This window comes from Triticum aestivum, chromosome 2A (assembly GCF_018294505.1).
Source record: "Triticum aestivum cultivar Chinese Spring chromosome 2A, IWGSC CS RefSeq v2.1, whole genome shotgun sequence".
NCBI classification, from domain to species: domain Eukaryota; kingdom Viridiplantae; phylum Streptophyta; class Magnoliopsida; order Poales; family Poaceae; genus Triticum; species Triticum aestivum.
In genome coordinates, this window is record NC_057797.1 from 716,294,763 (window position 1) to 716,366,851 (window position 72,089).

The 72,089-nt window shown below is 44.4% G+C and overlaps 3 protein-coding genes and 1 long non-coding RNA gene across 5 annotated transcripts; all 4 read right to left on the reverse strand.

Moving 5' to 3' along the window:
• Positions 1–3,296: 3,296 nt before the first annotated feature.
• LOC123190487 (uncharacterized) lies at positions 3,297–9,537 on the reverse strand. Of its 2 annotated transcripts, none has more exons than XM_044603139.1 (2): positions 9,381–9,537; positions 3,297–6,821 (listed from the first exon to the last, which is right to left on the reverse strand). In XM_044603139.1, exon 2 carries the CDS (start codon positions 6,814–6,816, stop codon positions 4,510–4,512), a length of 2,307 nt encoding a protein of 768 aa, XP_044459074.1. In that variant the 5' UTR covers positions 6,817–6,821; positions 9,381–9,537; the 3' UTR covers positions 3,297–4,509. The 2 variants fall into 2 exon arrangements, with proteins under 2 accessions (XP_044459074.1, XP_044459075.1); XM_044603140.1 differs by having other exon boundaries at positions 3,297–6,826.
• Positions 9,538–24,028: 14,491 nt separating this feature from the next.
• LOC123190488 (starch synthase 3, chloroplastic/amyloplastic) lies at positions 24,029–31,807 on the reverse strand. The gene is made up of 16 exons (XM_044603141.1): positions 31,609–31,807; positions 31,107–31,170; positions 29,216–31,018; positions 28,742–28,956; positions 28,337–28,607; positions 27,707–27,882; positions 27,524–27,631; positions 26,983–27,092; positions 26,289–26,391; positions 25,904–26,074; positions 25,669–25,797; positions 25,351–25,533; positions 25,130–25,261; positions 24,935–25,046; positions 24,723–24,846; positions 24,029–24,604 (listed from the first exon to the last, which is right to left on the reverse strand). The coding sequence occupies exons 1-16, from the start codon at positions 31,696–31,698 to the stop codon at positions 24,472–24,474; spliced, it is 3,924 nt and encodes a 1,307-aa protein (XP_044459076.1). The 5' UTR covers positions 31,699–31,807; the 3' UTR covers positions 24,029–24,471.
• A 736-nt stretch (positions 31,808–32,543) lies between these two features.
• Positions 32,544–37,595, reverse strand: LOC123190491 (uncharacterized). The gene is made up of 3 exons (XR_006496366.1): positions 36,805–37,595; positions 32,774–36,560; positions 32,544–32,689 (listed from the first exon to the last, which is right to left on the reverse strand). It is a non-coding gene; the product is annotated as an uncharacterized lncRNA (long non-coding RNA).
• A 205-nt stretch (positions 37,596–37,800) lies between these two features.
• LOC123190490 (translation initiation factor IF-2) lies at positions 37,801–38,425 on the reverse strand. Its single transcript, XM_044603142.1, has one exon. It carries the CDS (start codon positions 38,362–38,364, stop codon positions 37,963–37,965), a length of 402 nt encoding a protein of 133 aa, XP_044459077.1. The 5' UTR covers positions 38,365–38,425; the 3' UTR covers positions 37,801–37,962.
• Between the last annotated feature and the right edge of the window lie 33,664 nt (positions 38,426–72,089).

Here is a 72,089-nt window from a genome sequence, read left to right on the forward strand (position 1 = left end):
ATGGCTGTATAGTGGCTGAACAGCAGCCGCGTGGCCGCGGGCCAGTTTTGCATCTTTGTTTTGGACCATTTGTTGGAGTTTCTCTTATTTTTACATCTCCGTTTTGAACCATCTATTGAAGTTGAGCCTTTTTCGGAGATGTAAAAAGCATTTTTTGATGCTCCAAATTTGGACCATCACCTGTTTGGACCGCCAAAATTTGGGCCATCTATTAGAGATGCTCTAAGCATATAATCCAAACTCGGATGAATGAAATGCAAGAAGAGTTTTTTTAAGGGCAAGAAGAGTTATTAACAGTCTTTTTGTTATTGTTTACTCCCCCCTGTGTTCCAAGGAATAAGACATATTTTGTTTCTATAAGACAAGATTTTGACCAACAATTACTTTCTCAATATTTAACTTATGTGATGATAGTATCACTATCATAACAAAATATTTTTCAATATGAATCAAGTGACACAAATTTCATGTCATATAATCTTGGATTCATGCAGTGATGACACTGCATTTTTTTTCATTGTAAAGGAAACAACATTTAAAATACAACCCGTTCCCACCCCATCGCGCTCGCGCTGCCCCCAGGGGGGCGGCTCGGGCTAACCCTAGCCGCCGCCGCCCCCATCCACCCCGACCCACCCTCTCCCGCCGCCGCCGGAGGAAGCCGGCGAGCAAAGCTCGTCCGACGAACGGCGGTGGCGGGCTCGCCCTTCATCCTAGGGGCGGACTCGGGCTGCGCGCGACGACGACCCTGGGCTTCAGGCGCGGCGGCGGAGATAGGAAGCTGGAGCGGCGGCTCCAGGGCTTTTCGGCGGGGCTGCGCCTCCATGGTTGCCGGGGCACAGGGGCGGAGCCCATTGGGCTGACCCGTATGCACAGGAATACGGGTGAAAAAATTCCCTAGCAGTGCCTATTAGTTAAAAAGGCCGAGTGCATCAGGGTGGCCCAAGAGCTGTGCATCAGGGTCAGCCCGTTCCAGCCACTCCGACGCCTCCGGACTGGCCCAACGCAGCAGTACACGCACGCACGACGGTTCGCTTGCGCATCCACCATCTCCTCACGTAGTTTTTGTCTATGAAAAAAAAGAGAATCTCTTCACGTAGTTACGTACGCAAACCTAATCGATCCATCTTTTTTTTCACTAGAAAAAAACTAATCGATCCATCGATCGATTTGTGCATTACGCGTACGAACCCAGCCTACCATACTCCATACGCCCCCTGCGCGTCGCCGTCCCACACAGCCGCCGGAGGCGGCAGCGGCAGCGCGCCGGCCGCCGGCCTCCATGCAGCCTGGGTCCTCACACGGTGACGAAGCGACGCGCACGAGCAACGTTGCATGCCGTCCGGTGCTCGGTAATTTCGCATCCTTTTCAAATTCCAATCTTGAATGTTCGTCTGTGTGTCCGCCAAGATGATAAATTACAAAAGGCCACAATTGTGGTAGGGCCTTTGTCTTGCTTTTCCTAGTTTTGTTGAACTTCAACAATCATGTATAGACTTGTAGTGAATATAGTAAATCACTATGTTTTGGTAAAAGTGTGGAGTATTTTCTAGGGTTATAACTTCTAATTAGGTTATATTTTATTTGCCTATACAATTCTCCATGTCTCATTTATAATTTATATTTGTCAAATACAGATACTATGGACAAGTTTCTTCTCAAAAGAAATGCACCATCACAGCCAGAAGACATAAATTGGGAAGAGGAGATTCAGTATGATCAGGGCAATCGCCTCAATGATGAAAGTTTGAGTGATGATATTATTTGTTATGTGGAGAAGGAAGAAATGAAAAGGGCCACCAATGCTCAAGTGGTTGAGTATTTCATGGCCTGGAGGAATAGAAACAAGTGGTTGAGTATTTCATGGCCTGGAGGAATAGAAACATACTAAGGTAATTTTCAATTTTTAGCAATCTAAGTACTTTCATTTGGGCTACATTTCAAGTAGTTATATCCCTTGTTTTATCATTATAGTAAGCAATTTGATGGCTACATTTCGTTTTTACAAATCGCTTCTATTATATCCAATAATGTGTGTTAAACCTATAAAACACACATTTATTCAATACATCCACGCTTGAAAAAATTTATGCCTTGTTAAAGTGGTGCATCGGGTAAGATTTGCTCCAGCTCCGCCCCTGCCGGGGCAGCGTGGTGGTCAGCCATGGCGCGCGGTGGCGGCGAATCTAGGCGCACCCTGCCCAAATACGTCCTGCTGCGGGTGGTGGCGGCCCGTGGTGTCGGCGCTTGGCTGCGTGTCCAGGGTGGTTCTCCACTACAGCGAGTGGAGGTGGTCGTCGGTGCGGCGGGTGCGCCGGATCTGGGTGTGGCCAGATATGTGGTCGGCGTTGTCAGAGTCGGCTTGTACGGCTGCCGGTACGCACAGGCGGTGGGTTCTAGCGCAGATCTGGCCGCAGTCATCCGGCCCTAATCAGTGGGCTTCTCTCCTGCGGGTTCCTGACGGTGCCGGCGTGGTTGCCGGGACCCTGGCCGCGGGTGAAGCTGATGGAGGAGATCCAGATTGGAGGAAACCCCTTGGTCGGCCCCGACCGGCCGCGCCGACGACGACGCTCAAGGGCGCCGCTTTTCTTCTTGAAGACGTCGGTCTATGTTTGCTCCTTCATTTCCCCGCTCTCTGCCTCTCGGGTGAAAATCCTAACTCCGGTGGGCGGCGGCGGCGTCCTTGACGCCGTGACCTTACTGAAGGCACCGCCTTGAGGGTTGAGTGGTGGTGGGCAACTGTGTGGGTCCTTGACGGTTGCTGGTGATGGGCACTGCTTCGGGGGAAACCCTAGGATCTGGTTCTCCAGATCGGACGATGGCGGTATTGCGGTGTCGTTTCTCTCTTGGGAGCATCGTCTGTGGAGCAGCGCTAGAAGACACAGGCAGGAGGTGGAGCGGCTCCGTCTTGCATGAAGCTTCGGTGGAGTTGTCAAGTCATGCCTGGCCGACAGGTGCTACGCTGAGTCATGCCTGGTTGGCAGGTGCTACGCACGACAGATCTTCCAAAGTCTTCGCGTCTGGACGGACGAGCGCAAGGCGGTGATGCCGTTGTGCGCCGTGGTGGCGTCGATGGATGTCCGGACTGGCAAGGATGATGTGGAGCTATCTCCTGAAGATGGGTCAGTGGTCCGATAAAGATGGCGGCTTCTAAAACGTGTGCATGTGGTGTGCGCTTTAGGTCTGCTGCACCAGCTGTTAGTCCCGATACGTTATGTGGATGGATTGGCGACGACACTGGTTGTAGATAAGGAGAGTGAGAGCACTCCTCATTATCGAATTTGTAGATGTGAGTGATGGCTTCGGATGATTTGATGTATGTTCTTGTCAGACCATTGTGGAATAATTAATAAAGATGGCTGCATGCAACGATTGATGCAGAGCCCGGGGTTTCAACCTCCTTTTCTAAAAAAAAGGAAACAACATTAACAAGTGCTGACTGACAAGTTGCACATGCACTATTTTTCCATACGAGATCAATGCTATACTGCTATGTTGAATACAGTTTTTCGATAAAAGGAAAAAGATTGACTAACTCATCACATCAAGATAATACAGCCACGAGTACAAAACCCGCCTCTGCATAACAACATGCACACATACAATTACAAACAAGTGCATCAAACAAAGAGAAAACGAGTTTGTGAGGAGGAATGGCAAAAGGAGTTTGTGCAGTTATAACTCAGCAGTTTCTCTAACATTTATAATAATACCAAGGTATATGGGAAAAAGGATTCAACTTCTGGTAAGCAAAGGAATTGTATGCAATGTTGATGACGAAGTTGTGGTACCTAGTAAATGTCATGCCCGAGAGATGCACAGCTTCTTAAAACAGCACTACAAAGGAATGCAAGATGTTTTCTGTGTGATGTACTAAAATGCACGTTGTTCTGATGGCTCTAAACACCCGTCGTTCAGTTTTCATCCTGGCCAGCATAAGGTTTTGTTTTATCACCAAAGAAAACAAACTTCAGAGAGATCTTATCATGGGCTGTTACCTGTCTTGGCTTGGGGTCCTCGACTGAGCACGACGCCGTGCGCCGCTCGGGCGGGGTGAGTTTTCTCTTTTTCCCTTGCTCTGGAAGCATCATGGCTCCTAAAATCTGCTGCTCCCTCTGATCCATATTACTTGTTGCAGCTTTAATATAACTCTCCGATACTTTAGTACAACTTCAAAATTGTACTAAGCTGCGACAAGTAATATGGATCGGGGGGAGTATAAAATCTATTTTCGGTTATTATTAAGAACTTGAATAGAATACACAGCCATGGCCTTTTTTCTTTAGCTCAAGGTGGACTTTATATAAGCATAAAGGAAATCGGGAGGCGGCTTGTATGTATGACTGACAGATCATAGCAAACTGTGTCTTTAGAACCTTAAGACTCTATTTACTAGCTGATTGTAAATTTGGAATATATCCCTTTCTGTAGTTAACGATGATGAGAGAACTTTATCATGCCCATGCCCAGTGGATACCAAATCAATGGTCGCCAAATGATAGAGAGCAATCAGTCCACCGGATATAGCGTAGCATACCTTCTACTCCTCTCACGATGCGGCCGTGGCGGACAAGGCTCCTCTTTTGGGGGGGTTTCAATGTCCATCGGCAGCGGAAATGGGACCGGACGCGGCGTCGGCGGTGGACGAGGTTCCTCCTTTTTGGGTTGTTCGACCATCGGCGGTGGCGGTGGCGGAATCACTATGCTCCACCACGGCGGTCTCTCCTGCGTATAAATGGGTGGCGGCGGCAGTGGCGGCGGCGGTGGCGGACAAGGTTCCTGTTTTTTATTATCTGGGCCGTGTTGGCCGATCTGAAATGGGCCAACATGTTCTGCCAGAATCCACACGATGGTCGTGAGCTCACCGCCACGGCTGAGCTGCCTAGCATGGGATTCCCGGCTGCATCGGGTGCCCGCATACAGCAGCTTGTCCACCCACACGTTAAAGACGAGTTCCAGCAGTTCCGGCATCTCTGACTCATCGGCGCTGAGCAGCACCATGGCAATATTAGCTCCGTCAGAGACCAGACGAGTTTTATCATGCTCAAGACCCCACTCACTGTCTGCGTCCTTCTTGTCACGGAGGATTCTGGCAAGCTTCTCTTCTCTGCCGCTCACCGTCGAACCGGAACCTTGAATGGAACTGGTCCCAACCTCATCACGCCATACATCCTGCAAGGACTCCTTGGTTACTTCGTACAGGCTGCGGAGAACAAGGCCCGGTAGCATGTGACGGCGCACGGCAACGAGGAACATGAGGTACTCTGACAGCGCCTTGATCGCCTTGGCATGCTTTGTCTCTGCATACAACTTGCCATCATCACTCGTGAGGAAAACTTGCGTGGCGATGTGCCACACAAGGATGTCCTCCTGGAACTCACGGCCAAATGCCAGCCGGAATCTCCGCAGTTTCCTCCGACACATCTTGGCTGCCACCTGACCCCAGAATGTCGTAACGTCATTCATGGAATATGCAGCCTCCTCATCCTTGTCGACCTCATATGTTGATTTGAGTATCGTCCGTACACGTTCGAACACCAACCTCTTGACATCTTCTGAAAGCTTAAGACCTTCAGACTCAGAGTGCCGGTGTTCGTTCCAACCCTCTTCCAATCCAATTTTCTTGGCTGCTCTCCCGCACAGAGTTGTCGTGTCACAGGTACGGGTGCACTCGTGCAGCAGGCTGTACTGCCCAATGGTGCCCGACCACATTCTGTAGCTGCTCAGCGCCATGAGAAGGGCTAGCCGGCCACGGCGCAGAGACACGATGACACGGCGGAGGCGACGCCATATCCCAGACCCAGAGCACAAAACATTGTGGTGAAGCCAGCACCGTGGCCGAGCCTGCAGGAACATGTGCATCCAGGTAGACCCAACTGCCCCAAACAGCCATCTCACGTCCAGGATGAAGGTAGCTACCAGCAAGGTGTAGGTGATGACCAGATCTTCTCTCCTCTGGCCGTCTTTGCTGTAGAACAGAAACAGAACAAATGCCGTGACGGTGGCGATTGGCGAAAGAAAACGGATCAAGTAGCCGCCCCAGGTGTGGACCATGGCTGCCTTGGTGTAGAGGATGTCGTACATGAGAGAAAGCTCCATCTCCACCACCTTGCACATACTCTCCCACCCAAAAGAGAACATTTCTCTGCTTGCATCAAGGTCAGGTGAATCCATGTTGACAGAAGAATCAGTCATTGCACGCTGGCAGAACGGGAACATGTTGTGGGCAACCATCAGGGCTTGCTCATTGTCCAGCACAGTTCCCTTTCTGGAGCCCGAGACATCAGTGAATCTGCTTAGTTTCTTCTTCTTGTTTGAGCTCCGGATGTTGCCCAAGTTGCCTCGCCGTAGTGCGAACACCCTCTCCACATACTTGGCAACACCGACGGTGAGAATGATGATGGATGCCCGAAGCAAAGCTCTGTCGCCACCGCCAAGGTATATGTGCTTGTACACGACATAAATGGCTCCCCCGACCTGCACAAAGGCATTGAGTGCTTGCCGCCCTGACAGCACATTGTCCTCCAGGGAGTAGGCGCTAATGTTGTCCGGGCCGCCGAGATGCTGCAAGAGGAATGGCGCCCAGAACGCGACCAGCTGCGGCTGCTCCTGCAACCTGCTGCCGAAGGACAGGTTACCAAGGGCATACGCCGCGGCCCAGTTGGCCAGCTGGTACGCCAGCCACAGAAGGAGCATCCGCCCACCGGAGGCTGTACGCCGACGAATCCCAGCAAGGAGGATGAGAACAAGATGTGCAGCAAAGCTTGAAAGGACCGCTATCCGGATCATCCCCATCTGGTTCAGCCATCCTTCCATTTCTCCTGCACTGAAACCAAAATTAGATGATAATATCTCATAGGCAATTAAGCTCACACCGGTAATGGAAACAAAGAAAACAAATCTGTAGCTTCAACAGGACAAGAAGGCAGTCACCACATCCCCCGTCCCCCGTGCCGCTCCCGCGAGCGGCCCGGGTGGAACCCTAGATCGCCGCCGCCGCTCCCTTCCTTCGCCTTCCTTCTCCCTCGCCGCCGCCAGGGGACGCCGCCGGGCAAAGCCCGCGCGTGCGCCGGCGGCGGCGGGGCTCCCTCCCTCCTCGCGAGGCTCCTGGGCGGCGCGGGACGGCCGGCCCTCACGGCGGCGCTCGGCTCGGCGGCAGGTCGTGTCGCCGGCGGATCTGCGGGGCTCCCCTTTGGTGGCGCTGCGGCGATGGCGGCGGCGTGGTCTGCGCGGGGCGGCGAGGCGCGGGCTCTTCCTCCTCCCGATCTGATGGCGCCGCGGTGGCGCCGGCGCTCGGGCGTGCGGCGGGGTCCGCGAGGGTGGTCGGCGCGCGACGTCTCCCTCCCCGATCTGATGGCTCCACGGTGGCGCCAGTGCTCGGGCGGCGGTTGGCTTCGGCAAGCGGTGGCGGGCGCTGGGATCTCGGCGGCGCTCCGGCGTGTGCAGGCGGCGGCGGTCCCTGTGCGCGGTCGGCAGCTCCGTCTCTGACCCGGACGGGGCGGGGGATGGCGGCGGCCCGGCGTGGCCGGCGATCTGGATGCGGTGGTGCCGGTGGCTCGCTGATTGCCGGTACTCCAGGGTCTGCCTGGTGGTGCTGGTGGTGACGGCGGCCCGTGCACGAGAGTTGGATTCCTTCGAACTAATCTGGGTGAAAACTTGCCTTCGGCTTCTGCTAAGGCCGGCGGTGGTGGCGCTATCTGCGTCATTCCCTTCTTGAAGGCATCGCCGTGGAGAAGTTCAAGGCCACTCTCTGCTACCTCTGGGGGAAACCCTAGATCGGATGATCGGATGACGGCGGCGCTCTGGTGTCGTTCCTCCCTTGGGGGCGTCATTTTTGGAGGTACACACGTGATCGAGGGACCAGTGGACGGATTCTTTGATGGAGCGGTGCTTCATCCTACACACTGATGTCGCTGTGGGAGGATGGACTCGCGCAGGAGGACGACGTTGTCGGGCGTCGTGGTGGCGTCGATGGCAGAAAGACCTGGCACAGTACATGCAACAGTACAGCTCTGAAGATGGATTTGTGGCAGGTGGCTGCGGCGGCCTCATACCCGGCAGGCGTCCTGGTTGAGGAGTGCGCCGGACTGGTAGGTGCCCCATACCCGGCAGGCGTCCTGGTTGGGACCTCAGGTCTTAGATGTTTAGGTTTGGCTGCGATGTCTGTTTGGTATTAGGCCCAGACTATCTGCGCCCCTTCATCATTTGGATAGGTGTAGCGACAGATGTTGCTTAGACGGTGGCTTTAGTCTTGCTGTTGTATGGCTTTGTAAGGTTTTGTGATAATAATTAATAAAGTGGCCGTATGCATCGACCAGATGCAGAGGCCGGGGGTCATCCTCCTTTTCTAAAAAAAGCTCATACCGGTAATACTGTTGTGATGTTTCGTTAAGCATCATGGTCTAGTAAATTCTGCTAACCGAATTCCAGTTTATTTATTGTATCCTTCCCATGGCACTGATTGACTCACTCTAATTATGGACTCTCTGTTCATTTTTCATGTGACTACTTTCCAATCGGTGGGCTATTATGCATGAAGCAAACCGAATCTACGATTTTACTTTTGGTACGGGAGAACTCTTATGAGGAAGCAACACAATTTCATTCTGCGCGTGATAGCAAATTAATGGTGGTGCTGTACTAGTGTAAAATAAAAACAGGGGATGCAGCTTGTAAAACTAGTATGGCAGGACAGGACATGTCAACATCTTAACAAAATGGAAGTGATGCCCTAATGGTTATGCACATCGGTTGGCTGCTTAGCTACATCAAACATCACCAGAATTACCTCAATGTTAATTAAAATTTACTATTTCAGAAAAAGAAATCAATAAACTCTGCTCATCTCATCCTGACCAAACCAAGATTTAGCTTATCTTCTCCCTTCTCCAGGAACCCCCAATCACATATATCAAACTAAACCGAATCATTGGCAGCGCAGCAGGTGAAACAAGAAATTTTCGACGGCCAATTAAATCATCATCACAATGACCTTAATTTCTGTAAAAAAAAAACTCTTCCAAAAAAAACAATTAAATCTCTGCTCGTCTCATCCTGACCAACCAATATTTTGCTTATCCTCTCGCTTCTCCACGGATCCCCAATCACTTCTCATCCAAAAACCTAAACCAAATCACTGGTTGCGCAGCAGATTAGAACTAGAAATTCTCGACCGGCTGGTAAAATTAAGGGCTAAAAAGAAGGAGAAGAAGAAAAGATCCTCCTAGGCATAACACAGCCAGTCACGAGCTTGGAAGAATCAGGAACGCGATGGTGGGGAACAGAGATCAAGAACCCTAACCGGAGCCCATCAAATCAAAACTGCGATTTACTGAAGAAGAACGGACGCCACAGGCCGTAGTCTTGGATTTGGCGGTTACCTGTGCTGGCCTTTTGGACGGCGGGCGATCCTTCAGCTGCCTATCTCGTCCTCGTCTGTGGCCTGAGTAGCGCTGACATGACGCACTGACAGCAGTAGTCGTCCACGTCGCGTGATACTTTTTTGGGGGGGTTACCCCCCGCGTGGACGGAGAGGGATCCTCTGACATGCAAGAGGAAAGTCAGGGAGCTACAGTGGCCTCTTTGTGTAAAATATGGAAGGCAAGTTAGAGATCCGACACTGCCCAGGAATCACTGTAGATGCACAGATTACTGTGGACAATCACTGTACATAATCGTTGTGTTAAATTGCAGCTTATGAAAATCTAGAGAAGGGAAGTCAGGCTACTGTAGCTTCCCTGACTTCTCTTCCTAAGTCAGAGGATCTGAATCCCGCGTGGACTGGAGACAGGGAGAGTGGGGACGGAGGAGAGCGACACTCCATTTTAGAGCATGGCTAAGAGCATCTGCACCTGCGATGTGCAAATCTGTCCCCTCAAACATTCACGTTTAGGGATATAAGGGATACCAGTCAGTCCGGACGTTTGAGATCCGTTTAAAGCGTCCGGCTGAGTCGAAATTTCGTGACCAGGCGGCCCGTCCGGGCATTTGAGAAGGGTTTGGGGTGCCCGACTATAGATACTCTAACATCACAGCCAGCCAGCTCCTCACTACGGGCATGTTTGGTAGCCCGTATACATCTTAAATTAGACGAGTTAAGCCAAAAAACATGTTTGATTGTATACAGGGTGGGTTGGCTTGCATCGGCATGAACCTTAAAGCAGCCCAGAGCCTTGCTCGCTAGAAACCCTCAAATCGGCAGTTTCAACAAGCTAGACTAAGTGTAGCGCAAAAGGGATGCAACTTGGACATTAACTCCAACAAAACGCTATTAGGCGGGAGTGAAGAATATCTTCATATATTTGTCCGATACTAAAGACCTTGGTTTATTATGTCAGAATAATCAAGACATGGCCCTAGTTGGTTATACTAACGCTTGATGTCTTTTTGATCCCCATATGCCAGATCACAAATTGTGTTTGTATTTTTATACGGTGGAACTACTATTTCATGGAAGTCAATAAAACAGACTTTAGTAGCAACTTCCACTAACCACTCTGGAATAATTGCATTATATGAAGCCTCACAAGAGTGTGTATGACTTCATAGAGTGATTAACCATATTCAAACATCACACAGTATTGGTTCATTAGATTCATCAACCTATTATCTATGAGGATAATGGTGTATGTGTTTCTCAAATGCATATGGGGTATCTTTAAAGTAATATCACAAAATATATTGATCCAAAACTCTTCTTTCCTCATCAAATACAAAAAAATAGAGAACTTGATATTCTGCCAACAAAATCTTGTGGCAATCTTACAGATTTGTTCACTGAGTCTTTACCAATAGTTGTATTTTAAAAATGCAATCATGGCATTGGCATGAGACGACTACGAGATTTGCAAAGTTTAGGGGAATAAAACTCCTAGAACTAAACTTATTAATTATCATTTGATAATTAAAATTGTATTCTTTTCTTTATGAGTTTTCCAACGGATTTCTCATGTAGGCCTGAATGAGACAATTAATTATACTAACAATATATCAAATTCTTGTTGTTCTCCCAATATTTATTTTTTGGAATACATATGCAGTACAAGATCAAAGATTTTAAAGTTTTCAAGATTAAGAATTACTCCCTCCGTCCCATAATATAAGTGTTTTTTACACTATCATGGGACGTAGGGAGTATTAAGAAAATGCAAGACTTTCCAGCACTCAAGATATATAAAGATTCTCAAGACAATGAAGCTTAGAAACAACATTGTCCAAGGGGGAGTGTTAGGAGTCAATTAGCGTTAGATTTAGGGTAATTGGGCAGTCAACAGATTCTTTAGTATATCTCGTAACTAGGATCTTGCGTTCTCCCGATGTTGTGTATAGCGAACCGTTGTTGCGTCTCTTGTAAATGATGCCACTATTTGTAATCAATATTGTAAGCGCCTATTCAGGAATATAAATACCTAAATCAATCTGCAATGAAGACACCCGATTCACTTCAATCTTTCTCTATATCTCTTCACAAAGGCAAGGACTTGTGTGTCCTTAGAGTGGTGGATCAACCTCTCCAACCAAGATGTAGAACTGTCGCCAACAATTTTAATTTGGGTAAACAAATCATCATGTCTTCACCAAGCTTACGGGTTCTATTCTTCGATAGCTTTACTTTCAGCACTTTGTCGTGTTTCAAAGAATTTCTCCCTCTATCCTTCTTATGTGACTGTTGTGAAGACATTTTAAGTACTTGTCATTTTGTTCCTTATTTCTGTTAAGCGTTGTACTCGTTATTTCGTGTGAAGGCTTTATCATTATTCTATTGTTCAGCTCCATTGCATTTCATTGCTCTTTTTATTGCTTACTAATGTCTACTACACACTTCTATTTTTGTAGACTCTGTTAGGCCTCCAAGCATAGAGTTTTCTAGGACAACAATAAATTTCCCTCAAATGGATGACCTAAGATTTATCAACCAACAAGAGGTGTAGGACAATTGTATTCTCTTCTCAATCAACACTGCAATAAGATACAAGTAATAGTTTGTGTCCCCAACACACGTAGTACAATTTTCATTGTATCGGTGCACTCGTTCGGCAAAGAGATTGATAAATTTGATGGTATATAGATAATTTGGATGGTTTTTTTGGTATTTTATGAACATTTAAAATAGCAAGGTAATAAGATGGAAACGTGGCCGAAATGAGGTTTGCAATTGTTGGAAACAAGGTCTGGGGTTCTTAGGTTTCACTAGTGTGTCAACTCTCAGCCTGATAACTTTGTTAAAACAATGATGTAACCTCACAAAGTTGTAGGAGATATGCCCTAGAGGAAATAATAAATGCCATTACTTATCTCCATGTTCATAATTATGTTTATGTTCCATGCTATAACTGCTATGGTTCTCGAGTCTGCAATAACACGAGGCTCGGAGGAAGACTCATGCACGTGTGGAATAATAAAAGGTAAGAAGTATTCCTAGTCTGGCCTCTAAGACTAGCTCAAGTGTTGCATGATGATTCTGTTTTCCTGGTCATGGGCATGTCTATGCCAGCAACTTTGAGGGCACAATGTTAAGAGAACATTTGTGTTGAATCGACCCGGATTGATGTTATGCTATGAGATTCGTTCGTCACAAGTTAATGGTACATAACATAGAGATGGTTAACGTTTGCATAATTCCTTAGACCATGAGAGTATCGAGTTTCTTCTTACTTGCTTCATGAACTTTGGGGTTTGTTAAACATCATCCGTAAATGGGTGGCTATTACGGCGGCTTACGGGTTCATGGAAAAGTGTGTCAAGTAACTTGATAGCTCAAGATTGGGATTTGCTCCTCCGACGATGGAGAGATATTCTCGGGCCCTCTCGGTGTTACGGTATCCATCATCGTCTGGCCAGACACAGTGTGATTTGATCACAGGGATGCCGCAACACGGAAACGAGAAAAAAGTACAAAACCAGTAACGAGGTAACTAGCATAGTGGACAAGTCGTTGATCCACAGGGATGCAAGTAAATCTCACCTCGGGTATTTGTAACATATCACAAAGCAACAGGAATAGCACACGACAACTGGAGGTTCACTCGAATATTCATTCGTGTGGGTATAGGGGTCAATATGGGTGTCCACGGCTCCGATGTTGATCATTGATCGAAAGGGGTTCCAGGTCATGTCTATACTTCATCGAACATATAGGGTCACACGCTTAAGGGTCATCTATCTGCTGAATACTAGACAGGGAGTCTGAGAGAAAGTCACTGATACGTCTCCAACGTATCTATAATTTTTTATTGCTCCATGCTATATTACCTACTGTTTTGGACTATATTGGGCTTTATTTTCCACTTTTAGATTATTTTTGGGAGTAACCTATTAACCGGAGGCCCAGCCCAGAATTGCTGTTTTTTTGCCTATTTCAGTGTTTTGGAGAAACAGAATATCAAACGGAGTCCAAACGGAATGAAACCTTCGGGAACGCGATTTTCTCATTAGATAAGACCCAGGAGACTTGGACCCTCCGTCAAGAAAGCCACGAGGCGGTCACGGGGGTGGAGGGCGCGCCCCTTGCCTCGTGGGCCCCTCAAAGCTCCAGCGACGTACTCCTTCCTCCTATATATACCTACGTACCTCCAAACGATCAGATACGGAGCCAAAAACCTAATTCCACCGCCGTAACTTTCTGTATCCACGAGATCCCATCTTGGGGCCTGTTCCGGAGCTCCGCCGGAGGGGGCATCGATCATGGAGGGCTTCTACATCATCATCCAAGCCCCTCCGATGAAGTGCGAGTAGTTTACTTCAGACCTACGGGTCCATAGTTAGTAGCTAGATGGCTTCTTCTCTCTTTTTGGATCTCAATACAATGTTCTCCCCCTCTCTCATGGAGATCTATTCGATGTAATCTTCTTTTTGCGATGTGTTTGTTGAGACCGATGAATTGTGGGTTTATGATCCAGTCTATCTATGAATAATATTTGAATCTTCTCTGAATTCTTTTATGTATGATTGGTTATCTTTGCAAGTCTCTTCGAATTATCAGTTTGGTTTGGCCTACTAGATTGGTTTTTCTTGCCATGGGAGAAGTGCTTAGCTTTGGGTTCGATCTTGCGGTGTCCTTTCCCAGTGACAGAAGGGGCAGCAAGGCACGTATTGTATTGCTACCATCGAGGATAACAAGATGGGTTTTTTTATCATATTGCATGAAACTATCCCTCTACATCATGTCATCTTGCTTAAGGCGTTACTCTTTTTTAACTTAATACTCTAGATGCATACTGGATAGCGGCCGATGAGTGGAGTAATAGTAGTAGATGCAGGCAGGAGTCGGTCTACTTGTCTCGGACGTGATGCCTATATACATGATCATACCTAGATATTCTCATAACTATGCTCAATTCTGTCAATTGCTCAACAGTAATTTGTTCACCCACCGTAGAATGCTTATGCTCTTGAGAGAAGCCACTAGTGAAACCTATGGCCCCCGGGTCTCTTTCTCATCATATCAATCTCCATCACTTTATTATTGCTTTGCTTTTTTACTTTGCCCTTTTACTTTTTACTTTGCATCTCTATACCAAAAATACCAAAAATATTATCTATCATCTCTATCAGATCTCACTTTCGTAAGTGACTGTGAAGGGATTGACAACTCCTAAGCGTGTTGGTTGCGTTGAGCTATTGCTTTTGTGTAGGTACGAGGGACTCACGCGTAGCCTCCTACTGGATTGATACCTTGGTTCTCAAAAACTGAGGGAAATACTTATGCTACTTTGCTGCATCATCCTCTCCTCTTTGGCGAAATCCAACGCAGTGCTCAAGAGGTAGCAAGAAGAATTTCTGGCGCCATTGCTGGGGAGTATGCGCAAAAGTCAACATACCAAGTACCCATCACAATCCTTATCTCCCGCATTACATTATTTGCCAATTTGCCTCTCGTTTTCCTCTCCCCCACTTCACCCTTGTCGTTTTATTCGCCCTCTCTCTCTATCCCCCCTCTCTTTCTATATTTGCCTCTTTTTGCCCGTTTGCCTTTTGTTTGCTCGTGTGTTGGATTGCTTGTTTGTCGCGATGGCTCTTCCTAGATTCGGCGATCTTCACCTTAAAAGGTTAGAGGAGATCGAAAACAATGTCAGGAAGTTTATGGTTTTGCAATTTGAGCATAATAATTTCTTTAGAAATGAGCTTAAGGAACAAAAAGGTTTTATGAGTTATATGAATAAAGAGCTCGATGATATGTCTAAAGAATTTGATGGTATAAGATCCCAAATTGCTCGTCTTGAAAAATTAACTGTTGAAATTTCGGATATGCAAGCTACCTTAGTCAATAAGATGGCCGCTAAACCGCATTCCTATGAAAATCAAGATGAAGATCTAAAAGTTATTGATGTGTCTCCTATTAAATCTTTGTTTTGCAATATTAATCTTGATAATGATGGGACTGAATATGATCCACCTTTACCTAGAAGGCGTTCTAAAAATTCGGAGTATTTAGATCTTGATGGTGAAATTGATAAAAGTGGGATTAAAAGAAATAAAACCCTAGATGATGCTAAACCCACTATATTGGATTTCAAGGAATTTAATTATGAAAATTGCTCTTTAATTGATTGTATTTCCTTGTTGCAATCCGTGCTAAATTCTCCTCGTGCTTATAGTCAAAATAAAGCCTTTACCGAACATATCGTTGATGCCTTGATGCAATCTTATGAAGAAAAACTTGAGTTGAAAGTTTCTATCCCTAGAAAACTTTATGATGAGTGGGAACCTACTATTAAAATTAAAATTAAAGATTATGAATTTTATGCTTTGTGTGATTTGGGTGCTGGTGTCTCTACTATTCCCAAAACTTTGTGTGATTTGCTAGATTTCTGTGATTTTGATGATTGCTCTCTAAACTTGCATCTTGCGGATTCCACTATTAAAAAACCTATGGGAAGAATTAATGATGTTCTTATTGTTGCAAATAGGAATTATGTGCCCGTAGATTTTATCGTTCTTGATATAGATTGCAATCCTTCTTGCCCTATTATTCTCGGTAGACCTTTCCTTGGAACGGTTGGTGCAATTATTGATATGAAGGAAGGGAATATTAGATTTAAATTTCCATTAAAAAGGGCATGGGACACTTCCCTAGAAAGAAAATAAAATTACCATATGAATCTATCATGAGAGCCACTTATGGATTGCCTACCAAAGATGGCAATACCTAGATCTATTCTTGCTTGTTATGCCTAGCTAGGGGCGTTAAACGATAGCGCTTGTTGGGAGGCAACCCAATTTTATTTTTATTCCTTGATTTTTGCTCCTGTTTAGTAATAAATAAATTATTTAGCCTCTGTTTTGGTTGTGTTTTTTTGTGTTTAATTAGTGTTTGTGCCAAGTAGAACCGTTGGGAAGACTTGGGAAAAGTCTTGTTGAACTTGCTGTAAAAAACAGAAACTTTAGCGCTCACGAGAACTGCTGTAATTTTTATTTGGAGAGTGATATTTAGTTAATTATTTTTACAGATGATTAATAGATAAATTCCTCACGTCCATAAATTTATTTTAGAATTTTTGGGGTTCCAGATCTTGCGGTAGCTACATATTACTACAGACTGTTCTGTTTTTGATAGATTCTGTTTTTCGTGTGTTGTTTGCTTATTTTGATGAATCTATGGCTAGTAAAATAGTTTATAAACCGTATAGAAGTTGGAATACAGTGGGTTTAACACCAATATAAATAAAGAATGATTTCATTACAGTACCTTGAAGTGGTCTTTTGTTGTCTTTCGCTAACGGAGCTCACGAGATTTTCTACTTTAAGTTTTGTGTTGTGGAGTTTTCAAGTTTTGGGTAAAGATTTGATGGATTATGGAACAAAGAGTGGCAAGAGCCTAAGCTTGGGGATGCCCATGGCACCCCCAAGATAATCTAAGGACACCTAAAAGCCAAAGCTTGGGGATGCCCCGGAAGGCATCCCCTCTTTCGTCTACTTCTATCGGTAACTTTACTTGGAGCTATATTTTTATTCACCACATGATATGTGTTTTGCTTGGAGCGTCTTTTATGATTTGAGTATTTGCTTGTTAGTCTACCCCAATCATCCTTGCTGTACACACCTTTTGAGAGAGCCATACATAATTTGGAATTTGATAGAATACTCTATGTGATTCATTTATATCTTTTGAGCTCTATAGTTTTACTCTAGTGCTTCACTTATATCTTTTGAGTTTTATAGTTTTACTCTAGTGCTTCACTTATATCTTTTAGAGCATGGTGGTGGATTTGTTTTATAGAAACTATTGATCTCTCATGCTTCACTTAGATTATTTTGAGAGTCTTAATAGCATGGTAATTTGCTTAATAATAATATGCTTGGTATTCAAGATTTGTAAAACTTTCTTTTGAGTGCGTTGAATACTAAGAAAAAAATTGATGCTTGATAATTGTTTTGAGATATGAGGATGGTGATATTAGAGTCATGCTAGTTGAGTAGTTGTGAATTTGAGAAATGCCTGTGTTAAAGTTTGTGATTCCCGTAGCATGCACGTATGGTGAACCATTATGTGATGAAGTCGGAGCATGATTTATTTATTGATTGTCTTCCTTATGAGTGGCGGTCGGGGACGAGCGATGGTCTTTTCCTACCAATCTATCCCCCTAGGAGCATGCATGTAATACTTTGCTTTGATAACTTCTAGATTTTTGCAATAAGTATATGAGTTCTTTATGACTAATGTTGAGTCCATGGATTATACGCACTTTCCTTCCTTCCACCATTGCTAGCCTCTCTAATACCGCACACTTTTCGCCGGTATCATACACCCACCAAATACCTTCCTCAAAACAGCCACCATACCTACCTATCATGGCATTTCCATAGCCATTCCGAGATATATTGCCATGCAACTTTCCACCGTTCTGTTCATTATGACATGCTCCATCATTGTCATATTGCTAGCATGATCATGTAATTGACATCATATTTGCGGCAAAGCCACCGTTCATAATTCTTTCATACATGTCACTCTTGATTCATTGCATATCCCGGTACACCGCCGGAGGCATTCATATAGAGTCATATTTTGTTCTAAGTATTGAGTTGTAAGAAAAATAAAAAATGTGATGATCATCATTTTTAGAGCATTGTCCCAAGTGAGGAAAGGATGATGGAGACTATGATTCCCCCACAAGTCGGGATGAGACTCCGGACGAAAAATAAAAAAAGGCCATAAAAAGAGAAAAGGCCCAAAAAATGAGAGAAAAAGAGAGAAGGGACAATGTTACTATCCTTTTACCACACTTGTGCTTCAAAGTAGCACCATGATCTTCATGATAGAGAGTCTCTCATTCTGTCACTTTCATATACTAGTGGGAATTTTTCATTATAGAACTTGGCTTGTATATTCCAATGATGGGCTTCCTCAAAATGCCCTAGGTCTTCGTGAGCAAGCGAGTTGGATGCACACCCACTTAGTTTCTTTTGTTGAGCGTTCATATACTTATAGCTCTAGTGCATCCGTTGCATGGCAATCCCTACTCACTCACATTGATATCTATTGATGGGCATCTCCATAGCTCGTTGATACGCCTAGTTGATGTGAGAGTATCTTCCCCTCTTTTTGTCTTCTCCACAACCACCATTCTATTCCACATATAGTGATATATCCATGGCTCACGCTCATGTATTGCGTGAAGATCAAAAAAAAATTGAAAATGTCAAAAGTATGAAACAATTGCTTGGCTTGTCATCGGGGTTGTGCATGATTTAAATACTTTGTGTGGTGAAGATAGAGCATAGCCAGACTATATGATTTTGTAGGGATAGCTTTCTTTGGCCATGTTATTTTGAGAAGACATAATTGCTTTGTTAGTATGCTTGAAGTATTATTATTTTTATGTCAACATGAACTTTTGTCTTGAATCTTTTGAATCTGAATATTCATACCACAATTAAGAAGATTTATATTGAAATTATGCCAAGTAGCACTTCGCATCAAAAATTCTATTTTTATCATTTACCTACTCGAGGACGAGCAGGAATTAAGCTTGGGGATGCTTGATACGTCTCCAATGTATCTATAATTTTTGACTGCTCCATGTTATATTACCTACTGTTTTGGACTATATTGGGCTTTATTTTCCACTTTTATATTATTTTTGGGACTAACCTATTAACCGGAGGCTCGGCCCAGAATTATTGTTTTTTGCCTATTTCAGTGTTTCGGAGAAACAGAATATCAAACGGAGTCCAAACGGAATGAAACCTTCGGGAACGCGATCTTCTCATCAGATAAGACCCAGGAGACTTGGACCCTCCGTCAAGAAAGCCACGAGGCGGTCACGAGGGTGGAGGGCGCGCCCCTTGCCTCGTGGGCCCCTCGAAGCTCCAGCGATGTACTCCTTCCTCCTATATATACCTACGTGCCCCCAAACGATCAGATACGGAGCCAAAAACCTAATTCCACCGCCGTAACTTTCTGTATCCACGAGATCCCATCTTGGGGCCTGTTCCGGAGCTCCGCCGGAGGGGGCATCAATCATGGAGGGCTTCTACATCATCATTCAAGCCCCTCCGATGAAGTGCGAGTAGTTTACTTCAGACCTACAGGTCCATAGTTAGTAGCTAGATGGCTTCTTCTCTCTTTTTGGATCTCAATACAATGTTCTCCCCCTCTCTCGTGGAGATCTATTCGATGTAATCTTCTTTTTGCGATGTGTTTGTTGAGACCGATGAATTGTGGGTTTATGATCCAGTCTATCTATGAATAATATTTGAATCTTCTCTGAATTCTTTTATGTATGATTGGTTATCTTTGCAAGTCTCTTCGAATTATCAGTTTGGTTTGGCCTACTAGATTGGTTTTTCTTGCCATGGGAGAAGTGCTTAGCTTTGGGTTCGATCTTGCGGTGTCCTTTCCCAGTGACAGAAGGGGCAGCAAGGCACGTATTGTATTGTTGCCATCGAGGATAACAAGATGGTTTTTTTATCATATTGCATGAAACTATCCCTCTATATCATGTCATCTTGCTTAAGGCGTTACTCTGTTTTTAACTTAATACTCTAGATGCATGATGGATAGCGGCCGATGAGTGGAGTAATAGTAGTAGATGCAGGCATGAGTCGGTCTACTTGTCTCGGACGTGATGCCTATATACATGATCATACCTAGATATTCTCATAACTATGCTCAATTCTGTCAATTGCTCAACAGTAATTTGTTCACCCACCGTAGAATACTTATGCTCTTGAGAGAAGCCACTAGTGAAACCTATGGCCCCCGGGTCGCTTTCTCATCATATCAATCTCCATCACTTTATTATTGCTTTGCTTTTTACTTTTTACTTTGCATCTCTATACAAAAAATATCAAAAATATTATCTATCATCTCTATCAAATCTCACTTTCGTAAGTGACCGTGAAGGGATTGACAACCCCTAAGCGCGTTGGTTGCGTTGAGCTATTGTTTTTGTGTAGGTACGAGGGACTCGCGCGTAGCCTCCTACTCGATTGATACCTTGGTTCTAAAAAATGAGGGAAATACTTATGCTACTTTGCTGCGTCATCCTCTCCTCTTCGGAGAAATCCAACGCAGTGCTCAAGAGGTAGCAGTTACCGGAAAAGTTTCGGAGACAACGGAAGAGTTCCGGAGAGAGAACACCGAAAGAGTTTCGGTAAAACCAAAAAGTTGTTTTGGAATATATTATTAGGTCAAAATGGTTTCGGCGGTCGCCTGGAAATTCTTAGAGGGCCCAGAATTGGTCTGGGAACTTTTGGGAATTTTCGGAGAGAAAAACCGAAAATGTTCCGGAGCTGCCGTAACCGCCGTTGTTGCTTTTCGCTGATAAAAATCACCACACTGGAATTGTTTCGGATCGTGCCCAGAATAATTTTAGAGGCTGCCAAAAATGTTTTGGGACCTTCCGGAATTTTCCAGAAAAAATGTTTCGCGGAAAACATCTTGTCTCAGCATGAGAGGACAAGATCCCACGAATCGGGGATTACATTTTTGGTGGCTTTTTGTCTAGGGAGCACCCATGTTTCTAGGAGACATGTTGGTGGCTTGTTGCCCCCCCCCATGGGAGAGGGCAAGGTTGTGGCTGGCCAAGGGGGTGCCTCCATGGTGTCCCCTTGGTGCCCCACTTGAGTTACCATTTCATCCTTCATGTGGGACATGTAGCATGGGTGTTTTGGTATTTCCTCCACCACCCCACCCCTTGCCTTGGACTATAAAAGGAGGAGAATGGGCTGCCATTCTCCTCATCCCTTCTCACATACAAGTGCCATGCAATGATCTGGCTTCTCTCTCCCTCCCCGCGAAATAGTTTCGTAGAGCCGAAAGGCTGTCTGGGTTCCGGCAGGAACTAGTTCTGGACGGCGAAGCCCTGCCGGATAGATGATAACGTATGTGTGCAACTCTGTAGAGAGATCGTAGTTTCGGTCTTAGTTCGTGAGTGCCTCCTGGAGGGCTGTCCGTGTGACCGTCCCGAGTTTCAAAGGTCCTCCCGAAGGGCTGTTCGAGTTTTGAAGGTCCTTCCGAAGGGCTGTCCGCGACACTGTCCGGGGGGCTATTCGACTGCCTCCCGGAGGGCTGTCTGAGGAGCAGATGAGGGTATACATCCTCGCGGTTGGGAGGTTGTAAATCCTAGCTGCGGGGATCTGCACCGCCGATCGTCATCGACTCTACTTCCCGCTGCGCTACGAGTCGGTAACAAAAAAGATCGAACCATGTATGCAATCTCCATAGTGGTCCTGGGCTGGTGCGTAGGTCGAATTTTTTTTTGTTTTCTGCTACGTTACCCTACAAAAGTTTCTTTTGATTGGATCAATTCTGGAAGAGATCTCATAGGTGCGCAAATAGCAACCACCTCAAAGTTCTCTTTCTAAATTTAATATATTAAGCCACCCCAAATGTCACCCTGGTAGCCCCAGTGATTTTACTACACAGACACCATATGATCTAGCTGTTCAGTCTGTCTAATGAGTCACCCAATGTCTCATGGGTGTCTCCAGGGATTATACTAGACATGCATTTGTAATCTCATTAACTCCTTAAGTTCAAGAATATAACATGAACAAGATTTGATCCATAAAGGTACTTGTCACAAGTGGTACTATATCATACAATTCAATTAATCATCAATGCCCAAGATCGCAATCATGGTGGCAATGAGAGAGAGTGTGTGTGTGTGTAACGCCCCGGACACACCCGCCGGTGGTCGTTACTCCTGACGGGATCTAGACTGGCCCCATAGATCAATACTAGTCTTTTCTGCGTACTTAGTCCTCACTCGTGCGCACCCGGGAGCAAGTTTCTGGCCGGTCACCCATCCTGAAACTACTCCAAGCTGAGCACACTTAACTTTGGAATTCTTTCCGAATAGGCTCCTGGAAAACAAGGAATTCCTTATTGATATGAATAGTCTATCATTCCTAATAAGCCAGACTATCACATACACCCCCACTCAGAGGAACCGACGTCCTCGTCGGGGCACAGAAACGTTCCCTCTTGGCACATACGTCTGTGTATTCAGTCCGGTACATGTGCCATATCGTGTGCCACGACGGGTCACAAATGTCATGAACAACATGACCGCGCACCTGTCCGTAAACATCCGTGTAACCGCGAGGGTCGGCTCTGATACCAACTTGTAACGCCCCGAACACACCCGCCGGTGGTCGTTACTCCTGGCGGAATCTAGACTGGCCCCATAGATCAATACTAGTCTTTTCTGCGTACTTTGTCATCACTCGTGCGCATCCGGGAGCAAGTTCTCGGTCGGTCACCCATCCTGAAACTACTCCAACATGAGCATACTTAACTTTGGAGTTCTTTCCGAATGGGCTCCCGGAAAAGAAGGAATTCCTTATTGATATGAGTGGTCTACCATCCCTGATAAGCCAGACCATCACACACACACACACACACACACACAGAGAGAGAGAGAGAGAGAGAGAGAGAGATGGCACATCTCTACACCACAAACCCTCGTCCTCGAAGCTGGACTACTCCCAGATCGCCATGGGAGTGGCAAGGGTTGATGTAGAGGTTGAAGATGAAGATTCTACCCTTTAGCAAAGTGCCAGGCTAGGGCAAAAAACGAAGATGGCCTCGGAACGCGAAGTGGACAGGGAAATAAAACATGTTATTTCCCTCTTCACATAGATCACACCTCAATTTTGCAATTCTAGAACAAATTAAGTAGCATAAACTAGGAAATTTTGTCATGTCCTATGCAACTACCTCGTAGGCTCATACTGGCATCCCAAAATTCACCTTCTTCCAAACATGTTGTATTGGGCGCTGGCCATGCCCATAAGCCTCCGACACTTTGTCCTCGATGCCATCGTGCTGCTGACCCAAGATAAAGCAAGGCAATCCACCTCCGGTAGTGCATCAGTCACTTACAATCAAAATCGAACCAAATCAAACGAAATTCTATCCGTAGCACAACATGCCACCAGTAGTCCTGGCTATGGGAAGCCCGACCCGACGCTACTCCCGGGCCAGGCTCGGGCCTAGATTTTGAGCCCGATGGCCGGGCCTGTTGATTTTGCCATTTTTTGAAGGGGCCCGGCCCAAGGCCCGCCGGGCTTGGGCCTAAAAACCAGGCCCGGGCCTGGGTTTTTTGTCTCGGGCTTGGCCCGGCCCGGCCCAAGGTTTGGCCAGGTATAGCCACCACCGATGCCAGATTCACGCATGAGCCGTGGTCGACGGAACCGCTGCTCATTTCATGGAAACTCCCGCAGCCACCGACGCACATCACGGAGAGGGGACATACGGCAAAGGATCCGTCGAGTAAAGAAGGGCTCCACAAAGACGGTGGCGAGGTTCGGCGTATACGTCTTGATGGACAACATCAGGGCAGACGACAACAAGATTGTCGTCGTGTCAAGGTGCTGCTGCGGCGGCGAGCTGATCACTGTCGGCGGCGGCACCGGCACCGGCTATGCCAAGTCAAAGCTGCTTGTCTCATTCCAATTCTTTCATTTCGTAATTAGATGTGCGCGGCGCATGCAGCAGAATCAGAACAGAGAGCTCAGCTTCCCCATGCTCAATTGCTGCCGAATGTAACACATGCTTTCGAGTTTTGAGATGCCAACGTGATATACTACACCATTTGATATGCACTTTATTATTCAGAAGACGAGGCAGAAAATAATACTACTACTACACTGAGCGTCGGCCCTAAGAATCTAACTGCCAGCTTACAAAATATGTACATCTTCAAGGACTACATAACCGTAAAATGAACATATTTGCATTGGTACATGTTTGCGAAAACTGAAGACTCCCGCTAGAACGAACTTTGCCGTGTGCCATTTGACGTCTGCGTGTCACATGCTGCGATATCATGATCAATGGATAAAGTAAACAGCTCACATCTCAGCCTATCGCAGAGGGATGCAGAAGCCCAATACTTCTTCTCAGAGCCCAAAGAATGGCTTCCGGAGAACGGCATATGGAGTGAGACATTGGCATGTCGCAAAACCTGGCAAACCCACTCCCGGAACTTCATCTGTTCTTCTCCCTGCCAGCTTAAAGTCTCAGTTCTTGCGCGCGGAATGGTACAGTTCCATGTAGTCCAGAGCAGGCCGGTTCCAGGACCAATCCTGCTCCATGACCCGCTTGCAGAGGGAGTGAAACCAGTCGCGAGCGTCGTACCATGTGGTGATCGCCCTGAAATGGAGCAGGGGGGACAGGAGGCATGAATTACGCTTTGTGTGCCGTTACAGTGCATGTAACTCTGCTGGGTTATACTTTTCTTTTCGAAAGAGGACTGATAGGTTATACTTGCCTGTCGAGAGCATAATCTACGCCATTGCTGTCAGCTCCTTCGAAGCTGAATCCGTTCGGCTCAAGGCCTTGTTCACAGGCCCGATCCTTATCATCGTCCACGTCAAAAACGGTATCATAAAGGCCTGCACACAATGCATTGCATGTCTTTTACTGCTAACAGGCGATGCAACACAACACAATGTCATGGAGATGTCAAGACATTATAAATACCTCCAGTTTTCCGAACAATTGGGATGGATCCATATCGCATAGCAGTAAGCTGTGTTAAACCACAAGGTTCGAAAATGGAAGGCACGAGAATGAAGTCGGCGCCAGCATATATCTACAACAGGATCATGAATTTTATTTAGTAAAGATAATCCAGTTCTAATATGTGGGGCCACTGAAAGAGGACCTGAGACTTACTAAATGTGATAGTGGCTCGTCATAAGTTAAACAAAGCTTCACGCGACCATCAAATTCACCATGCAGTTTAGCAGCTAAGTTGCTAAAATCACCTTGTATGCGATGATCTGGAGCTGAGCCTAGTAAAACCACCTGAAGAAAGAACGCATAACAAGCTTGCAATTAAACATTTGGGGGGGGGGGGGGGGGGGGGTGTTATCTCTATAAGCGAAAGACAAGACCTGTCCATTGCGTTCAAGAGTTCGATAAATTGCATGTTTGATAAGGTGAATTCCCTTCTGCGCTGTAAGCCGACTGATGATTCCAACTAGAGGGGAATCAGTTTGATGTAATCCAAGCTTTTCCTGCAATGCCCTTTTTGCAGAACTCTTGCCCTCAACAACATTCTCAGAAGTATAATGGACCTGAAAAAGAATGACAGAAAAGGTTGAGCTAGCAATATCCACAACAGTACTAGACAGAGCTCTCACATTAAGTCCAAGCTGATGGTAAATGCATGGTTATGGAATATGATGAATATAGTCGAATGATTAATGTACCGGGATATAGTTGTCATTATATGGATCCCAAATATCAGAATCAATTCCGTTGCGGATTCCATGGAATTTGAAATAATGAGGAGCAATAGAACCATGTCCAGACACTTCCTTTGAATATGTGTACGAGACCTGCAAAGGGTGGCCAAAACAGTATTAAACAGACAAGAAATACAATTTAAGGATATGTTGAAGGATCTGCTTTATCACAGGGATAAAGCAAAACACAGGCACTCACAGTTGTAGCCTTATCACAATGTGCCATTGCTTTGCCAATGTGATTGACTCCAAATTCAAGATTGTGGATCGTAAATACAACCCGACCATTTGGCAGCCCATTATGAACATAATGTTGCTTGTACAACCAAGCAACTGGAGCACTTGACCAATCATGACAATGTATGATATCCTGTAAGGATGACAACACTTGAGAAATATAAGAAGTCAAGAGGGGGGGGGGGGGGGGGGGGGGATACAAGCAAGAAAGTAACAGCATGGAATGGCTTGATGATGTACTTGCACAGTCTACAGACTGGCTAAAACGCCACAGGAGAAATCTATATAAGTAATATAAACCCCAATACTGTGATAGATAATGATATGGGGCACAGCTTTGTACTTACTGGAGAGGAGCCACTCTGGAGAAGAAACTCCAGGGCAGAATGACAAAAGAAGCCAAATCTACTTTCATCGTTCCTTCCATAGACACATCCAACCCAAAACATCCTGTAACAAGAAATGACAAAACAATCCTATGTTATTACGTTTTTACTTGAACGAAACTGCAAAGGTTATTCCCAGATTTACAGTTCACATTGATGAAATTTCATTCAATTACTAACAGAAGTGAATATGTATGTTTTGCCTAAAGCCTCTACACATCTCGTCTATCTGTGTACTAGCATTGCAACTTGCAACAATTTAATTTTGAACACAAGTTAAAAAGAACAACTTAATTAAGATGGATACTAACTCAATAGCCATGCTCAACTCATTGGAATAACCAGTAAAACAAAGAGAAGAACATCAATACAAGACAATAACTAAGGTGTGAGTAAAAGAAGCAATCAAACAACCTAGCAAAAATGGAAGTTCTTCATGTCATAGTTAGTGTGACAAGCATGTATTTTGCTGTAAGATCTAAGTGGTATCTGTCAGGTCTTAAAATGTAAGGACAGAGCTTAAGATGAGGTCAAACACGGGATACTCATGAGTCATGATAAAACAAGGATCCATCAACAATGCAGAGTATGAAATGTAAACAAAATAACAACTGATAGAAAGTATATATTGGTCAAATATGGAGTATACGCATACCCATTCTGCGGTTCCAAGAAATAAACAGAGATCCCTTCAACCTTTCCAAACCATACTTTTATCTCTGTACCACCCCAAGTAAAACTTTGACGGCAATGTAAATCCTTCACCTGCAACAAAAGAAAGGCAGCTTAGTGATGAAACATAACTATACTAACAAACACCACTCCCACCTATCAAGCAGCACATAAAATACTGAACAAAGACAAAAATAGTAGTAAAACTAAAAACTGCTACAGGTAAATATACAGCAAACAAAGAAAAATACATCATGTTTCGACAAGAGGTACTTCGGTGCTCTATTCAGAAATGAGAGAGAAAATGTTAAAGAATGTTGGGATTGGCAACCACCAATTGAGTTACTAACAATTCAGTTTATGGGAAATCTTTGAGACTCCAAAATCTCTGGTACAATTATGAAAAGGACATACACACAGTGCCACGGTATAATTGTGTGCTATTAGACTAGTGTAACTTGGTAACAGGGCCACTATAAGACCAAAAAGAAAGACGCCAGAATAAAGTGCAGTGTACAACTTACATTGCTTAGGTTTAAACAGTCATACTTTGGAAAAATAACCTCAACCTTGTGGCCTAAATCTTGAATAGCTCGTGAAAGACTAGTAACAACATCGCCAAGGCCCCCAACCTGTGACAACATTGGTCATTGTTGAACATGTCATCATTCTGTGTACCAAAAGAAGATGATAAGAAGTACAATTACCTTTGCAATAGGAGCCATTTCTACTGCAATGTGCACAATATGCATAGGTGGTTCCTTTGCCATGGAATCAGACACAGGAATATGATAGTCCATCCCATCCCGGTTGTCATATATCCCACCTTCTTCCGACTCAGAGAAAACAAAGTCCATCATATATGCATCCAAAGGAACCCTAACTGGAAAATGGACAGAACAGTTAAAAGAGATGCAAAAGGAGAAAATTCCATGATAATACAAAAATTATTTATGGGTTAAATGAAAGCGCAGATTGAACTACTATCATAAATACTGGCAACAAAACAATAGTCCAAAAACAAGTTGTGAAAAGAAGCAGCACTAAGTTTCACATAAATTTGATAAGTTGGAAGAGGCTCTGTTTTACTTATATCAGGATCTGCATCTGTATGAGATTTTTTTTCCTGGTAAATGAGGAGCAAGTAGTAGTTTGAGCTCTTCTGGCATAAGTCTAGAGAGATTTATAGGAGCATATCCGCTATAAAAGTACGAATCAACACCACATAATACGAATCCAGCAAGTAGCTTTGGCAGAAAATATTATGGAGGATGGATCTGACGGTACTTGATTGTGTATTAATAAAATGCATCAAAGAAAGGTCACTGAATCCACACCTGTAGCTTGTAAGTGTGAACCATTTTCTGCATTCACCATCTTTTGGGGCGGCAAAGGACCACTTGGATGAGTCCAACGGTTAAAGGAACATCTGAACCAAACTTCTGGACTCCCATTCAGCAATGTGTTAGAAGGATTGTATAGAACATCAACTGTGGTCCCTGCACGTACTTCAAGTGGCTCAGTATACACAATGTGTTTCTGTGAGAGAAGAAACTCTCTCATAGTCTTCTCCTTCATCTCAGCTTTCATCCTTGCAGTTATCTCAGCCTATTGAAACCAAACAAAAGGTAAATACCACAAGATCTTCTGTCGAAAGATCCTCTCTTTTTTTGCTTAATAAGTAGTCAAGTAGAAATTGGTATGATGCTCCTACATATATGCATTGATTCTCTTGAACTAACCTTTCTCCGACCAGCATCCTCCTTCTCTGTTCTTTCTCGCTGAAGCCTTTCAAATATCCTACGTTCTTCTTCCACCCAAAATAAGTCATCGGATATGCTCTTTGAAACGGCAGCATGAAAATCTTGCTTCCCATTGTTATCATACTTGCTTGCATTCCCAGGTGATCCATCAGCAAAAACCCAGTCCAACACCAATGCGCTTTCAGGTAGAGTAACTATACAGGGAGTAAAGTAAAGTGTAAGCTATATGTATGATAAGAAAAAAGAGCAAGTAAAGAAACATATGAAATTGGATCTTAAAACTCATTTACGAGAAAACATGTATTTAAGGAAAGAAACATTAGTATGTAATTTAGAGGGATAAACAATGCCCAAGTTACCATGCTCGTTTTATGTCAATGTCATGATAAAATGGCTGTGTTCGGATAATATGAATCCTAATTCCTAAGAGATAAAATGTGTGAATTAACATACCATTTGCATACCACCAATCACCATCCTTTTCTTCAGATTTGACTAGCCTCTCAACAATAGAGGGCCCATCAGTCCAGTTATTGTAACCCCCATGCAACCAAATCTCATTTTTATGCTTTAGTGGTCTCGAGCTTCGATTATAGTATAATCTGACCCTATCCCCTCCTTTGTATGTGCTAGGCTGTATATACCATAGATTATCGGCATATCTGCTGGCTAAACCCAAGACATGCTGCAATTTATTCCTCGTCATCTCAACCTCAGCCTTTGCCTGTGCCCTGTCAGCCTCCATTGCGGCCCTTTCTTCCTCCTTCCGGCGCTCCTCCTCGGCTTGTCTTTCCCTTTCAGCTTCTTCTGCAGCAAGCCTTTCAAGTTCCCTTTGCTTTTCTTCAAGCAAGAAGTCCTCAAATGAGTGTTCATCAATGTCACTTTCTATATGCAGGACGAAATCATTATAACTGTTGTTTTCATAGACGGTGTCACCATTAAAGAACACAAAGTCTAATCTGTATGCCTGCTTGGGTATGTAGAGCTTACAACACCACCAATCCCCTGTTAATTCACTTCTACGCAATTTTTCAGTGAAATGGTTCCATCTCCAACCATTGAATGCCCCTTTGATAAGAATATCAGGCTCACTTGCTAAGGCCGACATGCTACGATTTAAGTACAGATCAATAACTGAATCAGCTTCCACTAATTGAGGAAAAACAAAACACTTATTCCCAATCGAATAATTTTCATCTGCAAGCTCTTCAAGCCTTCGCTTTAGTGCTTGAGGATCAACATCCATCTGTACCTGTTCTTGCATCTCTGGTTCACGTTGTTCTTCATCCTCTGTTATCCTCAGTTCATCACCAGCAACCAATGGCTCTTCATTGGCATCTTTACTTGCCCCGACGCCATCTTCTGATGAAGAATGCTTTCTTGCCATGAGATTCTTGCTGGTGGTTTGTTCTGTTGGATCTTCTCTGGTGACACCAACAACTGACTGGCTTTGTTGAGGAACATCAACAGCTGATATGTCTTGCTCATCAGAAGTAATTACCGATTTGTCTTGTCCATGAAAACCAATACTCGATTGGTCCTTTCCTCGAGTGCTTGCACCCACCAGTGCACTTATTCTGACACGGTACTCCTCAAGTTCTCTGTCAATTGACTCAGAATCCATGGAGGTGGAAGCCAATGCTGATGACTGCTTCTGGTCAGCCTCTTCTTCAGTCTCAGACTCATCCACTACCTCCAGCACCACGCTGCTAGAAACATTTCCTGAGAAGTCAACCTCAGATGATTCATCTGCGGTACTTGTCTGCTCTGTTGCTTCATTAACTGACTCAACACCCATGGATGTGGAAGCCAATGCAGGAGGCTGCTTCTGGCCGGCCTCTTCTTCAGTCCCGACCTCGTTCACACCCTTCAGCTCGGTGCTGCTAGAAACATTTCCTGAGAAGTCCACCTCAGATGATTCGTCTGTCGACTCAACATCCATGGATGTGGAAGACAATGCAGGAGGCTGCTTTTGGTCAACCTCTTCCTCGCTCACACCCTTCAGCTCCACGCTGCTAGAAACATTTCCTGAGAATTCCACCTCATACTCTTCTTCTGCGGTACTTGTCTGCTCTGTTGCCTCGCTACTGAGCGTCCCATTGCGTGTGCCGAGATCAGCGTCTTCATCAGCGCTGCTATGCTCAGTCTTCTTCGTGGAGGTCCAAGATTCGGTAGAAGGTCTTGGAGCATATCCTCTAGAGGCAGTGCCCTTGGGCTTTGGAGCTGATGATCTCCTCGGATTCCTCTTGGGATAATCTGAATAATGCAACGTTATGAGAAGATGAGCAAAGCTGTATGGCCAGAGTACTCATACGCTGACTTGTAACAAAATCAATCCTCGAACCTGAGCTTGCCACCATGCATCGAACCAGCCTGCTTCTTGCAAATCTGCTGCACTTGACGATAGGCTGGAAAAGAGGAGAGAAGGGTGTGGAACTGTAAATAAAGATGACTTGACTGAAATGTTGTAATAGCACATTATTTATCACTGAACAAACTGGCCGGCCGTAGCAAGCACCCCCAACAAATGCCCCAGGTTAAGAACCCCTCCCTCGCCTCGATTGCAGCTAGCATAGCAGACCAGCCAAACCAAGAAATTGCTTGACAGAAGCGCAAAACTGGCATAAAGAACACCACCCAGATGCAGAGATGGCACAACACCCACAGAAACGAAGTGCGCGCACAAATAACGCCTCAGATACCAGGCAATGGCAAGACGCACGGCAGGCCGGCCTGAACACCAATCGGATTTCTCCAGACCAAAAATGGGGCACCCCCAAAAAAACGCGAGCCAGCACGGACCAGAACAGCTCCAGGGGGCGCAGAGAAGAGAAGAGAAGACGGACCTGCGCGAGGCCAGGGACGGCGGGCCGCACGAGGAGCACCGGGCGGCTCCGGGAGCAGAGCGGGCTCTGCGCCCGGAGAGCCATCTCCATTGCCCAGGGAAAAATCAAAACCCGACCCCCTCCGCTGATCCCTTCCCCCTCTCTCCCTCCCTCCCTCCTCCCTCCCTGGTGCTGCACGAAGCTGACCGACCCCTCTTCCTTGTTTCTTTTTCCTGGCCTCTAAAATCTCGCGTCGGAATGCGCAGCCGTACTGGCTGTCTGCACGCACGCACCCTCGATCGAAAGCGATAGTGTGCTTTCCCGTGTGTGCGCTTTGTGTGTGGCCAAAAATTACGCCTCGTATAGAGTATTATTTTCGTGCGGGAAATACATGTGGACGCACGGAGATTGGGGTTTCTTGGATCGGCTGCGCGGGGCCGTCCCCACACGAGCTCTGTGGGCCCGGAGCCCGTGGCGTGGACGGCTGTCATTTGTCGAGGAGGGCAACGTGGTTCACGGATGGACGGGCGGATGACTCGTGTAGCTTCTGCGTCTGCCTTCTCACCTCTGGAACATTCGCTCGGTGTTTTCTCTTCTTTTTTTTTGCCTGAGAAATCTTTTCGAACGATGGGCCGCATGTGAAGCTGTCGCCAAAATGACAATCTTCTTGATTAAGCTGGAGGCGTCTAAGCTTTATTAATGGCAAACGCCCCATTACTCCACCGATCCAGCCTACGCATCACTCGCTGCTTTAAGAATCGACAAAAAACCAGGCATGTGGACTCCACCGTGCAAGCATGTCCTAACCCCTCCCTGTCTGTGTGCAACGAGGCACATGGATTTATGGATGGATACACGCGACACGACCCAGCACTAAACCCGCAGCAGACGTACCATGCAACATTGTACGAATCGTTACTAATAACAGGCTGCGTGCTGTGATGCTAGCGGCTTTATCATGTTAGAAGAAAGGGAAACGTGTCTGAGTTGCTCGTCGCTCCGATGACTCACCTTTGTTCTCATCCGGAGTCCCAGGGCCGTCCGTGATCCGCGCGTCATTCTTCACTTTTTCCGGGAGCTGTGGTCGGTTAATCCATTGTGCCTGCGCATTTCGCTTGGTTAACTGATTGACCTTATCCTCTCCAATTATTAATAGTAGTAAAAATGGGTTGCATGCGAGGTGAACCTGAGGAAAACATCGCAGCGTCAACAACTCAGCAGTCAAAATGTCAAATACTCCTTCCTTGGCCTCGCAGCGCCACAGAGCCTTGCCCATCAGTAACTATGTAGAGATCTGAACAGAAAAATGCAGACTAAAAAGATATGGTGAACGAAACATACATTGAGATGCAGTCAATACTGGCCCATATTGCTTAAGCGATTCTCAGTTTCACATCAAGTGCGCAACGCATGCAGTTCAACGCTAGTTATTTGCGATCGATTTATCATTTAGGGATGTAAAGTGGATGCGTCCACTTACATCCCTACTATCATTGGTAGATTCTCATTAGATGGTGCCAAGGGGGATGCAGGTTGCTGGTCCTGCTCCTACATGCAAACTGGATTTTAAGTAAGACAACAGGGCGTCAACAATTAACGGTTAAATACTTCTCGCTATTGTTACTAACAATAGTGGGGGAAAAGTTGTTTGCTGATCCCATCTAATCAACAGGGCATCAACAAATTTACTCATATCAGCAAACAAATTACAATCTGGAACTAACAACTTAACTGGTGTGCATACTTAAAATTTTGTTTGCTGATCTCATCGCATCAACAGGGCATCAACAACTGTTTCTTCGCTATTGTTAGTTCCAGAATGCAAAATCACTTGATACACGAAACAAGCAGATGGGCCATGAAACTTCTTCCAGAACATGCAACTTTTTAGCTATATAGGGTTGCAGGGTAATAAGACTGATTAATAGGTCGAGAACTTGATGAGATGAGATCAGCAAACAAACTGAGGTGGAGCCGTTTTTCAGGTGACCAATTGTAATTCCAGAATTATATGCAAATTACATGCTATATAGGCCTTCATAACTTAGCAGATACGCTAACAAGAAAGTTAGGATAAATTTGTATCAAGTGGAGATCAGGGCAGAAAAATGCACAAAATGGTCAGGTCACATCATGCTATATAGGCCTTCATAACTTAGCAGATAAGCTAACAAGAAAGTTAGGATAAATTTGTATCAAGTGGAGATCAGGGCAGAAAAATGCACAAAATGGTCAGGTCACATCATGGAGCAAGCACAAAATGGCTAGGTTAGGATGCCCAGGTATTTATGAAGTACAAATCACAGCAAAATAAATGAGTGAAAATAATACTCCCTCCTCCCAAAATAAGTGTCTCAACTTTGTACTAACTTTAGTACAAAGTTGTACACTAAGGTTAAGACACTTATTTTGGAACGGAGGGAGTGGTACAGTATTCCAATTAGGAACCATGAATTCAGCATGAACAATATGCTTGAGATCACAGTTCAAGGGCATAACTGTATATGTGGTCCACGAGTACTAACAACATCAGAACAAGGAATTGTAAAAGCACTCAACTATAGCACATAAATTCTCATGACAGTTTCATGACATCCCTGTTCTAACATTTTCAAGAAGCTATATGAAAACTGATACTTCAAATTTGTTGATATTTTCATATTGCAGACATTACTTTCAGGCATTATTCTCACAACATGATCAGTGCCACTCATAGTATGTGGTATAGGCTACCAGCAGTGCAGCATAGGAAAAAAAATACTAACTGAAATTAGATAGGCATGAAGCAGTTCGTATTTCGTACCAGAGAGATGGTCGAATTTCAATACGTTTCACCTCAAAGAATGTCTCTTAGGAATGATGCCAATAATCAAAGACCAGTTTCCAACAACAAGTAGCAAGTGTCGAGTAATTCAAATAGACTAGTATGACAGGTAAATGGACATCATTCAGAAGGTGCAGAAGTTTCTGGATATCTTTGTCAGCCAAAATAAGCAGAAATGGAACAGTAAAACCAATTAACTGATAGCGTGATATGCTATTATTTTAAAACTTGCTGGTCACTGCTTTAGTCAACTATAAACTGAATAGGATGCAAAAATAAACGCCATCAAGGATATGAGTTATGGAGGTATAGGAAAACCACACAACACGTAATCCAACATGATTAGCGAGTGAAACGTTTGTCATGTATGTTCGGATCAAGCATGATAGCTTTTAATGATGATTGCAATTGAAGATGTTCGAAGTTGAGCAAATATGCCTAGATGAAAGGTACATCTATTACATAAAAAGAAGATAAACCGCACAATAATGTCACAAATAAGGAAGTGTTGGCCAATTAAGAAGATGCTGAATCCAGCAACATAAGGAAATTAAGATGTAGTGTTTCTTAACCAATACTGTTGGCATTAACTGTTGAATTTAGCATAAGCCAGAATAGGATGCTACTGAACTGCCAACGACAAGATTCATGTAATGCAAACTCAACGAAGTTGAACTAGAGTAGATAGGGAACTTCCCATTTCTGAAAGGGCAATAACATTATAACTGCTCCATTGATCAATGAAATCACAGTCGAGAAGTAATTGAATTCCCTAGTAACGCATACATATGCCAGTTAAAAAGCTCAGAACAAAATATCCTAAATTCACAAATACTCCAATACTACAACATAGTAGGAAAGCACAACAAATTGACACTTATCTTCCCCCTCTGTGCAGTTATTCAGCAATAAAAGAACAGTGTCTGGCAACTCTGACCCCCCCCCCGGCCCTCGCGTCGCCCCCCTGGGCGACTCGGGGGCGACTAGGGTTCCGCGGCCGCCGCCACCCCCCCCCCCCCTCCACTCCCTTCTTCCCCTCGCCGCTACCGGAGACGGCCGCCGGGAAGCCTGCGCGGGCGCCGGTGAAGGTGGCGGCGAGGATCTCGGTGCTCCAGCCCCTCTCGGAGGCCTGCGGTTCCTGGGGCGGCGGCCCCAACCGGAGAGGCGGCGGCGGCGGGCGGCGTTCGCAGGGGTGCTGGCCAGTGTGCCTGGCCGCGCGGGCGGCGGGTGGTTGGTGGAATCCGGCCGCGGCGCGAAGATTCTTCGTCAGATCTGGAGGTTCGAAATCCCTTCCCGGCTACCTCTCTCTCGCCGTCGGCGGTGGCTTGTGATTTGCTCTCTGGCCCTGGCGTTGGTGCGAGTTGGTGGCCAGCTAGGGGACCGGGGGAAACCTTGGCCGGTCCGGCCGGTCCGGCGGCGGCAACGCCCAAGGGCGCTGCTTTCCTCCATGGGGGCGCAGCCGAGGTCCCCTGCTTCCACCCCGACCCACCCTGCCCGGGTGAAAACCTTATATCCTCTCGGATTTGGCGGCGGCGCCGCCTTGCGCACCGTGACCTTGCTGGAGGCGCCGTTAGGGAGGCGGGATGCGGTCGGGAGGCGCTGCAGGTGAGGGACGGAGCTGCCTCCTCTTCATCGTCCGATTCCACGAAGCATATTTCCACCTAGCTGGGCATGGACCGTGGCGGAGCGGCCGGCTAGGGATATCCCAAATTGAAGTGGTCGCACTATGTCCACCTTCCGATGTGAGGGCGGCATTCTTCGAGCTCTAGGGTGAGCTCCTCGAAACCCCAACGGTGCGGCGCCTACGAGCCATGGCGAGGGGGTAGGGTCCCTCTTCGGTGATTGAGATGGAAGATGTTGTTCCCCTTCTTCTCTAGGTGTTCCTGGAGCATGGCCATCTTTGAAGGTCAGATATGCCCTGCTTTGCTGCTCTGCTTTTCCTCATATGATCCTAGTGTGGAGTGCTCGGCCTTTGCAAGCTGTAATCTTAATTTCCTTTGCTTTAGCTGCTTGTGGAGGTTGTAGTTAGCGTTTCAGTCCAGTGTTCCCATTGTATCCTTCTGACCGCTGTAATTTGGTTGTTTGCTGTAACTCCTGGCCGGTTGATGGCTTTGTTAATTCAAAGCCGGGCTCCTCGCGAGCCTTCGTTCTAAAAAAAAAACATAGGAAATTAAGATGTTAAGTGTATTTCTTAACATATACTAATTGAAAACATAACCCTGTGCAGTAATGGAACATAATTAGAGATACAAGTCAGAGGGGTATATGTTAAGTGTATTTCTCAACATATAATGATTGAAAACATATTCCTGTGCAGTAATGAAACATAATTAGAGATTAGGGGTACAGGACAGGCATAATTCAACATGATTAGTAAGAGATGTGTTAATCACCTTTGTTCAGACATCAAGCATGACAACTTGGTTATCAAGAGAGGTGTTAGCCACCTTTGTTCAGACATCAAGCATGACAACTTGGTTATCAAGAGATGTATTAGTCAGCTTTGTTCAGACATCAAGCATGACAACTTGGTTATCAAGAGATGTTGAATTATGATTGTAGTAGAAGGTGCTGAAAGCAGAGCAAATATGACATGATGAACTGTGTTGCAGAAAAGGAGGATAAGGAAGGTAGTAATGTAACAACCCAGCAATTAGTGGGCAATACCAGAAGATGCCAATGTCCAAACCTAAGATGTATAGTGTTTCTTAACAAATACTGTCGGCATGAACTGTCAAAAATTACCATAAGCATCAATAGGTCAAAATTTACCATAAGCAACCTAACTGTATTGCAGAAATGGCATGAACTGCTAACGGCAATATTCATGTCATCAAAATCAACCCAGTTGAACAAGAATTGAACTGCTAACAGTAAGATTCATGTAATCAACATCACCCAACTTGAACTAGAGTTGAACTGCTAACAGCAAGGTTTGTGTAATCAGAATCAACCAAGTTGAACAAGAGTTGAACTGCTAACGGCAAGATTCATGTAATCAACATCAACCAAGTTGAACCACTAACAACAAGATTCATATAATCTAAATCAACCAAGTTGAACTACTAACAGCATGTAATCTACATCAACCAAGTTGAACTAGTCTTTCTTAACCAATACTGTCTGCATGAACTGACAACTGCAAGATTCAAGTAATCTGAATCAACAAAATTGAACTAGAGTTGAGAAAATACATACCATTTCTAAAAGGATAACCAGATGCTGATGATGTCCATTGATAACTAGATACACATCTGACAAGAAATTGGATTCCCCTAGCACCGCATGTATGTGCCTATAAGCAAGCACAGAACAAAGTATCCTGAATGATCGTAGAAGGAAAGCATGACAAATTGGCACTTCTCCACATTTTTGCAGTTACACAAAACTCTGCAGAACTATTGTTTATAGTATTTGTTTTTCACATCGATTTGGTACAGACAAACAAGGTAAACGATAAACTGTAAGACATGAAGCTAGATTGACAAGGAGGGGACTAGATCCCTGCATCTACAAGTATACCACGACTAATACAAGACGACGGGTCCCATCTAGTGGGCGGCGACGACCATATCCGGCGCGTTGAAGAACTCCATAACCGCCTCGAATGGCAGGTCCGGGCTGGGCATCGGCGGCGAGAAGAGCGGCACCACCTTCCCCGCCGTGAGCTTCTTCCGCTGCGGGCAGCGCGGCGCGAGGAATCTGGACCCGGGCACGACGTAGGGCACGAAGGGCCCGCTCTCGCCGTCCCCGCCCGCCGCGGGCGCGGGAGGGGGAGAGGGGGACGGCTGTGGCTGCGGCGAGGCCGGGGCCGGGCGGGAGTAGGCGGGCTTGGAGCGGCGGCGGAGCCTGGCGTCGCGGAGGCGGGCGAGGGCGCCGGGGCGGAGGAAGCGGAGGTGGTCGCCGGCCGCGGCGGCGGCGGACGGGGATCGGGGCTTGCGCGTGGCTGCCATGTGGGGTCCGGGTGACGGCGGGGGGCGGACTGGGCCAATGGGACGGGTGGGATGCTGTGGAAGGAGGAGAGAGCGGCGGTATTTGAAGGGGGGTTGCGGTAGGGTTGGGCGGGAGGCGCGACCCGTGGGAGGGAAATGTTTTCGGGGGAAATTCGTATGTTCACTTCCAAATCGGTGATGGCGGTCCGTGGGCGTATGACGTGTGGGGCCGCGCGTCGTGGGTCCCGCGTGGCGGTGGGACGGTCTGCGCGTTCTTACCAACAGGGGGAGCGGTTGCGTGGTGCGGTTGACGACGTTTTGAAACGGGACGGCGGCCGGTGGCGCGGGGCGCGGGGCGCGTGGCGTGGACGATGGGCGGGCGCTGTCATCGCGCCTACGGCAAAGGGTGGCTTTGGGTGGCCGTAATCATCGTGTGGGTTTCTAAAATTGGGCCACCTGCACTAGTAAGTTTTTTTTTATTTTCGCGAATAAAAGTACGTACTACACTCCCTTTGTCCCGAATAAGTTGACGCTTAAACCGATGTATGTAGACCGGAAGGAGGAAGTAATATTCGTTTGGCATCGCGATGGAATATCTGTTATTTTGTTTCTTGACCCATTTTTGTCTATTTTATATACTCTCTTTGTTCACAAAAAATGAGATGTTTTGAATATTTTAATATGGATTATATACGGACTGAAATGTGTGAATAAGGCTTCTCCAACGCCGACTCTCAAACCGTCTGCATCCGTCCGGACTCAGCTGTCCGGACCCCAGAAGCCATCCAACGCGGTCCTGTATCGGTCCGCGGTGCGGTCCGCAACATGATTCCTCGCAAACCGGAACCAAACGGCGGCGGTGCGGGAGTTCGGACATGAGAAATGTCGGATTCTAACCCCCTTGACCCACCAAATGGAAGGCATGGCCCGTGCTTTGTAGTAACCCACATTGTTTCTCATGCCAAAATCCCTCACTCTCTTCTTTCGCCCCCACCACTCTCCTCGCGCTCGCCCGAAAGATCAGCTCGGCTACGCATCAAAGCGAAGGCCGGAAAGGAGGAGAAGCTCAAAAAGCGGATGACTGTCGGTGGGCGTGGTGGTGGCATCAGGCGTGGTGGTCGTGGCAGACGTGGCGGATGTCACAGCGGAGGCCGTGGTGCCCAGACGGGCACGCCCACAGTACAGGCGGTGTTGTGGCTGGAGCATTACAAGCCTCCGTACTTCTACGCTGCCAAACAGCTTGGAACCCCTCCCGGGAAGGTGCCTTACATCATCGACGTAAATGTGGCACTGCTCTTCTCCTAGAGTTCTTCGCCACAGTTCGCCGGGGCGTGGACGGCGAGCGGGGAGCAGATGGGTGCCCGCACGTTTGTTCACTCCAATGCCTAGAGCGGGGGAGACGGCGTACGAGGACCCGGACAGGGAGATGCTCGACATCATCCACGACAGAGGCGAAGGAGGAGGATGTGGCTATGAGGACGGGCAGGTGGAAGACTTGGATCCCACCCAGTCCGACAACTACCCACAACAATAGTCCTAGATCCAGACGGGCAGACAACAGTCCTACACCCAGGTCAGCGTGGGCACACGAACAACAACAACATTGCGCCGTCGAACAGCAGCAGGAGGAGAAGGACATCGAGGATGATGATCCAGATGATACAGCCGACGATCTGAAGAAGAAAGGTAGAGGAGAAAGCTTCAACGTGCGGACGACGAGTTGTTGTGTGATGCATGGTTGGCCACTAGCCTCCATCTGATCCATGGTATAGAGCAAAAGGGCGCAACATTTTGGATACAACATTCACACCTGGTTCCATGAACACAAGCATTTCGCTCCCTACTCCAACGCGGCCATTTGCAACCAGGAATCGAAGTCCCTCAACCATCGATGATACACCATCCAAGAGGTCGTGTCGAAGTATTGCGGGCACTTGAAGAATCTCGTCGCATTGTGGCCTAGCGGTGCACAAATCATTGAGCAAGTAAGTTGATCACTAGTCGGATATGCATTGTTGACGATGTTTCGCTTTGTAGCCTTCTCATGCTAGAAATTAGAGAAGAACAAATTCAGCGTCATGCATTTGTCGGTTGAAGTTGAATGGGCAACTGAAGTGGAACCTTTTCATAGCCAAGACCGCCGCCCAAGCCACCGAGGAAGAAACCGGTGGCCCTACCGACCCAACCCAAGATCCGCCGAAAAAGGTTAGAAGATTTTTACCGGGGGGGAGGAGGAGAGGGCGAAGCGAGAAGGTGCGACGGCCTGATGAGTCCAATTTATGTGATGTTTTTTCCTTTATATTTTGTGCTTACGAGGTGGGCTTTGTGGAATTTTACCGCGTTCGCGCACTTCTTTTTGTTGATGATCCTTCAGATGACGTCTTTTGGAGTAATATTCATTTAATGGAGAAACACAGAAAAATGGTAGTGGAATCACTTATTAAAGGTGATAAACAATTTCAATAGAAAAATCAAGCAAGAAGGCCAATGAAGCAGTTGTTGTCACGCTTCCATAGCGAACGACGACGTTCCATGCGATCGTGCGCGCTCGCATGAGCGGTCGTTTGGGGCGGCGCCACCTCTAGGGGATCAGCTATTTTCATCCCGTCAAAACGAATCACGATGGGTGATACATCCATTTTGCATCATGTTTTCTTACTGTTATTTATATTGTTTTTATCCATAATAATGCTTTTTGGAGTAATTCTAATGCATCTTCTCTCATAATTTGCAAGCTACACGCCAAGGGTGAGAATTCTGGCGGCTAGAAATCTGGACCTAGAAAAGCTACGTCAGACTACCTATTCTGCATAACTCCAAACAAGCTAAAACCTCACGAGAATTTTGTATGAAATATTTAAGAATTATTGGAGCCAATAAGTACTAGAAGGGGCCCACCAGGTGGGCACAACCCACCTGGGCGCGTCAGACAGCCCAGGCGCCCCTGGTGGGTGGCGCTCCCCTCGGCCCACCTCCGGTGCCCATCTTTTGGTATATAAGTCATTTTGACCTAGAAAAGATAATAGGAGGACTTTCAGGACGAAGCGTCGCCGCCTCGAGGCGGAACTTGGGCAAGTGCACTTTTGCCCTCCAGCAGAGCGATTCCGCCGGGGGAACTTTCCTCCCGAAGGGGGAAATCATCGTCATCATCATCACCAACAACTCTCCCATCTTGGGGAGGGCAATCTCCATCAACATCTTCAACAGCACCATCTCCTCTCAAATCCTAGTTCATCTCTTGTGTTCAATCTTGTTACCGAAACTATAGATTGGTACTTGTGGGTGACTAGTAGTGTTGATTACATCTTGTAGTTGATTACTATATGGTTTATTTGGTGGAAGATTATATGTTCAGATCCAATATGCTATTTAATACTCCTCTGATCATGAGCATGTTTATCATTTGTGAGTAATTACCTTTGTTCTTGAGGTCACGGGAGAAATCATGTTGCAAGTAATCATGTGAATTTGATATGTGTTCGATATTTTGATAGTAGGTATGTTGTGATTCCCTTAGTGGTGTCATGTGAATGTCGACTACATGACACTTCATCATATTTTGGGCCTAAGAGAATTCATTGTGGAGTAGCAATTAGATGATGGGTTGCGAGAGTGACAGAAACTTAAACCCTAGTTTATGCGCTATTCCATAAGAGACCGATTGGATCCAAAAGTTTAATGTTATGGTTAGAATTTATTCTTAATACTTTTCTCGTAGTTGCGGATGCTTGCGGAGGGTTAATCATAAGTAGGAGGTTTGTTCAAGTAAGAATAGCACCTAAGCACTGGTCCATCCACATATCAAATTATCAAAGTACCGAACACGAATTAAACCAACATGATGAAAGTGACTAGATGAAATTCCCGTGTACCCTCAAGAACACGTTGCTATCATAAGAGACCGTTTTGGCCTGTCCTTCGCCTCGAAAGGATTGGGCTACCTTGGTGCACTTTTGTTACTACTATCGTTACTTGCTCATTACAAATTATCTTGTTATCAAACTACCCTGTTACTTACAGTTCTAGCACTTGCAGACATTACCTTACTGAAAACCACTTGTCATCTCCTTCTGCTCCTCGTTGGGTTCGACACTCTTACTTATCGAAAAGAGCTACAATTGATCCCCTATACTTGTGGGTCATCAAGGCTATTTTCTGACGCCGTTGCCGGGGAGTGAAGCGCCTTTGGTAAGTGGAATTTGGTAAGGAAACATTTATATAGTGTGCTGAAATTTATTGTCACTTGTTACTATGGAAAACAATCCTTTGAGGGGTTTATTCGGGGTATCTTCACCTCGTCCGGAACCACAATTAGCTACCCCTCAACCTACTGCACCTACTAAAAATATTAAATATGAAATTTCTTCGGGTATGATAGAACAACTGCTAGCTAATCCTTATGCAGGAGATGGAACCAAACATCATGATATGCACTTGATATATGTGGAACTAATTTGTGGATTGTTCAAGCTTACAGGTTTACCCGGAGATAAAGTTATGAAAAAGGTTTTCCCTTTATCTTTGAAGGGAAAAGCATTGGCATGGTATAGGCTATGCGTGTTGGGGAACGCAGTAATTTCAAAAAAATTCCTATGCACGCGCAAGATCATGGTGATGCATAGCAACGAGAGGGGGAGAGTGTTGTCCATGTACCCTCGTAGCCCGTAAGCGGAAGCGTTATGACGACGCGGTTTATGTAGTCGTACGTCTTCATGATCGACCGATCCTAGTACCGAAGTTACGGCACCTCCGCGATCTGCACATGTTCGGCTCGGTGACGTCCCACGAACTCATGATCCAGCAGAGTGTCGAGGGAGAGTTTCGTTAGCACGACGGCGTGATGATGGTGATGTTGATGCTACCGGAACAGGGCTTCGCCTAAGCACTGCTACGATATGACCAAGGTGGATTATGGTGGAGGGGGGCACCGCACATGGCTAAGAGATCAATGATCAACTTGTGTGTCTATGGGGTGCCCCTCCCCCGTATATAAAGGAGTGGGGGAGGGGGAGGGCCGGCCCACCGGGAGTAGGATTCCCCCCTTCCCTAGTTGAACTATGAGTGGAAGGAAGGGGGTGAGAGGGGAAAGGAAAGGGGGGCCGTCCCCCACCCAATTCGGATTGGGCTTGAGGGGGCGCGTCCCCTTCTAGGCCTCCCTCTCTTCTCTCCCACTATGGCACAATAAGGCCCATATACCTCTCGGAGGGTTCCGGTAACCTCCCAGTGCTCCGGTATATGCCCGAACTCACCCGGAACCATTCCGACGTCCAAATATAGTCATCCAATATATCGATATTTATGTCTTGACCATTTCGAGACTCCTCGTAATGTCCGTGATCATATCTGGGACTCTGAACTACCTTCGGTACATCGAAGCACATAAACTCATAATACTGATCATCACCGAACGTTAAGCGTGCGGACCCTACGGGTTCGAGAACTATGTAGACATGACCGAGACACGTCTTCGGTTAATAACCAATAGCAGAACCTGGATGCTCATATTGGTTCCTATCTATTCTACGAAGATCTTTATCGGTCAAACCGCATAACAACATACGTTCTTCCCTTTGTCATTGGTATGTTACTTGCCCGAGATTCGATCGTCGGTATCTCAATACCTAGTTCAATCTCGTTTCCAGCAAGTCTCTTTACTTGTTGCATAATGCTACATCCCGTAACTAACTCATTAGCTACATTGCTTGCAAGGCTTATATTGATGTGCATTACCGAGAGGGCCCAGAGATACCTCTCTCCGACAATCGGAGTGACAAATCCTAATCTCAATCTATGCCAACTCAACGAACACCATTGAAGACACATGTGGAGAACCTTTATAATCACCCAGTTACGTTGTGACGTTTGGTAGCACACAAAGTGTTCCTCCGGTATTCGGGAGTTGCATGATCTCATAGTCATAGGAACATGTATAAGTTATGGAGAAAGCAATAGCAACAAACTAAACGATCATCGTGCTAAGCTAACGGATGGGTTAAGTCAATCACATCATTCTCTAATGATGTGGTCCCGTTAATCAAATGACAACTCATGTCTATGGTTAGGAAACATAACCATCATTGATTCAATGAGCTAGTCAAGTAGAGGCAAACTAGTGACACTCTGTTTGTCTATGTATTCACACATGTACTAAGTTTCCGGTTAATACAATTCTAGCATGAATAATAAACATTTATCATGATATAAGGAAATATAAATAACAACTTTATTATTGCCTCTAGGGCATATTTCCTTCAGTCTCCCACTTGCACTAGAGTCAATAATCTAGATTACATTGTAATGATTCTAACACCCATGGAGTCTTGGTGCTGATCATGTTTTGCTCGTGAGAGAGGCTTAGTCAATGGGCCTGCAACATTCAGATCCGTATGTATCTTAAAAATCTCTATGTCTCCCTCTTTGACTTGATCGTGGATGGAATTGAAGCATCTCTTGATGTGCTTGGTTCTCTTGTGAAATCTGGATTCCTTTGCCAAGGCAATTGCACCAGTATTGTCACAAAAGATTTTCATTAGACCCAATGCACTAGGTATGACACCTAGATCGGATATGAACTCCTTCATCCAGACTCCTTCATTTGCTGCTTCCGAAGCAGCTATGTATTCCGCTTCACACGTAGATCTCGCCACGATGCTCTGCCTGGAACTTCACCAATTGACAGCTCCACCATTTAATAAAAATATGTATCCGATTTGTGACTTAGAGTCACCCGGATCAGTGTCAAAGGTTGCATCGACGTAACCGTTTATGATGAGCTCTTTGTCACCTCCATATACGAGAAACATTTCCTTAGTCATTTTCAGGTATTTCAGGATATTCTTGACCGTTGTCCAGTGATCCACTCCTGGATTACTTTGGTACCTCCCTGCTAAACTGATAGCAAGGCACACATCAGGTCTGATACACAACATTGCATACATGATAGAGCCTATGGCTGAAGCATAGGGAACACCTTTCATTTTCTCTCTATCTTCTGCAGTGGTCGAGCATTGAGTCTGACTCAACTTCACACCTTCTAATACAGGCAAGAACCCTTTCTTTGCCTGATCCATTTTGAACTTCTTCAAAACTTTATCAAGGTATGTGCTTTGTGAAAGTCCAATTAAGCATCTAGATCTATCTCTATAGATCTTGATGCTCAATATATAAGTAGCTTCACCGAGGTCTTTCATTGAAAAATTCTTATTCAAGTATCCTTTTATGCTATTCAGAAATTCAGTATCATTTCCAATCAACAATATGTCATCTACATATAATATCAGAAATGCTACAGAGCTCCCACTCACTTGTAAATATAGGCTTCTCCAAAAGTCTGTATAAAACCATATGCTTTGATCATACTATCAAAGCGTATATTCCAACTCTGAGAGGCTTGCACCAGTCCGTAAATGGATCGCTGGAGCTTGCACACTTTGTTAGCACCTTTTGGATCAACAAAACCTTCTGGTTGCATCATATACAACTCTTCTTTAAGATGTCCATTAAGGAATGCAATTTTGACATCCATTTGCCAAATTTCATAATCATAAAATGCGGCAATTGCTATCATGATTCGGACGGACTTAAGCATCGCTACGGGTGAGAAGGTCTCGTCGTAGTTAACTCCTTGAACTTGTTGAAAACCTTTTGCAACAAGTCGAGCTTTGTAGATAGTAATACTACCATTAGCGTCAGTCTTATTCTTGAAGATCCATTTATTCTCTATGGCTTGCCGATCATCGAGCAAGTCAACCAAAGTCCATACTTTGTTCTCATACATGGATCCCATCTCAGATTTCATGGCCTCAAGCCATTTTGCGGAATCTGGGCTCATCATCGCTTCCTCATAGTTCATAGGTTCATCATGGTCAAGTAACATGACTTCCAGAACAGGATTACCGTACCACTTTGGTGCGGATCTTACTCTGGTTGACCTACGAGGTTCGGTAGTAACTTGATCAGAAGTTTCATGATCATCATCATTAGCTTCCTCACTTACTGGTGTAGGAATCACTGGAACTAATTTCAGTGATGAACTACTTTCTAATAAGGGAGAAGGTATAATTACCTCGTCAAGTTCTACTTTCCTCCCACTCACTTCTTTCAAGAGAAACTCCTTCTCCAGAAAGGATCCATTCTTAGCAGGTGTACCCAACAGCCTCCTTTGGGTATCCTATGAAGACACATTTCTTCGATTTGGGTTCGAGCTTATCAGGTTGAAGCTTTTTCACATAAGCATCGCAGCGCCAAACTTGAAGAAACGACAACTTGGGTTTCTTGCCAAACTACAGTTCATAAGGTGTCGTCTCAACGAATTTAGATGGTGCCCTATTTAATGTGAATGCAACTGTCTCTAAAGCATAACACCAAAACGATAGCGATAAATCAGTGAGAGACATCATGGATCACACCATATCTAATAAAGTGTGGTTACGACGTTCGGACACACCATTACGTTGTGGTGTTCCAGGTGGCGTGAGTTGCGAAACTATTCTGCATTGTTTCAAATGAAGTCCAAATTCATAACTCAAATATTCACCTCCATGATCAGATCGTAGAAATTTGATTTTCTTGTTACGATGATTTTCCACTTCACTCTGAAATTCTTTGAAATTTTCAAATGTTTCAGACTTATGTTTCATTAAGTAGATATACCCATATCTTCTCAAATCATCTGTGAAGGTGAGAAAATAATGATATTCGCCACGAGCTTCAATGTTCATTGGACCACATACATCAGTATGTATGATTTCCAATAACTCTGTTGCTCGCTCCATTGTTCTGGAGAACGGAGTTTTAGTCATCTTGCCCATGAGGCATGGTTCGCAAGTACCAAGTGATTCATAATCAAGTGATTCCAGAAGTCCAACAGAATGGAGTTTCTTAATGCGCTTTACACCAATATGACCTAAACGGCAGTGCCACAAATAAGTTGTACTATCATTATCAACTCTGCATCTTTTGGCTTCAATACTATGCACATGTGTATCACTACTATCAAGATTTAGTAAAAATAGACCACTCATCAAGGGTGCATGACCATAAAAGATATTACTCATATAAATAGAACAACCATTATTCTTTGATTTAAATGAATAGCCATCTCGCATTAAACATGATCCAGATATAATGTTCATGCTCAACGCTGGCACCAAATAACAATTATTTAGGTCTAAAACTAATCCCAAAGGTAGATGTAGAGGTAGCGTGCCGACGACGATCACATCGACTTTGGAACCATTTCCCACGCGCATCGTCACCTCGTCCTTAGCCAATCTTCGCTTAATCCGTAGCCCCTGTTTCGAGTTGCAAATGTTAGCAACTGAACCAGTGTCAAATACCCAAACACTACTACGAGCATTAGTAAGGTACACATCAATAACATGTATATCAAATATACCTTTCACTTTGCCATCCTTATCTGCCAAATACTTGGGGCAGTTCCGCTTCCAGTGACCAGTTCCTTTGCAGTAGAAGCACTCAGTCTCAGGCTTAGGTCCAGACTTGGGTTTCTTCACTTGAGCAGCAACTGGCTTGTTGTTCTTCTTGAAGTTCCCCTTCTTCCCTTTACCCTTTTTCTTGAAACTAGTGGTCTTGTTGACCATCAACACTTGATGCTCCTTCTTGATTTCTACCTCCGCAACCTTTAGCATTGCGAAGAGCCTAGGAATCGTCTTATCCATCCCTTGCATATTATAGTTCATCACGAAGCTCTTGTAGCTTAGTGGCAGTGATTGAAGAACTCGGTTAATGACACTATCATCAGGAAGATTAACTCCCAGCTGAGTCAAGTGGTTGTGATACCCAGACATTCTGAGTATATGTTCACTGACAGAACTGTTCTCCTCCATTTTGCAGCTGTAGATTTTATTGGAGACTTCACATCTCTCAATCCGAGCATTTGCTTGAAATATTAACTTCAACTCCTGGAACATCTCATATGCTCAATGACGTTCAAAACGTCGTTGAAGTCCTGGTTCTAAGCCGTAAAGCATGGCACACTAAACTATTGAGTAGTCATCAACTTTCCTTTGCCATGTGTTCACAACATCTGGCGTTGCTCCTACAGTGGGTTTGTCACCTAGCAGTGCTTCCAGGACGTAATTCTTCTATGCAGCAATGATGATAATCCTCAAGTTACGGACCCAGACCGTGTAGTTGCTACCATCATCTTTCAACTTAGCTTTCTCTAGGAATGCATTAAAATTCAATGGAACAACAATACGGGCCATCTATCTACAATAACATAGACATGCAAAATACTATCAGGTACTAAGTTCATGATAAATTAAAGTTCAATTAATCAAATTACTTAAGAACTCCCACTTAGATAGACATCTCTCTAATCATCTAAGTGATCACGTGATCCATATCAACTAAACCATGTCCGATCATCATGTGAGATGGAGTAGTTTTCAATGGTGAACATTAGTATGTTAATCATATCTACTATATGATTCACGCTCGACCTTTCGGTCTCGGTGTTCCGAGGCCATATCTGCATATGCTAGGCTCGTCAAGTTTAACCCGAGTATTCTACGTGTGCAAAACTGGCTTGCACCCATTGTATGTGAACCTAGAGCTTATCACACCCGATCATCATGTGGTGTCTCGGCACGACGAACTGTAGCAACGGTGCATACTCAGGGAGAACACTTATACCTTGAAATTTAGTGAGAGATCATCTTATAGTGCTACCGTCGAACTAAGCAAAATAAGATGCATACATGATAAACATTGCATGCAACCAATATAAGTCATATGATATGGCCATCATCATCTTGTTCCTTTGATCTCCATCTCCAAAGCACCGTCATGATCACCATCGTCACCGGCTTGACACCTTGATCTCCATCGAAGCATCGTTGTCGTCTCACCAAATATTGTTTCTATGACTATCGCTACCGCTTAGTGATAAAGTAAAGCAATTACATGGCGATTGCATTTCATACAATAAAGCGACAACCATATGGTTCCTTCCAGTTGTCGATAACTGTGTTACAAAACATGATCATCTCATACAATAAAATTTAGCATCATGTCTTGACCATATCACATCACAACACGCCCTGCAAAAACAAGTTAGACGTCCTCTACTTTGTTGTTGCAAATTTTATGTGGTTGCTACGGGCTGAGCAAGAACCGTTCTTACCTACGCATCAAAAACCACAACGCGGTTTAGTGATGCTTTTTGATCTTCAGAAAGAACCATGTTCATTGAATCCGATTCAACTAAAGCTGGAGAAACAGACACCTACTAGCCATCTGTGTGCGAAGCACGTCGGTAGAACCAGTTTTGCGTAAGCGTATGCGTAATGTCAGCCTCGGCCGCTTCATCCAACAATGCCGCTGAATCAAGAATCAACTAGTGACGGCAAGCAATATGTATATACCCACGCCCACAACTCCTTTGTGTTCTACTTGTGCATATAACATCTACGCATAAACCTGGCCCGGATGCCACTGTTGGGGAACACAGTAATTTCAAAAAATTCCTACGCGCACGCAAGATCATGGTGATGCATGATACGTCTCCAACGTATCTATAATTTTTGATTGCTCCATGCTATATTATCTACTGTTTTGGACTATATTGGGCTTTATTTTCCACTTTTATATTATTTTTGGGACTAACATATTAACCGAAGGCCCAGCCCAGAATTGCTGTTTTTTTGCCTATTTTCAGTGTTTCGAAGAAACGGAATATCGAACAGAGTCCAAACGGAATAAAACCTTCGGGAACGTGATTTTCTCACCGAACGTGATCCAGGAGACTTGGACCCTACTCCAAGGAGTCAAAGAGGCGGTCACGAGGGTGGGCCCCCCTAGGGCGCGCCCCCTGCCTCGTGGGCCCCTCGGTGCTTCTCCGACGTACTTCTTCCTCCTATATATACCTACGTACCCCCAAATGATTAGAATAGGAGCCAAAAACCTAATTCCACCGCCGCAACTTTCTGTATCCACGAGATCCCATCTTGGGGCCTGTTCTGGAGCTCCACCGGAAGAGGGTCGTCATCACGGATGGCTTCTACATCATCATAGCCTCTCCGATGAAGTGTGAGTAGTTTACCTCAGACCTTCAGTCCATAGTTAGTAGCTAGATGGCTTCTTCTCTCTTTTTGGATCTCAATACAAAGTTCTCCCCCTCTCTTGTGGAGATCTATTCGATGTAATCTTCTTTTTGCGGTGTGTTTGTTGAGACCGATGAATTTTGGGTTTGTGATCAAGTCTATCTATGAATAATATTTGAATCTTCTCTGAATTCTTTTATGTATGATTGGTTATCTTTGCAAGTCTCTTCGAATTATCCGTTTGGGTTGGCCAACTAGATTGGTAGTTCTTGCGATGGGAGAAGTGTTTAGCTTTGGGTTCGATCTTGCGGTGTCCTTTCCCAGTGACAGAAGGGGCAGCAAGGCGCGTATTGTATCATTGCCATCAAGGATAACAAAATGGGGTTTATTTCATACTGCATGAATTTATCTCTCTACATCATGTCATCTTGCTTAAGGCGTTACTCTGTTTTTAACTTAATACTCTAGATGCATGCTGGATAGCGGTCGATGAGTGGAGTAATAGTAGTAGATGCAGAATCATTTCGGTCTACTTGTCACGGACGTGATGCCTATATACATGATCATGCCTAGATATTCTCATAACTATGCTCAATTCTACCAATTGCTCAACAGTAATTTGTTCACCCACCGTAGAATACTTATGCTCTTGAGAGAAGCCACTAGTGAAACCTATGGCCCCCGGGTCTATTCTCATCATATCAATCTCCATCACTTTAATCTTGTTTTGCTTTTTTACTTTGCCTTTACTTTTTTGCCTTGCATCTTTATACCAAAAATAGCAAAAATATTACCGTGAAGGGATTGACAACCCCTAATCGCGTTGGTTGCGAGTAGCTATCGTTTTGTGCAGGTACGAGGGACTTGAGCGTGGCCTCCTACTGGATTGATACCTTGGTTCTCAAAAATGGAGGGAAATACTTACGCTACTCTGCTGCATCATCCCTTCCTCTTCGGGGAAAACCAAGCAAGCTCAAGACGTAGCAAGAAGGATTTCTGGCGCCGTTGCCGGGGAGTCTACGCAAAAAGTCAACATACCAAGTACCCATCACAATCCCTATCTCTCGCATTACATTATTTGCCATTTGCCTCTCGTTTTCCTCTCCCCCACTTCACCCTTGCCGTTTTATTCGCCCTCTCTATCTCCTCCCTCTCTATTTGCCTCTTTTTCCCGTTTGCTCTTGTTTGCTCATGTGCTAGATTGCTTGTTTGTCGCGATGGCTCATGATAATACTAAATTGTGTGACTTCACCAATACCAACAACAATGATTTTATTAGCACTCCGATTGCTCCTCTTGCTGAATCTTGTGAAATTAATACTGCTTTGTTGAATCTTGTTATGAAAGACCAATTTGCCTGCCTTCCTAGTGAAGATGTGGCTACTCATCTGAATAGCTTCGTTGATTTATGTGATATGCAAAAGAAAAAAGATGTCGATAATGATGTCGTTAAATTGAAGCTATTTCCTTTTTCGCTTAGAGATCGTGCTAAAGCTTGGTTTTCGTCTTTGCCTAAGAATAGTAATGATTCTTGGAACAAGTGCAAAGATGCTTTTATCTCTAAGTATTTCCCTCCCGCTAAGATCATCTCTCTTAGAAACGATATTATGAATTTTAAGCAACTTGATCATGAACATGTTGCACAAGCTTGGGAGAATATGAAATTAATGATACGTAATTGCCCTACTCATGGTTTGAATTTGTGGATGATCATACAATTTTTTTATGCCGGATTGAATTTTGCTTCTAGAAATCTTTTAGATTCGGCTGCGGGAGGCACTTTTATGGAAATCACTTTAGGAGATGCTAATAAACTCCTAGATAATATTATGGTTAATTATTCTCAATGGCATACTGAAAGATCTTCTAATAAAAAAGTGCATGCGATAGAAGAAATCAATGTTTTGAGTGGAAAGATGGATGAACTTATGAAATTATTTGCTACTAAGAGTGTTTCTTCTGATCCTAATGATATGCCTTTGTCTACTTTGATTGAGAATAACAATGAATCTATGGATGTGAATTTTGTTGGTAGGAATAATTTTGGTAACAACGCTTATAGAGGGAATTTTAATCCTAGGCCATATCCTAGTAATCCTTTTAATAATTATGGGAATTCCTACAACAACTCTTATGGAAATTATAATAAGATGCCCTCTGAATTTGAGAATAGTGTTAAAGATTTTATGAATTCATAAAAGAATTTTAATGCTTTGCTTGAAGAGAAATTGCTTAAAGTTGATGGTTTGGCTAGGAACGTTGATATAATTTCTCTTGAGATTGATTCTTTAAAGATTAGATCTATTCCTCCTAAGCATGATATCAATGAGTCTCTCAAAGCCATGAGAATTTCCATTGATGAGTGCAAGGAAAGAACCGCTAGGATGCGTACTTCCAAAGATGCCTTTATTAAAGCGTGTTCTTCCAATTCCTATGAAAATCAAGATGAAGATCTAAAAGTTATTGATGTGTCACCTATTAAATCTTTGTTTTGCAATATGAATCTTGATGAAACTGAATATGATCTTCCTTTACCTAGAAGGCGTTCTAAAAATTCGGAGTACTTAGATCTTTATGATGAAATTGATGAAAGTGGGATTGAAAGAAGTAAAAATCTAGATGTTGCTAAACCCACTATATTGGATTTCAAGGAATTTAATTATGAAAGTTTCTCTTTAATTGATTGTATTTCCTTGTTGCAATCCATGCTAAATTCTCCACATGCTTATAGTCAAAATAAAGCCTTCACTGAACATATTGTTGATGCCTTGATGCAATCTTATGAAGAAAAACTTGAGTTGAAAGTTTCTATCCCTAGAAAACTCTATGATGAGTGGGAACAAACTATTAAAATTAAAATTAAAGATCATGAGTTTTATGCTTTGTGTGATTTGGGTGCTAGTGTCTCTACTATTCCCAAGACTTTGTGTGATTTGCTAGATTTCCGTAATTTTGATGATTGCTCTCTAAACTTGCATCTTGCGGATTCCACTATTAAGAAACCTATGGGAAGAATTAATGATATTCTTATTGTTGCAAATAGGAATTATGTGCCTGTAGATTTCATTGTTCTTGATATAGATTGCAATCCTTCTTGCCCTATTATTCTTGGTAGACCTTTCCTTAGAACAGTTGGAGCGATTATTGATATGAAGGAAGGGAATATTAGATTTCAATTTCCATTAATAAAAGTACATGGAACACTTTCCAAGAAAGAAAATAAAATTACCATATGAAACTATCATGAGAGCCACTTATGGATTGCCTACCAAAGATGGCAATACCTAGATCTATCCACGCTTTTATGCCTAGCTAGGGGCGTTAAACGATAGCGCTTGTTGGGAGGCAACCCAATTTTATTTTTATTCCTTGCTTTTTGCTCCTGCTTAGTAATAAATAAATTATTTAGCCTCTGTTTTGGTTGTGTTTTTTTGTGTTTAATTAGTGTTTGTGCCAAGTAGAACCGTTGGGAAGACTTGGGGAAAGTCTTGTTGAACTTGCTGTAAAAAACAGAAACTTTAGCGCTCACGAGAACTGCTGTCATTTTTATTTGAAGAGTGCTATTTAGTTAATTATTTTTTCAGATGATTAATAGATAAATCCCTCACGTCCAGAAATTTATTTTAGAATTTTTGGGGTTCCAGATCTTGCGCTAGCTATAGATTACTACAGACTGTTCTGTTTTTGACAGATTCTGTTTTTCGTGTGTTGTTTGCTTATTTTGATGAATCTATGGTTAGTAAAATAGTTTATAATCCATAGAGAAGTTGGAATACAGTAGGTTTAACACCAATATAAATAAAGAATGAGTTCATTATAGTACCTTGAAGTGGTCTTTTGTTTTCTTTTGCTAACGGAGCTCACGAGTTTTCTACTTTAAGTTTTGTGTTGTGAAGTTTTCAAGTTTTGGGTGAATTCTTTTGATGGATTATGGAACAAGGAGTGGCAAGAGCCTAAGCTTGGGGATGCCCATGGCACCCCCAAGATTATTCAGGAACACCAAAAAGTCAAAGCTTGGGGATGCCCCGGAAGGCATCCCCTCTTTCGTCCACTTCCATCGGTAATTTACTTGGAGCTATATTTTTATTCACCAACATGATATGTGTTTTGCTTGGAGCGTCTTGTATTATTTGTGTCTTTGTGTCTTAGTATGCCACAATCATCCTTGTTGCACACACCTTTTGAGAGAGCCTTACATGAATTGAAATTTGATAGAATACTCTATGTGCTTCACTTATATCTTTTGAGCTAAGTAGTTTTGCTCTATGTGCTTCACTTATATCTTTTGAGCGTTATAATTTTTCTCTATTTGCTTCACTTAGATCTTTTAGAGCACGATGGTGGATTTTGTTTTAAAGAAACTATTGATCTCTCATGCTTCACTTAAATTATTTTGAGAGTCTCTTAATAGCATGGTAATTTGCTTAATAATAATATGCTTGGTATTCAAGATTTGTGAAACTTTCTTTTGAGTGTGTTGAATACTAAGAAAATATCGAAGCATGATAATTGTTTTGAGATATGGAGGTGATAATATTAAAGTCATGCTAGTTGAGTAGTTGTGAATTTAAAGAATACTTGTGTTAAAGTTTGTGATTCCCGTAGCATGCACGTATGGTGAACCGTTATGTGATGAAGTCGGAGCATGATTTATTTATTGATTGTCTTCCTTATGAGTGGCGGTCAGGGACGAGCGATGGTTTTTTCCTACCAATCTATCCCCCTAGGAGCATGCGCTTAATACTTTGCTTTGATAACTTCTAGATTTTTGCAATAAGTATATGAGTTCTTTATGACTAATGTTGAGTCCATGGATTATACGCACTCTCACCCTTCCACCTTTGCTAGCCTCTCTAATACCGCACACTTTTTGCCGGTATCATACACCTACCATATACCTTCCTCAAAACAGACACCGTACCTACCTATTATGGCATTTCCATAGCCATTCCGAGATATATTGCCATGCAACTTTCCACCGTTCTGTTCATGACACATTCATCATTGTCATATTGCATATCCCGGTACACCGCCGGATGCATTCATATAGAGTCATATTTTGTTCTAAGTATCGAGTTGTAATTGTTGAGTTGTTAGAAAAATAAAAGTGTGATGATCATCATTATTAGAGCATTGTCCCAGTGAGGAAAGGATGATGGAGACTATGATTCCCCCATAAGTCGGGATGAGACTCCGGACGAAAAATAAATAAAAAAGAGGCCAAAGAAGCCCAAATAAAAAGAGGCCATAAAAAAGAGAAAAGGCCCAAATAAAAAAATATAAAAAAATAAAAAATGAGAGAAAAAGAGAGAAGGGACAATGTTACTATCTTTTTACCACACTTGTGCTTCAAAGTAGCACCATGATCTTCATAGTAGAGAGTCTCTCATGTTATCACTTTCATATACTAGTGGGAATCTTTCATTATAGAACTTGGCTTGTATATTACAATGATGGGCTTCCTCAAATTGCCCTAGGTCTTCATGAGCAAGCAAGTTGGATGCACACGCACTTAGTTTCTTTTTGAGCTTTCATATACTTATAGCTCTAGTGCATCCGTTGCATGGCAATCCCTACTCACTCACATTGATATCTATTGATGGGCATCTCCATAGCCCGTTGATACGCCTAGTTGATGTGAGACTATCTTCTCCTTTTTGTCTTCTCCACAACCACCATTCTATTCCACCTATAGTGCTATATCCATGGCTCATGCTCATGTATTGCGTGAAGATTGAAAAAGTTTTGAAAAAGTTAGAGTATGAAACAATTGCTTGGCTTGTCATCGGGGTTGTGCATGATTTAAATACTTTGTGTGGTGAAGATAGAGAATAGCCAGACTATATGATTTTGTAGGGATAACTTTCTTTGGCCATGTTATTTTGAGAAGACATAATTGCTTTGTTAGTATGCTTGAAGTATTATTATTTTTATGTCAATATAAACTTTTGTCTTGAATCTTTTGAATCTGAATATTCATATCACAATTAAGAAGATTTGCATTGAAATTATGCCAAGTAGCACTCCGCATCAAAAATTCTCTTTTTATCATTTACCTACTCGAGGACGAGCAGGAATTAAGCTTGGGGATGCCTGATACGTCTCCAATGTATCTATAATTTTTGATTGCTCCATGCTATATTATCTACTTTTTTGGACTATATTGGGCTTTATTTTCCACTTTTATATTATTTTTGGGACTAACCTATTAACCGGAGGCCCAGCCCAAAATTGCTGTTTTTGCCTATTTCAGTGTTTCGAAGAAACGGAATATCAAACGGAGTCCAAACGGAATAAAACCTTCGGGAACGTGATTTTCTCACCGAATGTGATCTAGGAGACTTGGACCATACTCCAAGGAGTCAAAGAGGTGGTCACGAGGGTGGGGGGCGCCCCCCCTAGGGCGTGATACGTCTCCGTCGTATCTATAATTTTTGATTGTTCCATGCCAATATTATTCAACTTTCATATACTTTTTGGCAACTTTTTATATTATTTTTGGGACTAACATATTGATCCACTGCCCAGTGCCAGTTCCTGTCTGCTGCATGTTTTTGGTTTCGCAGAATATCCATATCAAACGGAGTCCAAACGGGATAAAAATGGACGGAGCTTATTTTTGGAAAATATGGAAAATTCGGAAGGAAAATCAACGCGAACCAGTGCCCGAGGTGGTCACGAGTTAGGGGGCGCGCCCCTACCCTCGTGAGACCACCGTAAGGTGGTTGACGCTCTTATTTTGCCGCAAGAAAGCTAATATTCGGGAAAAAATCACGGCGAAGGTTTCAGGCCAATCGGAGTTACGGATCTCCATATATATACGAAACGGTGAAACAGAGCCAGATGAGAAGGCAGAACTAGAGAGAAACAGAGAGATAGATCCAATCTCGGAGGGGCTTGCGCCCCTTCCATGCCATGGAGGCCAAGGACCAGAGGGGAAACCCTTCTCCCTTCTAGGGAGGAGGTCAAGGAAGAAGAGGAAGAAGGGGGCCCCTCTCCCCCTCTCCTCCGGTGGCGCCGGAACGCCGTCGTGGCCATCATCATCATCACCTTCCCCCCTCTATCTACAGCGGTCCACTCTCCCTAAACCCGTTGTACCCTCTCCCACATAATACTTGCTATCGGTCTAGTAAAGTAGTCAATTGCTCAAGGGACAATTTCGCAACTCCTACCACCACTTTTCCACACTTGATATATTTACTTTAGTTGCTTCTTTACCTTAACAACACCTAGTTTTATTTTTGTGCTCTTTACTTTCTTGCAAGCCTTTCCGAAAACACATACAATGTACTTCTAGTTTCATACTTGTTCTAGGTAAAGCGAACGTCAAGCGTGCGTAGAGTTGTATCAGTGGTCGATAGAACTTGAGGGAATATTTGTTCTACCTTTAGCTCCTCGTTGGGTTCCACACTCTTACTTATCGAAAACTGTTGCGATCCCCTATACTTGTGGGTTATCAAGACCTTTTTCTAGCGCCGTTGCCGGGGAGCAATAGCGTGGGGTGAATATTCTCGTGTGTGCTTGTTTGCTTTATCACTAAGTAATTTTTATTTGGTGTTCTTAGTTGTTCTTTATCTTTAGTTATGGATATGGGACACGAAATACCAAAAAAATTAGGTGTACTTGCTACTCATGGAGATGGGGAACCTCCTAAAACCCTCTATGCTGGTTATGTGAAAGATATTATGTACTACTTTAATAATCCTGAGAAAACCCCATTCAATTATGTAATGGGAGTAATGTTGTATCAACGTGAATACTTTAGGGATTACCACTTGACACAAAAAGGGAAACTATTATGGGATCAAATTTATATATTGAAGTGGTATGCTAGACAACTATGCTCAGAATATGATTATACTTGTTGCTCTAGGATGAATTCTCCACACCTCCCCTTTTCATGCAAATTTAATGATAATGAAACCTTGGCTTCTTATGCTAGAGGTATATATGATTACTATGATGTGGAACAAATAGAAGAATTTGTTGCTTTTATGGGTGCTTATGAAATTGAATCTATGTTTAAAGAGTTTGATGATATTGATGATGCTTGTTATAGATCTGAAAATTTAGCTATCCTCAAATATTGCTATGAGAATTATGAATACAATTATGAAATTAATGCACTTATTAAGAAAGTCTCCGCTGTCCAAGAAGAGACTAATATTTTGCAGGAATCTATGGAAGAAGAAGTTGATGACACTGTGAGCTCATTGGATGAAAAAGATGAGGAGGAGAGCGAAGAACAAAAGGAGGAAGAGCGGATTGATCACCCGTGCCCACCTTCTAATGAGAGTAACTCTTCAACTCATACATTGTTTAATTCCCCTTCGTGCTTACCGAAGGATGATTGCTATGATGACTGTTATGATCCCTATGATTCTTTTGAAATATCCCTTTTTGATGATGCTTGCTATGCTTATGGCCAAGATGCCAATATGAATTATGCTTATGGAGATGAACTTGCTATAGTTCCTTATGTTAAACATGAAATTGTTGCTATTGCACCCATGCATGATAGTCCTATTATCTTTTTGAATTCTCCCAATTATACTATATCGGAGAAGTTTGCACTTATTAAGGATTATATTGATGGGTTGCCTTTTACCGTTGCACATGATGATTTCGATAAATATAATATGCATGTGCTTTCTGCTCCTACTTGCTATTATTATGAGAGAGGAACTATATATCCACCTCTCTATGTTTCCAACATGATAAAATTGCAAGAAACTGTTTATACTATGCATTGGCCTTTACTTTGTGTGCATGAATTGTTCTTTTATGACATGCCGATGCATAGGAAGAGAGTTAGACTTCGTCATTACATGATATATGTTACTTTGTGCTCACTACTAAATTACAAATCATTGTTAATTAAAATTGGCTTTGATATACCTTGGGATCCGGGTGGATTCATTACTTGAGCACTATATGCCTAGCTTAATGGCTTTAAAGAAAGCGCTGCCAGGGAGACAACCCGGAAGTTTTAGAGAGTCATTTATTTCTGTTGAGTGCTTTCATATAGTTTAAAAACAACAAAAATAAAGAGGGGAACCCAAAACTTTTTCAAAAAGAAAAGCGAAAATGAGAAAGACAAGCATTGTTGAAGTGGGAGAGCTCCTTGAACTTTGTTCATGATCACGACAACTTTGTGAATCTTGATTACAGAAAATTTCAATAAAAATAATTATCCCCTTGTACAATTCCATTGTATTATAAAAATAATGTGCCAAGGTTTGCCTTTAGGATGTTTACATTTGCTTGATGGATTGTACGGTGCAGGACAGAAACTGTGGCTGTAGTGCGCGATTTTACATTTTTACCTGGAACGTCAAATGGTTCTGATTCTTTTTGCACTGTATTACTATACAAATTTTTTTTTATAATTTTGGTAGAATTTTTCAAGTATCAAAAGTATGGTGAATGTTCAGATTATTACAGACTGTTCTGTTTTAGACAGATTCTGTTTTTGATGCATAGTTTGCTTATTTTGATGAAACTATCAATTTATATTAGTGGATTAAGCCATGAAAAAGTTATCTTACAGTAGACACAATGCAAAAAAAAATATTAATTGGTTTGCAACAGTACTTAGAGTAGTGATTTTCTTTATTATACTAATGGATCTTACCGAGTTTTCTGTTGAAGTTTTGTGTGGATGAAGTGTTCGATGATTGAGAAGGTTTCGATGTGAGAAGAAGGAAGAGAGGCAAGAGCTCAAGCTTGGGGATGCCCGAGGCACCCCAAGTAAATATTCAAGGAGACTCAAGCATCTAAGCTTGGGGATGCTGGGGAGGCATCCCCTCTTTCTTCAACAAATATCAGTATGTTTTCGGATTAGTTTCGTTCATGCGATATGTGCAAGTCTTGGAGCGTCTTTTGCATTTAGGTTTTTATTTTTATTTTTATGCACCATGATGGTATGAGATAGTCCTTGGTTGATTTATAGAATGCTCATTGCACTTCACTTATATCTTTTGAGTATGGCTTTATAGAATGCTTCATGTGCTTCACTTATATCATTTGAAGTTTGGATTGCCTGTTTCTCTTCACTTAGACAACCGCCACTTGTAGAATGCTCTTTTGCTTCACTTATATTTGTTAGAGCACGGGCATATCTTTTGTAGAAAGAATTAAACTCTCTTGCTTTACTTATATCTATTTAGAGAGATGACAGGAACTGGTCATACACATGGTTAGTCATAAAATCCTACATAAACTTGTAGATCGCTGAATATGATATGTTTGATTCCTTGCAATAGTTTTGTGATATAAAGATGGTGATATTAGAGTCATGATAGTGGGTATTTGTGGATTGTAGAAATACTTGCGTTGAGGTTTGTGATTCCCATAGCATGCACGTATGGTGAACCGTTATGTAACAAAGTCGGAGCATGATTTATTTATTGATTGTCTTTCTTATGAGTGGCGATCGGGGACGAGCGATGGTCTTTTCCTACCAATCATCCCCCTAGGAGCATGCGCGTAGTACTTTGTTTCGATGACTAATAGATTTTTGCAATAAGTATGTGAGTTCTTTATGACTAATGTTGAGTCCATGGATTATACGCACTCTCACCCTTCCACCATTGCTAGCCTCTCTAGTACCGCGCAACTTTCGCCGGTACCATAAACCCACCATATACCTTCCTCAAAACAGCCACCATACCTACCTATCATGGCATTTCCATAGCCATTCCGAGATATATTGCCATGCAACTTCCATCATCATCATATACATGACTTGAGCATTCATTGTCATATTGCTTTGCATGATCGTAAGATAGCTAGCATGATGTTTTCATGGCTTGTCCGTTTTTTGATGTCATTGCTACGCTAGATCATTGCACATCCCGGTACACCGCCAGAGGCATTCATATAGAGTCATATCTTTGTTCTAGATATCGAGTTGTAATATTGAGTTGTAAGTAAATAAAAGTGTGATGATCATCATTATTAGAGCATTGCCCCAGTGAGGAAAGGATGATGGAGACTATGATTCCCCCACAAGTCGAGATGAGACTCCGGACAAAAAAATAAAAAATAAAAAAAATAAAAAAAATAAAAAAAGAGAAAGGCCAAAAAAAGAGAAAACAAAAAAAATGAGAGAAAAAGAGAGAAGGGGCAATGCTACTATCCTTTTTCCACACTTGTGCTTCAAAGTAGCACCATGTTCTTCATATAGAGAGTCTCTTGAGTTATCACTTTCATATACTAGTGGGAATTTTCATTATAGAACTTGGCTTGTATATTCCGATGATGGGCTTCCTCAAATGCCCGAGGTCTTCATGAGCAAGCAAGTTGGATGCACACCCACTTAGTTTTAGTTAGAGCTTTCATACACTTATAGCTCTAGTGCATCCATTGCATGGCAATCCCTACTCACTCACATTGATATCTATTGATGGGCATCTCCATAGCCCGTTGATACGCCTAGTTGATGTGAGACTATCTTCTCCTTTTTGTCTCCTCCACCATCATATTCTATTCCACCTATAGTGCTATGTCCATGGCTCACGCTCATGTATTGCGTGAAAGTTGAAAAGGTTTGAGAACGTCAAAAGTATGAAACAATTGCTTGGCTTGTCATCGGGGTTGCGCATGATTTGAATATTTTGTGTGGTGAAGATGGAGCATAGCCAGACTATATGATTTTGTAGGGATAACTTTCTTTGGCCATGTTATTTTGAAAATACATGATTGCTTTATTAGTATGCTTGAAGTATTATTGTCTTAATGTCAAAGGATAGACTATTGCTTTGAATCACTCATGTCTTAATATTCATGCCATGATTAGACATATGATCAAGATTATGCTAGGTAGCATTCCACATCAAAAATTATCTTTTTTATCGTTTACCTACTCGAGGACAAGCAGGAATTAAGCTTGGGGATGCTGATACGTCCCTGTCGTATCTATAATTTTTGACTGTTCCATGCCAATATTATTCAACTTTCATATACTTTTTGGCAACTTTTTATATTATTTTTGGGACTAACATATTGATCCAGTGCCCAGTGCCAGTTCCTGTTTGTTGCATGTTTTTGGTTCCGCAAAATATCCATATCAAACGGAGTCCAAATGGGATAAAAACGAACGGAGCTTATTTTTGGAAAATATGGAAAATTTGGAAGGAAAATCAACGTGAACCAGTGCCCGAGGTGGTCACGAGGTAGGGGGCGCGCCCCTACCCTCGTGAGCCGACCGTAAGGCGGTTGGCGCTCTTCTTTTGCCGCAAGAAAGCTAATATTCGGGAAAAAAATCACGGCGAAGGTTTCAGGCCAATTGGAGTTACGGATCTCCATATATATACGAAACGGCGAAACAGAGCCAGATGAGAACGCAGAACCAGAGAGTAACAGAGAGATAGATCCAATCTCGGAGGGCTCTCGCCCCTCCCATGCCATGGAGGCCAAGGACCAGAGCGGAAACCCTTCTCCCATCTAGGGAGGAGGTCAAGGAAGAAGACGAAGAAGGGGGGCCCTCTCCCCCTCTACTCTGGTGGCGCTGGAACGCCGCCGTTGCCATCATCATCATCACCGCGATCTTCACCAACACCTCCGCCATCTTCACCAACATCTCCATCACCTTCCCCCCTCTATCTACAGCGGTCCACTCTCCCTCAACCCGCTGTACCCTCTACTTGAACATGGTGCTTTATGCTTCATATTATTATCCAATGATGTGTTGCCATCCTATGATGTCTGAGTAGATTTTCGTTGTCCTATCGGTGGTTGATGAATTTCTATGATTGATTTAATTTGCTTGTGGTTATGTTGCTGTCCTTTGGTGCCCATCATATGATTGCGCGCGTGGATCACACCATAGGGTTAGTTGTATGTTGATAGGACTATGTATTGGAGGGCAAGAGTGACAGAAGCTTCAACCTAGCATAGAAATTGATGCATACGGGATTGAAGGGGGACCAATATATCTTAATGCTATGGTTGGGTTTTACCCTAATGAACATTAGTAGTTGCAGATGCTTGCTAATAGTTCCAATCATAAGTGCATAGAATTCCAAGTAAGGGATGGCATGCTAGCAGTGGCCTCTCCCACATAATACTTGCTATCGGTCTAGTAAAGTAGTCAATTGCTCAAGGGACAATTTCGCAACTCCTACCACCACTTTTCCACACTCGCTATATTTACTTTAGTTGCTTCTTTACCTTAACAACCCCTAGTTTTATTTTCGTGCTCTTTACTTTCTTGCAAGCCTTTCCGAAAACACCTACAAAGTACTTCTAGTTTCATACTCGTTCTAGGTAAAGCGAATGTCAAGCGTGCGTAGAGTTGTATCGGTGGTCGACAGAACTTGAGGGAATATTTGTTCTACCTTTAGCTTCTCGTTGGGTTCGACACTCTTACTTATCGAAAACTGTTGCGATCCCCTATACTTGTGGGTTATCAGGGCACGCCCCCTTCCTCGTGGGCCCCTCGGTGCTCCTCCGACATACTTCTTCCTCCTATATATACCTACGTACCCCCAAACGATCAGAACAGGAGCCAAAAACCTAATTCCACCGCTGCAACTTTCTGTATCCACGAGATCCCATCTTGGGGCCTGTTCCGGAGCTCCGCCGGAAGAGGACCGTCATCACGGAGGACTTCTACATCATCATAGCCTCTCCGATGAAGTGTGAGTAGTTTACCTCAGACCTTCGGGTCGATAGTTAGTAGCTAGATTGCTTCTTCTCTCTTTTTGGATCTCAATACAAAGTTCTCCCCCTCTCTTGTGGAGATCTATTCGATGTAATCTTCTTTTTGCGGTGTGTTTGTTGAGACTGATGAATTGTGGGTTTATGATCAAGTCTATCTATGAATAATATTTGAATCTTCTCTAAATTCTTTTATGTATGATTGGTTATCTTTGCAAGTCTCTTCGAATTATCCGTTTGGTTTGTCCACTTAGATTGGTAGTTCTTGCCATGGGAGAAGTGTTTAGCTTTGGGTTCGATCTTGCGGTGTCCTTTCCCAGTGACAGAAGGGGCAACAAGGCACATATTGTATCGTTGCCATCGAGGATAACAAGATGGGGTTTATTTCATACTGCATGAATTTATCTCTCTACATCATGTCATCTTGCTTAAGGCATTACTCTGTTTTTAACTTAATACTCTAGATGCATGCTGGATAGCGGTCGATGAGTGGAGTAATAGTAGTAGATGCAGAATCGTTTCGGTCTACTTGTCACGGACGTGATGCCTATATACATGATCGTGCCTAGATATTCTCATAACTATGCTCAATTCTGTCAATTGCTCAACAGTAATTTGTTCACCCACCGTAGAATACTTATGCTCTTGAGAGAAGCCACTAGTGAAACCTATGGCCCCCGGGTCTATTCTCATCATATCAATCTCCATCACTTTAATCTTGTTTTGCTTTTTACTTTGCCTTTACTTTTTACCTTGCATCTTTATACCAAAAATACCAAAAATATTAAATCTTTCAGATCTCACTCTCGTAAGTGACCGTGAAGGGATTGACAACCCCTAATCACGTTGGTTGTGAGTAGCTATCGTTTTGTGCAGGTACGAGGGACTTGAGCGTGGCCTCCTACTGGATTGATACCTTGGTTCTCAAAAACTGAGGGAAATACTTACGCTGCTCTGCTGCATCATCCCTTCCTCTTCGGGGAAAACCAACACAAGCTCAAGACGTAGCAATGCATAGCAACAAAAGGGGAGAGTGTTGTCCACGTACCCTCGTAGACCGTAAGCGGAAGCATTATGACAACGCGCACTACAAAAAAAAGACACATCCGTGACATTTTGGGCCGAACGAAAAAAAATTATGTCATACATATGACACTTCTATGACGATAATTGTGACAAAACCCGGTATCATCATAGATGTGGTGGGCTCCTATTTCTATGACAAAAATGGGCTTTTTGTCCTGGGCGGGCCGGAGACGCAGCTGCATGACATTCTTTGGGCCGTCCATGACAGAAAAAACCGTGGTATAAGCGAGGGGGAGGAAAATTTCGGGGAGTTCCCGGTTACAGTGGGAGGTCGGGGGCCGAGCGATGCACGTTTCTCTCGTACACGTACGCGCGTGTGTGCGAGGCGTTGGCTCTAACTGAACCCGAGCGAGGTGTTGGGCTCTAATTGAACCCGAGCGATTGCACTGCAGGCTGCGCGTTACTGAACCCGAGCGATCAATCGATGTTTGTTAACTGAACCCGATCGAGCGATTCCTTCGCTACTGCTGCTAACTGAAGCCGATCGATTGGATGAACAGTGAGCGTTGGGGGGGGGGGTTGGATGAACAGTGAGCGGTGGCGTTGCCTCTAGATGAACAGGACCCCGTGGTCTGGAGGGATGGATGAACAGTAGACGGTGGAGGGGTGCCCGTGGAGGGGTGGTTGAACAGGACCCCGTGGTGTGGAGGGCTGGATGAATAGTAGACAGTGGAGGGTTGCCCGTGGAGGGGTGGTTGAACAGTAGCCAGTGGAGTAGCGCACGGTGGAGACTGGATGAACAGGAGCCCGTGGAGGCTGGAAGAGGTTGACGGTAGCCCGTAGAGGCTAGAGGAGGTCGACAGTGGAGATGAACATTATCCCGTGGAGTCCCGTTTTGCGGTCCGCCACACCCCTCCTGATCAACAGGACCCCCGTTTCGACCGTAGCGCTACAACACAAGTCAGTTTCCTCCGTTTTGCAGTACGCCACACCCTCCCGATCAACATGACCCCCATTTCGACCGTAGGAGGTCCGTTTCCTCCGTTTTGCGGTACGTCAGACCCCTCCCGATGAACAAGATCCCGTTTCGAACATGGCCGGTCGAACACAAGGTCATTTCCTTCATTTTGCGGTACGCCAGGCCTCGTTTCCATCGCCTGTTCCATCCAAGCCCTCCCGATGAACACGACCATGCATTCCGTTCTGACCCAACCGGTTGGCTCCCACGCGTTCCGTTGCCTCCTGACGAACACGACGCATTCCATTGCCTCCCCATGAACACGACGCATTCCGTTGCCTCCCCATGAACACGACGCATTCCGTTGCCTCCCCATGAACACGACGACGGCGCTGTTTCTCCATTCCGACCCAGCCATGTACACGAGCCCTGGCCGTACGTATGCGCGAGTAGGCGTTCAAGACCCTGCCTGTATGTACGTACGTGGCCGTATTTTCTTTCTTGCACCCTGGCTGCTGTACGTACGTGTACATGCTACGTGCGCGCCTCTACTACGACACATACGCGCCTCTACTACGACACGTGCGCGCCTCTACTACGACACGTACGCGCCTCTACTACGACACGTGCGCGCCTCTACATCGACCAGTATATATGTACGTACACGTTCGCGACCAGAATGACAACGCTACGTACGCTTCGACCAGGTGGGTCCCGACTGTCAGACACTTCCTTGCCTGCGAAGATGTAGCTGGTTGGTCCCAGCAGTCGGGGGGGGGGGAATCGTTTTGTTTTTTTTGCCCGGAGGCACTTCCTTGCGTGCGAAGGTGTAGCTGATGGGTCCCAGCAGTCAGGGGGAATCATTTTGTTTTTTTACCCGGACGCACTTCCTTGCGTGCGAAGATGTAGCTGGTGGGTCCTAGCAGTCAGGGGGGCGAATCATTTTTTTTCGGACGCACTTCCTTGCGTGCGAAGATGTAGCTGGTGGGTCCCAGCAGTCAGGGGGCGAATCATTTTTTTCGGACGCACTTCCTTGCATGCGAAGATGTAGCTGGTGGGTCCCAGCAGTCAGGGGGAAACGTTTTTTTTGCGAAATACGGTGGCCCGTCCGGTGGGTCCCCGCTGTCAGGTGGAGAAATAATTGTTTTTTGCGTAATAAGGAGGCACTTGCTGCGGCCGTGGACCCAGCTGTCAGCCTCTCCACATACAGTCCACATCCGATGGAAGCCATTCCTTGACCACGTTGACCACGCCGCGCCGAGAGCACCAGGGCGGTGGACGACAGCGAGGCCTAGGAAGGGGATGATGCGAAACCGGGGAAGACGCGACAGTGGATGCCCACGCGTAGAGGAGTATGAGGGTTCACTCGTTCGGCTGCGGTGTGAGGCTGCCGCCGCCGCAGAATAACAAGGGTGTAGGTGTGTAGAGGGATGGCCTGGCCAGCGGTGGGAGTAGTAGGGGGCGGTGAGGCCTCCGCGGCATCACAACCGGCCACGGGCGGCAGGAGCAGGCGGCACGACCGGCGCTACTTTGGGCGGCTGGAGCAAGAAGACCAGAGGTTGAAGAAGCACTACGACCGTTGGATGGACATTGTACGGTCACTGGAGCTAGAATCGTTCATATATTGACTAAAGTTGACAAAGGCCTCCGTCCCAGTCAACTTAGTAGGCCCACAAGTCAGCCTCCCACCAAGGTGGGTCCTAGCTAGCAGGGGGTATTCATTTTTTTGTGCGTAATAAGGAGGCACTTCCGGTGGGTCCGAGCTGACATCGGGGGGAACGTTTTTTTGCGAAATACGGTGGCCCATCCCGTGGGTCCCAGCAGTCAGGGGGAAACATTTTTTTTCACGAAATACTAGTGGCCCGTCCGGTGGGTCCCTGCTGCCAGGTGGAGGAATAATTATTTTCCGTGTAATAAGGAGGCACTTCCTTGCGACTGTCGTGGACCCAGTTGTCAGCCTCTCCACGTACAGTACTCTTCCGATGGAAGTTGGTCGTTGACCACATTGATCATGCCACACCGAGAGCACCACGACGGTGGACGACGACGAGGCCTAGGAATGGGACGGCGCGGAGCCGGGGAAGACGCGGCAGTGGAAGCCCGCGCGGAGAGGAGTACGAGGGTTCACCGGTTTGGCTGCGGTGTGAGGCTGTCGTCGCCGCAGAATAACAGGGGATGTGGGTGAGTAGAGGGATGCCCTGGCCAGCGGTGGGAGTAGTAGGGGGCGCTGAGGCCTGCGCGGCAGCACAGCCGGCCATGGGAGGCGGGAGTAGGCGGTCCCGCCGGCGCTGCTTTGGCGGCTGGAGCAATAAGATCAAAGATTGAAGAAACACGATGGCCGTTGGATTGACATCCAACGGTTACGTCTGGTAGAATCGTTTGTTGACGTATATAATAACTAAAAAGATCGTGCATACGCGTCAACTAAACAGGCCCATAAGTCAGACCACTCCCTCTTTTTTTAATAATTTATATATAGCTCATGGCAACTTCTTATGGAATTTATTGCAGTCGTTTTTTTGGTTGGCCAGGGCCAATTTCGCATATTTCTGTGGGTTCCAAACTATTTTTAATACCGAAATGTCGAGCCAGATTTAAAGTACTTTGAAGATACATTTAAATTAGGTTATGCCCAGTGAAATAGGAATCTGAAAATGTGAAAAAAATATCAAAAATTATAAAGTAATTGCCAATTTGTCATCTATTTTTATATTTACAACCCATTTCATATTACTTTCAAGATTTGCAGGCGTCTTGAAAGAGTTGCAGCCCATCAGGGCGTAGAAAAATAAGTAGGCCTGGATTGGGTATTCTTCAGAAAAAATAAACTGGGCTCATTTTCACAAAGAAAAAATAGCTGGGCTGGTCACTGGTGAACATAAAATATAAGCCTGGGCTAGACGGGCCACAGCCCAGTTCAAACCCTGCTCCGTCTCAACAATACCAAACAAAAAAAATACTGCTCGAGTAGCTACGTCCCAGGTGTCAGCCGATCTTGTGCTGTTCTCTTGTCTATTGACTATATACGCTCACAATGTCATGGGTCCCAGATGTCAGGAAAACACTAGGAGGAAGCATTTTATTTTTCCATACGCTGACGTGGTGGGCCCCTACTGTCATCCTCTCCACGTACTTCTGCCGATTCCTGTTGTTTGTTGACCATGTTGACAACGCGAGAGGGCGGTGGCGCGGCAAGCGCACCAAAGCACGCGGAGGACGTCGGCGTTAACGATTTAGGAGACAGTGGGGTGGCGATGCATGCGCTGAGGCGCAGCCAGCCGTGGGAAGCGGAAGCAGGCGGCCCCGCCGGCGCTGGTTTGGTTTTGGCGGCTAGAGGAAGACAGGACTGAAGAAACACGACAGACTGTAAAAGCACCAGGAGTACTTAACAAACTTAACTGAAACCAACAGGGGCACTTAACAACCAAAGCTGAAAGCAGTATGAGTACTTATACAGGTTCAACCGTACAAAGCACGCCTCGAACAGTGCTACTTTGCCTACAGTTAACCAAGGGTGAGGCCGCCAAGCCCCAGGACAAGGCCGAGGCGCCACCCCACGCATCCACAACCTTCTGAAAGCGGCTTCATCTCGCAACATGGTCAATAAACAAGATATTCGCTTTAGAGCCATGGAAAATCTTGAACATAATCTTCTGTCCTATTCTCCAAGATGGACGAGCCTTCATTATTTGAGACCACCCATGAATAAGTATCTTTTCACCTCCAAGGGGAATTGAGTAGGTCGACATAAACATCATGTTGTGACCAAGCGCAAGTCTGACCCGACCATGGCCAGGCATCTGTATAGGAACAATAGAACTCGGCAGTTCTTGTTTCAAGAAGATCACAACTGTAAAACTGTGTATAAGAAATAGTTTATGAACAACATATATAATAGAAAATAGCTCGTACCATAAGTTTCTCGACACGGTTGGACCTGTTCAACGAGTACAGCAGTGGCACACATATCCCACGTGGCCTTCCACCATTAAAACGCCCCACAAGGACCTCAAGACGATCAATAAAGTGTAGGAACTTGTGGATGTCGATCCAGTCAACTTCAGTGCCATTAGTAACAGCCGAGTTATTACAGAGTAACAAACGAGCAGACTGCTTAACTCTGAAAAAACCTACACGTGCCACCAATTATAAGAAAATATTAGTTAGAAGTAGCATCTTCATGAGAGATTCCTTGCTACTTCTAAACTTAAATTGTGATTAGTTAGACAGAATAGGTGGATTAAGAAGTAATCGAGGCAACAAGCAAAAACCAGATACAAAACTAACATGGATGAACAACTGGAACAACGTCGGGATGGAAGATCACAGTGAAGATGAGACCAGGTTCTGCTATTTCCATCAACATTCGTGCGCCAACTTTCAGTCTGTAACACTTGAGAAAGTTTATCCAAGTCCGGCCATAAAAAAAGCAGCGATCTTCTTGGTTCATGAACCCAACTTGGAACTTATATCCATGGCTTGTCTTCACTGTGACCATTAAACTAGTGTATTCAGTTATGGCAAGGCTGAGCATCTTGAGTACATGTGTTCTGGCAGAGCAAATAATACACTGCAGGAAAAATAATATGAGAACACAACATGTTCAAAAAAACCCCACCCTCCCGGATAGAAAAGAGGATTCTAGGAACATATTGTGCGCGTTTCAAAATGCTGTGTTAGGATGAGAAGGAACAAGTGTGGCGTCTCGCCGAGGGCGCAGAAACCTGTAGGGTACTCGCACTTTGGGCACTGCAAATGAAACACACTAGATTCAGTAGGAAGAAAAATGCATCAACGGCGGCGGCTGCCATCCTAGGATTACCTGCGACCAAGGGACTTGGATTTATCGAGGATGGATGAAGAATTCATACCTGGTCCTCCATGAGAAAACCCTATGCAATCGCCGAGAGGGGGTTTTCTCTGAACAAGCAGACGAGGGAGAAGGGGATTCAGGCCCAGTGAAATATTGCCGCTTCGTCCGTCCAGCTTACTGCTAAAGCTGGAAAGGGGGGTTGTGATTTGACGACTCATTGGGCATTACTGCGGTGCTACGACCGGGGTGTGTCTACCATGAAGGTGTGCACTCTAATTTGTGCATATGGCATGTGGGCCCCATTGCCGGTTGCCCCACATATCAGCGAAAGGAAGTAGAAAGACAGGAGTAACTAGTTACACATAAATATATTTTTTGACAGAGAGATACTCCCTCTGTAAAGAAATATACAAATCTTTTATATCACAGGCTCACCTTGCCGAGAAATATACTCCCTCTGCAACGCACGAGCATTATGGGGGTTCAGCTTTTTTTATGGGGGTTCAGCTGAGAATATAATACTCAGATAGGCTCACAGTTCTGGACTTTGGGCCGCAGGCCGACCCTGCATGTTTGGGGGCCCATGTGTTCTACCTCAGTGCTTTTCATATTGCAAACGATCGGTACGGCGCTGGTTTTAGATGCTGTCGCAAGGCGAATACACAAAATTGAATAAAGCATGGTAGCTATTGGAATGAAATCGAATGGCAGTTCCTAACCAGCAATCAGAGTTGCAATTCTATCAGTGATATACCATGTGATAAATAATACTGTCGTACTACTTATACACACAAGACACTTGTTTCACCATGCCAGATTATTACATCAAAATCTCTTGGAGGATAGATCAGTTCGGCAGTTGCGTGCTGCTACTGAAGAATTTCAAAGTTGATTTGGACCAACTCTCCTTGCCGAGAAAGTTCAATTTTGACATCATCCCCTACCTCAAGATATGATTTAGATTTGAACCTTGACCATCCTTTAGCATCAATCATCATGCGACCATCCTTTGTACTTACGGTATATTGAGCAGGTTCATTCACACCAAGGCTGCACATGGTAAGAGAAACTTGGCCGCGATCGCCCGGATTGTTGAACGACTCCCTCGTTGCTCTAGGAATTCTCTGTTTGCAAACAAGAAGACATACCCAAACAGTTAGATCAACACAGTGAATCATGTGAAACAACATGGAAAGAAAAAAGAATGAAGCACTTGGGC

Excerpts from the sequence above, each read along its gene's own strand:
- LOC123190488 (XM_044603141.1), bottom strand. The coding sequence starts at position 31,698 with ATGGAGATGGCTCTCCGGGCGCAGAGCCCGCTCTGCTCCCGGAGCCGC. Across the intron at positions 26,392-26,982 it reads TTCTTGGAACCGCAGAATGG|GATGTTTTGGGTTGGATGTG; the intron begins GTATGCGTATAC and ends TTCTTGTTACAG. Across the intron at positions 24,605-24,722 it reads GTAGATTATGCTCTCGACAG|GGCGATCACCACATGGTACG; the intron begins GCAAGTATAACC and ends GCTCCATTTCAG.
- LOC123190490 (XM_044603142.1), bottom strand. The coding sequence starts at position 38,364 with ATGGCAGCCACGCGCAAGCCCCGATCCCCGTCCGCCGCCGCCGCGGCC.
- LOC123190487 (XM_044603139.1), bottom strand. The coding sequence starts at position 6,816 with ATGGAAGGATGGCTGAACCAGATGGGGATGATCCGGATAGCGGTCCTT.